At 37.6% G+C, this 72,089-nt stretch overlaps 1 protein-coding gene across 1 annotated transcript; it reads right to left on the bottom strand.

Moving 5' to 3' along the window:
• Positions 1–21,371: 21,371 nt before the first annotated feature.
• Positions 21,372–40,304, bottom strand: OSTM1 (osteoclastogenesis associated transmembrane protein 1). Its single transcript, XM_036767819.1, has 6 exons — positions 39,715–40,304; positions 34,030–34,144; positions 32,611–32,708; positions 29,805–29,972; positions 28,267–28,432; positions 21,372–24,468 (listed from the first exon to the last, which is right to left on the bottom strand). Exons 1-6 carry the CDS (start codon positions 40,147–40,149, stop codon positions 24,413–24,415), a joined length of 1,038 nt encoding a protein of 345 aa, XP_036623714.1. The 5' UTR covers positions 40,150–40,304; the 3' UTR covers positions 21,372–24,412.
• Positions 40,305–72,089: the final 31,785 nt, after the last annotated feature.

The raw sequence follows: 72,089 nt of genomic DNA, 5'->3' as shown, positions 1-72,089 counted from the left end.
ACAGTTCATGAAAGAAGAATCTCATAGACATCTAACATTTAACAAAAAGGAAGTTACTTAACAGTAGCATGGAAAGGGTATTCAGCAATGACATAGCATCAGTTCAGGTAGATTCAGCCCTCTTCTTCCACCCTTGCTTACATTAAGAAAAGTATCTGGTCAGGAAGGTGTGTTTACCTCCACAGCAATGGAAGCTCTGCACATGGATGGTGCATAAAAATTAATACTATGTATGTATGTGTATATATATGTATACACACACACACACACATATATAATATGTATAATACTAAATCTCAGGAACCCTAACTCTTGGTGGGCTGGACATTTTGACACCTTGGGTAATAAGGAAGCTTCATCAATGATTTAAACTTTAGTCTTGTGAACAATTTCCTGGGGTTTTTTTTGTTTTTGTGTTTTTTTTTTAGAAAACTGGCTTAGCCTACTGGCAAGGCTCCTACTAGATGTTGCTCCTACCACATCAACAAGAACATGTTTAGCACCTGTTACATGAAAAGCACTGGAGGGAGGCAGCTAGGAGGCTCAGTGGATAGAGCCTGGAGTCAGGAAGATCTGAGTTCCAATCTGGCCTCAGACACTTACTAGTTGTGTGACTCTGGGCAAGTCCCTTAACCCCTATTTGTCTCCATTCCTCATTCATAAAATGGGGACACACTGGAGAAGGAAATGACAAACCATGCCAGTATCTTTACCAAGAAAATCCCATGGGCAAAAGTCCATGGGGTCATGTAGAGTCAAACACCACTGAACCAAACAAGACTGAAGGAACTATAAAGTTTAGGTTAGCATTCCTTTAGGTTCACTGGGGCTTACAATCTAATGGAGTACATGATAAATATATAAATAACTATAACACAACTACATATTAAGTACATTAGAAACTACTTACTACCTGTAAAACTTTGGCAGTCATTTTTCCACCACAGGTTTCAGTTTCTCCACCTGTAAATGAGGACATCGGACTAAATTTCTAAAGTACCTTTGATCTCTAGAGCTATAATCCTATTTTAGGGGAGCTATACTTTATCAAACCTTCCTGAACAGAAAGCCTATCTCACTCATGAGATGTTAAAGAGGCATTTAACTATAAAAATGTATACAAAGTCTGAACACCCTTATCTTAATAAAACAGAGAAGATAATCCCATTAGCTGATGAAAGATGGATGGGCACATGCCACCAAGTAACCTTTATAAAACAAGGTTTGTAGTTCTTTTTCTGAACATGAATCACTTTTTCCATCATGAGTCCTTTGGAGTGGTATTAGAACCTTGCATTGCTGAGAAGAGCCAAGTCTATCAAAGTTAGTCATCAGAGATACCATGTGTCTATGATTGTGTATAACGTTCTCCTGGTTCTCTTCCCCTCACTCAGCATCAGATCATATAAATCTTTCCCAGTTATTATGAAGTCCATCTGCTCCTCATTTCTTAAGCACAATAATTTTCCATTACATTCATACACCACAACTTCTTTAGCCATTCCCCAACTGATGGGCATCCCCTTGATTTCCAATTCTTTGCCACCACAAAAAGAACTGCTATGAGTTATTTTGAACATATGGATCCTTTTCCCACTTGTATGATTTCTTTGGAATATAGCCCTAGAAGATTATTGCTGGGTCAAAGGGTATGCACCTTTTTATAGCCCTTTGGGCAAAGTTCCAAATTGTTCTCCAGAATGGTTGGATCAGTTCACAACTGCACCAACAATGCATTAGTGGTTCATTCCATTAGTTGTAGTTCTTTGCAACTTGATTATTGTGAAAATACATTTAGTGTGAAGTTATATGTAGAGCCTATATTGGATTACATGCTGTCTTGAGTGGGGAGGGGGGAGGAGAGGGAGGAGGAGAAAATTTGAAACTCAAAAACTTGAGTAACTGATTGTTGTAAACTAAAACTAAATTAATTAATTAATAATTAAAAAAAAAAAACAAGACAAGGTTTGTTAGATGGAGGGAATGAAGCCTCAGGAGGGCTTTGTGGAGGAGACTCCTGCATGGAGGAAATTTCTCTCCCTTCCACCCCAACCCCTCACATTGACCGTGGTATCTAATAGCATCTTGCCCAGAGAGAGACACATCACATCCCACCCTCAACAGCAAGAACAAGTTCAAGGCACAGTTAAGGGAGCAGACATACACATTCCAAATAGTCATGGATACAGAAAGACAGCCACTTGAAAGAAGAAGCAGCTTCAAGGAAGGGGATCCCTAGCAGTAGAAAAGAGAACTGGCCAGGGACTCATGAGAAATGAGACCTTGCAGTCAAGACTTGAGGTTGGACCCAGCTGATCAAGACATACAGCTGCCATTTTGTATCCAATCAGAGATGCATGACACTCTACAAAGAAAGGAAGAACTTCCAGGCCCTGTAATAAATGGCCCAGGCTGTAACGTGTTCCCCATGGAGATGATTAACAATGGCAGAAGGCCCAGAGTGAAGAACGACATTAGATTTGGAGATTAGGAGGGCACTAGCGACCTCTAGTGACTGGGCCTGGAGTCAGAAAGACTCATCTTCCTGAGTTCAAATCCAACCTCAGATACTTACTAGCTCTGTGACCCCGGGCAAGTCACTTAACCCTGTTGGCCTCAGTTCCCTCATCTGTAAAATGAGTTGGAGAAAGAATGTCAAATTACTGCAGTATCTTTGCCAGGAAAACTCCAAAAGGGGTCATGAGGAGTTTGATGTGACTGAAACAACTAAGCATCAACAACCAAAGTGACTTTATGGAGAGTAGTTTCAGTAGTGTTGGGGAGAAGATAGATTGGAAAGGCTTTAGGAAAGAGTGAGTATTAAGGAAGATGAGTCTTAGGTGTAGATGATTTTTTCCAGAAGGGGAGAAAAGAGATTCACCAATAACTAGATGAAATAGAAGAGTGTAGGAGTAGCATTTTTTAAGGACATATTTTGCAGGCAAATAAGGAAGAAGTAAGTAGAGATGGGATGACCAAGGGGGCGAGACAGACAGAGAGAGAGAGAGAGAGAGAGAGAGAGAGAGAGAGAGAGAGAGAGAGAGAGAGAGAGAGAGAAAGATTACTGCTAAAACAAGGTTCCAGAGAATATAGCTGTCTGTCCTTCATTTTCCAAGGGGACCAATGACATCAGGAGCGCAATGCCTTGACTTGTAAGTGAATTGGATTTAAGTGAGGCAGAACTATGCAAAATCATCAACCTCACCCTCTCCATGAAATCATCAGCACCAAGAGAGGGATTGGCCTTAGCAAGAAGAAAGAAAAACTCTTCTGTGACCAAAAGAAGAGAGGAGAGAGTATGTAATGATGCTGAGTTTTGAGGGTTGGAGAAGGGAAGTCAAGTTTGGAAGGCCTGTCTTCTAAGACAAGCAATAGGTTAATTCATCTGCCACAAAAATTGTGGGGTACAGGTGGGAGTAAGAGGAAATGTTTGAAACCATCTCTGAGGAGGAGGTAGTAAGGATGGGAGAAACTCAGAGAGAAGCTACCAATTAAAGAAAGGTGCTGGTAGTTGCTCAAGACTGTATCTTCTGTTATCAAAGAATCTGCACTGTGCAATTGGGGAGGTAGAAGATATCACAGAATAAAAAGATATCAGGTAACTGCTGACTCTGGCAGCCTCTCAAAGCCGAGTCTATTTTTTTCATCAGGAATTGCTAATGAGCCAAATGTTTATTAACGTTTGAATGGTGGCTTGATTGCAAAGAATCTACAGCTAAAATTCATGATTAATCAAAGGGACAGTGCCCAATTAGCCATTGGTCTTTTGAAAATAAAACTATTAACTGATAACTCGAGAGTTTGTGGGAGTATTTTTTTCTTTAGAGTCATCTTAAAATATGTATCAAATGTCAAACTATATGTTTATAAATGCATGTTTCCCTCTCTAGCTATTTAATGTACAGTGCTTTTTTATGGATCTCCTCAGCTGCTCTTGCCATTCCCTTTGAAATTACCTTCCTTCTACTTTGGACATAGCTCACGTGCACATATTTATACACATTTGTCTCACTCATCAGACTGGCAGCTCCTGGACAGCAGGGGCTGGTTTTCTTTTTCCTTTATATCCTTAACATTTAGTGTATTGTCTGGCACATAGTAAGTGATTAATATTCTTGCTTTTCTTTGATTGGTTGATCTAAAAATCAAACACTCCAAAAGAGCATTATCACCAATTCACAATGTCATTTAGTATTCAAGGGATGTACACAAGAACATAAATGACCAAATTATCCAAGGGGTCTCAGAGTCAAGAAGGACTAAATATCTGTCGCCATCCAAAGTGTAATCATTACTCACCTTTCCTATTCCTCTCTTCACCTCCCAAATAATCCAATTAATCAAACATTGTTAAGTGACCATCATGTGTATAATAGATTTGGTGTGTCATGATAGAGTTCTGGGTTTAGATCAGATGTGGGGAACCCAAGGCCCTTTGACTGAATCCAAACTTCACAAAACAAAAGGATTTGGAGTTTGGATTCAGCCAAGGACCTAGAGGGTCATATGTGGCCTCAAGGCTGCAGCTTCTCCACCCCTGGTTTAGATACTTGAAGACCTGGTTTCAAATCCTGACCCTGACACTTACTTATTCAGCTGTGTGATATTGGTTAAAGCTCTTAACCTCTCTGAGCTTCAGAAAATTGTTTAAGATTTATCCATCCAATTATAGGTGGGCTCTTGAATGGTAGACTAGACATCTCCCTAGATCTATAGACATGTGAGGTAGTCAGTACCACAACATGTCCCTTGATTTTCAGTGCCTACAACCCTAGATAGAGACGGCTAAGAATGATATCCTTTTGGTGAAATCATTCTCCCTTTGATTGAGCTGAGATTTAATCTTGCTCCCAAGTTGAAAGAGCTCATTTACTTTGGTGTAATCTATGGTTTACTTTAATAAGGAGTTTTACTAATTATCCATGACTACTAATATACGTGTAACAAGCATGTAAGGGAAAGGTGCAAGCTGGCAAGAGTAACCTAAATATTGCTCTCCCATTTACAGGGTGTTCCTAAAGTCTGGACACATAGGCAAAAATGCATATTTTCTCAAGAAATGAAATGAATAGGATTTTCAACAACATTTTATTTACTTGGAATATTAACAAATAACATCTTCAATATGATTTCCATTATTTGTGATGCAGAGGTTGATGTGATTTGCAAGATTCACGTGAACTCGATGCAATAACTCCACATTGCCATCAATTTTAGCACATTCACTCTGTATGTGTTGAATCAAGTATGTTGCATCTGTGATTTTCATTGAGTACCCCTCCTCCTTTAGCATACCCAAGAAAAAGAAGTCACTGAACAACGCAGAGTCTTTGGTGAAATGGTTAATGAGATGTTAATGAGATTTCCTATGTGTCCAGACTTTAGGGACACCCTGTAGAATAATCAGGGATAGTGACATTTATTCTGAATCTTTCATCATACTCCTAGACTATAGATGTTTGATGTGTGGAAGACAACCATGATTCTAGCTTTACATGCACCTTTTAGAGACAGGAGAGTAGCGATGGGAGAGAAGAGAAGAGATCAAGCAGCCACAGGGGTCTGGGATCCTACCTGCTTCTCCCCGACTGGGCTGCTGGTGGTACTGGCTCTTGACCTTCTATGCACAAAATCTAGAATTGCCATCTTGCTTGGCAGATGGAGTAGGCCAGATTCTAAGACAGACATCTTTCCATGCCACATGCAGGCCAGCCATTTTATATTTGATGGCAACCTAACATAGATATGTCATACGTTGTGTATATAAACCCATATGTGAATGAATAAATGTATGAATGAATGCAAAAGCATTTATTAAGTATTTATATTGTTCCAGGCACTGTGCTAAGCACTAGGAGATATAATAATTGCTAAGACTATATAAAGGTTTATGGTTTGTGAAGCACTTTACATATATTATTGAATCTGATCCTCACAACAACCTTGGGAGGCAGGTGCTGTTATTATCCCCATTTCACGGAGAAGAAATTGAGGATGACAGAGATTAAGTAACTCACTAAGGGTCACACAAATAGTAAGTGTCTGAGGCAGGATTTGAACTCAAATATTTCTGACTCTAAATCCTAAACTCTATTCACTATTACATCTAGCTGCCTACACACACACACACACACACACACACACACACACACACACACACTATCTCCCTTATTAGAAAGTAAGCTTCTTAAGGGCAGGAACTATTTCTTTTTAAAACATTTTTTCTTCTCCATTTCTTTTTTGCCTTCAATTAACAAGCATTTATTTTCTCTACTTCCTACTTCCTCTCCCCAATTAAGCATTAAAAAGAGAAAACAAAACTCTCATAACAAATATGTATAATTAAACAAAATAAATTCTCATATTGGCCATGTCCACCAATGTATGTCTCATTTGGCATTCTAATTTCACCTCCTCTCTGGTAGAAGGTGGGAAGCGCATTTCATCATGGATCCTCAAGAATCCTGGTTTGTTCATTGCATCATAATTCTAACATCTTTCAAGGTTGTTTTTCTAGTTTGTTGTAGTTTTGCTCATTTCTTTCTGCATCAGTTCAGAGAGGTCTTCTTAGTTTGCTCTGAAGCTGTCCATTTCATTATTTCTTATGGTATAGTAATATTCCATTACATTCTGTGGCCAGAATGGCCTTTGTTTTCTTTGAGTGACTCAGCTTACCTCATTGAGCCTCACTGGGCGCTGGGGCTTCTCTTCCGGGGCAGGAAGCCCAGAAACCATGCCAGTAAGAAGAGAACTTCCTGTGTGATGAATCATGGGGCTGGCTGAGGGGAGGTGTTAACTCCAGAGCCATGCCCTATTGGGTGTTAACCTAGTCTACGCTAGGGGGAGGGGCCAACTCAAGAACCAATTGGCCCTGGTCATTCAGGCGGCACTTGATGATGTCAAAAACTCTATAAGAGGTGAGAGGACAGCTTGAAGAGCCCTCTTTCCTTTTCTGGTTGGTGTGGGAGCAGTGGGGAGCGTGACTCTGGGCCAGCCCTTGCTCTCGGGCTGAGCCCAGATGTTGGTAACTATGAATTGTATTGGGTCTGTCTGTTGATATTTGTAATTTGTTTGTATTTAGTTCTGAAGTTTGGGATGGTGGTTTTGTTTTCCCCCGAACTAAATGAATATTCTGAACTTCAGGGTACTGGATGTTTGTTCCCCTGAACTAGCTGACTGTAATCTGTATTTGGCCTGTCTGTTGATGCTTGTCTCTTTGATCCCCTGAACTAATTGAATGCTAACTGAATGCTGGCGTTTTCCCCTGAACTAAATGAATGTTGTCTCTATGCTAACTGAATGCTGGATTAAAGTAAGCTGGTCAGCCCCTTCACCGTGCTTTCCTTGTTTAAGCAGATAAAAAGAACCTGTGCTTTCCCGGCAGCCTCCTGGGTGCTGGCTGTGGGGGGATCTTATGCCCCCACAGGAGCTGCTAGCTGGATTGTTAAAACACATTCATATTCTGTAATTTGTTCAGTTATTGTCCAATTGATAGATAACCCTTTAGTAATAGGTTCTCTGTTACTACAAAAAGAGTTAGTATATTTCTATACGTATGGGTCTTTTTTCTTCTTTCTTTGATCTCTTTGGAACATAGGTTTAGTAGAAATATCTCTTAAGTCAAATGTGATGTACATTTTGGATACTTTTAGAGCATAATTCCAAATGGGCAAAGACTATTTCAATTCTGTCTTTGCATCTCTAGAGCTGAGCATATAGTATAATAAATGCTTATTGATTAATTGATCACAAGCCATCCTTTATACCCAGACAGTTTTTTTATCCTCAAGCCTCTTGGAATTCCTAGCTCTTTCTTTTATAAAAATGTTTTTATCCATGTTTTCTATTTCTTCTATCACCATAGTTATCCCAAGTATTCTTCTCCCTCCCTCTCCTAGAGATCCTATGACAAATAGTATTTTTTTTAAGGGAGAAAAAAAAGTAGCCCAATTGATTGATATATTGAAAAAGTCCAAAAACATGTGAACGTGTAACACCTGTGGACCTCTTACCTTCATGAAAGGGTAGATTGGGGTTGTCTTCTCATATCTCTTCATTAGAGCATTGCTTGTTCTTTGTAATTTTGTTACATTTACTTTTGATTTTTTGGTAACATTTACATTGTTATAGTTACTGTGTATATTGTTTTCTTGGGTCTACTAAATTCATCCTGCATCAATTTGTATAGATCTTTCCATGCTTCTCTATATTCATCACACTCAGCACAGTAATAGTCTATTACTTTCACATATCACAATTTGGTTAGCCAGTCCCAATTGATAGGCATCTACTTTGTTTTCAATACTTAGCTACCACAAAAAGTGCTGCTATAAATATTTTAGAGCATATGGGGATTTTCTTCTTATCAATGGCTTCCTTGGGGGTAATGGATTCTCTGGTTCAAAGAATATGAACATTTTAGTCACTTTATTTGTGTAATTCCAAGTTGCTTTCCAAAATGGTTGTACCGTTTCACAGTTCCACCAACAATGTATTAGTGTGCCTATCCTTCCACAATTCCTTCAACATTCGTTGTTGTCATTTTTTGATCATTTTTTCCAATTTTTACAGTGTGAGTCAAAACCTCAAGGTTGTTTTTATTTGCATTTCTTTTATTATTAGTGATTTGGACCATTTTTCATATGGTTGTGAGTACTTTACAGTTATTCTTTTGAGAACTATTTGTTCATATCTTTTGATCATTTATCCTTTGGAGAATGGCTATTAGTCTCTCTCTGCCTCTGTCTCTGTCTCTGTCTTTCTCTCTCTCTCTCTCTCTCTCTCTCTCTCTCTCTCTCTCACACACACACACACACACACACACATACACACACACACAGTTTATATATCTTGCATACCAAACCCTTATCAGAGAAATTTGATACAAAGATTTTTTTCTTCACATTTAACCACTTCCCTTCTTACCTATTTTAGGCCATTTAATTTGTCTGTGAAGAAGCTTTTCAGTTTCAATTAATCAAGGTTATCAATTTTCTTTATCTCTTATTGGTTAAGAATACATCTCCTGTTCATAACCATGAGAGGTACATGATTGGTTTCTCTTCTAATTTTTTTATTGCATACTCTTTAATATTAAGATCACATATCCATCGAAGATGTGGTATAAGATGTTGATACAAGCCTAATTTCTGCCATACTACTTTTCAGTTTTTACAGCAGTTTTTATCAAATAAGAAGGTTTTTCCCAAAATAATTTACATTTTCCACTTTATAAAACACTGGGTTATTGAGTTCTATTGTTTCTGAATCTCCCTTGTCTAGTCTGGACAGTCTACCAGCACCATGCCAGGAAACTGAATCACTTCCATTTGAATTGTCTTAGGAAGATTTTGAAGATCACCTTGCAGGATAAGGTACCAGATGCTGAGGTCCTTACTCCAACTAAACTGCCAAGCATTCAAACTCTGCTTCAAAAAGCACAACTCTGATGGGCTGGCTATATTGTTCGAATGCAAAACATATACTTGACAAAAAGACTATTTTATGGAGAACTCACACAGGGCAAGCATTCACACAGTGGTCAGAAGAAGCAATACAAGGACACTCTCAAGAACTTTGGAATTGATTGTGTGACATGGGAGACACTGGCACGGGACTGTTCAGCATGGCATTCCCACACCAGAGAAGGTGCTGCTCTCTATGAGCAAAGCAGAATTGAAACAGCTCAAAGGAAACACAGGATGCGCACATTTAGAATATCCACCCCAAGCGTTCACACGGACTCTTTGTGCCCGACTGTGGTAGAGCGTTCCGGGCTCACATTGGTCTGATCAGCCAGAGAAAGACCCATTGAAACTTGACTCTAGTATAGTGATGTCATTTTTGTCCTCTTCAAGAAAGAAGCACAACAACCAACTAAGCATATAGTTTTGATGACTGCTGCTTTATGATATAGTTTGAGGTCTGAAAGCACATTCCTTCTTTGTACCTATTTCTTTTCATCATTTCTCTTGATATTCTAGAACTTTTGTTTTCCACATGATTTTTGTTATTATTTTATTAAGTTCTATAAAGTATCTCCTTGGTAATAATTCCTAGCTCTCTTAAGGCTTAAATACCACCTCCTACAAGAAACCTGTACTGATCCCCAGATTTTGTGCTCTTTACCCCCCCCAATTATGAATAACAAGGTGTTGCTTTAATTGTAGCAATTTGCATTTGCTTTGTATATACATATTTTATTAATTATTATTATTTGTGTGCATGATGCTTTCCTCACTATAATCAACAGAATATAAATTCCTTGGGGTCAGGGACTATTTTCATATTTTTGTCTTTGTATCCCCATAATTTTATAGGTGGTAAATAAATACTTGCTGAATGGAATGGAAAGACTTCATAGAGGAGGCAGGAATAGAAGGCTGGATAGGACCAGAAGAGAGAGGCCCTGTGCTCATTTGCTTTTCAGAGCCCTGCCTTTACCCTAACCCTTAACTAGCACCAAATACAAGTGCTAAATGATAGCTGTTTCCTAAACACATACCAATTTTTTCCTAGTGGCCTTCTGTAGAGCAAGGGAGAATTATTTCACCACTAAGAGTAGAAAAGTCTTTCTCACCAAGCAGAGTAAGTGGTATATTGGTGAGGCTTATAGGTTTGCCTCTCAAAGTTATTGCTCATAATGGGGGAACCCACAGGGAAGATCAAATATTCCAAGAAGCCCTTTCTTTTTTATATATATCCTAATACTTTATTTGATTATAAAAAGCAATCATTTCACTATCCAGTAAAAGGATACCAAGAAGATTAAATATAAATGAATAATGGTATATCAAATTGTCCCAGGACCATAATTCCACCAAAAAATGAGAATGAGATTATAATTAATTGTCTTAATACAAAGCAAGCCATATATTCAGAGTATTACAAAATATTTCACGTAGCTTGTTGCATTTTGTCTGCAATGCAGCCTAGTGAGGTAGGAACTGTAGGTGCCCTTACCTTCCTTTTACTTGTGACAGTGACTATACAGCCTCCCACTGACTGAATAACAGATGTGTTACTTTTCATCCCTCTCTCTGAGTTCTCTAGTACCTAAGTTATTGGGGGGTGGTGGTGCTGTATTTTGTTTCTGTCGTTCTCTCAAGTCCCTCCCTGAATTTTGTCAAGAAGCCCTTTCTTATGAAAAAGGGAAAAAATACCACCATATAATTTAGCAGCTGAGTCTTAAGAAGGAAGCATGAATACTACTTTTCTTTTTTGTTTTTTACTTTTTTCTTTCTCGTAGTTTTTCCCTTTTGTTCTGATACTTCTTTTACAACACGACTCATGTGGAAATACATTTAACATAATTGTACATATATAACCCATATCAGATTGCTTGGGGAAGGGGGAGGGAAGAAAGGGAGGGAGAAAATTTGGAACTCAAAATCTGACAAAAATGAATGTTGAAAACTATCTTCACATGTAACTGGAAAAAATAAAATACTATTAAGTTCGAAGAAGAAGAAAGAGGAGGGGGAGAGGAAGGAGGAGGAAGAAGAGGAGGAGAAAGCATAAAGCAGCATTAAAATTCTCCAACTTTAAGGGCACAATTGAAGTAGCTAATCTTATTTCAGTTGAATAGCATGTTCATTACGGCCAATAATTGGTAACGTGTGAAATAACTAAAGAAGAAATAGACATTAAATTAGCTCAGGGCAATCGTGTTTGGGAAAGTTTTAGTTTGTTTTTTTTTAATGTCTGACTTAACTGGGCATTTTTCAAAAGTCACTTCTAGCATATACTGCAACAGATATTAAGTAGGTGGGACTGATGCCCAGAACATTTACTATGAATAACTTAAAAGTGTGTTCATTTTAATTACAGCAATTCTCTGATGAAAGCAACCTGAAGGAGTGGGTTGAGGGCTGGCCTTGGAGTCAGGATGACCTTGGACAAGTCCTTTATGCTTTCCGTTTTCCCCAGGCAACTCTCTTAAGACTATAATTTATACATTGTTTCTGTATCTGCATGGGTGAAGGAAGTTTACATACCAAGAGTTCTCTACACAGATGAAATCACAGGTCTCAGCTACCCAGCTACTCCCCAGATCCATGATACTTAATGGGACTGACACCAATTTAGAATTTTAAACACTTAAATTGGAGGTTGAAAGAGCAATTAGTTATATCTTCTGTTTCTAGCAAATATTTGAACTAATATTTCACCATTTCTGCTTCTTATAGATAACCAGGGAATAATTCTAAGATCCTAAATTTGATTTTATCTGGATCAGACACAGATCCTTTTCAACCCAACACAGCATATCACAGTACATCTCAGGATTGTTTCATATGATACAAAACCATGTGCTTTACCAAAACAAATATTAATCTGCCTCAGAAAACAACTGTGTGAGCTGCTAGAAAAATGTAAAATGTTGCTCCTCACCAAGAGAATCTCTTCCCCAATTTGTTAATGCTTGTTTAGGTCTCATAAAAAACAATGAGCAAACTCACCATTGGCTCTCCAAAAGAAATATATAGTCCATTATCTAGGACCAAAACACTGGGTTTAGAAAGACGGGGTTAAAGCTTGGAAGCTCTGCATAAATAATTCTCTTTGGCTCATGTCCTGACCAAGGGTACTCTCTGGGAACATAAGAATTTACTTCATGTCTAGGTCTCTGCAACAAAAGTAAGTGGACCTTCAGTTCCTATGAAAGCACTCGGGCTAATAGGACCTTGAATATGTGATAGGCTTTATGTCGTCTGTCAGAAAATGCAAAGAACACACACTCGAGCTCTTAAATAGATAAACTTTACCTCTTCCTGGGGGCCTCAACTTCCTTCTCTACCAGAGAAGTTCTCCAGACTATGTATGGACGGTACGCTTGAGCAGGTAGCTAGAGAGTCAATACCTCTCCCTCTACTGAATCTCAACTTTCCAGGGACCTCCAAGGTAATATTCAGGCTTATACTATTTCCTTTAATTGAGAACCTAACCTCTCACCAAGGGCACTCAATACCAGTAGAGTCAAGCATCTGAGCCCCACCTTCTCCAGGGGCCTACATAGTAATTTCAAACTTATAGCACAATCCTGAATCTAGAACCACCTCCAAGTAGGGAAAAAACTTAAGTATCCATGCCCAGCCCCCTTCTGGATCTGCATAGTCCACTTGACTCCTGGTACCAATGAGAAATAAAATATGAATTTACCTGTGGAGAATACTGGGTAGGGCAAGGGAGTGGGAAGGAGAAAGGTTATTAAAATACAGGCTGCTATAGTTTAACTAATGATTTTGGGGGAAGGATAACTGGGGAAAACAAAGTCACTGTTCCCTTTGTTGAAACAAAACTGGAACATAATTTTTAAAATTATTAATTTTTATTCAATTCAAATGAGACATTTTAATACAGTATCCCTAACCACAAGGGACCAGCTCCACTGAAAAATGAATAGTAGAGACTCAAATTTGAAAATATTTGAGCAAGGGAAGAATTGACTTTCTGTTAATTGGTAAATGGTCCAGTACGGCTGTGATTTTGTCAGGACATGGAATATTGTATATGTGTGAATGGGGAGCTATAGTTTCCGCTGAGTTCATACGTTTCAGAAAACATAGTTGGCAAAATTTTGATTTTGTTCATTTTTCACAATAAAAGTCCACTGGAATTCAAAGAAAAAAAAATACAAGGTCTGGTTTGTTTCCCAACATTGTGGCCCTAGATCCTATTTCTCAAGGACTCTCGCTCCTGCTTTATCATATACGCTATTACGATTAAGAACAGGTCAGGCCAGACTACTTGACTCTAAGATAAGGGTGATAACTGGACTAGTAGATGAGGGGAATGCTATGGATACAGTTCACCTATACAGTAGCAAAGCATTCAACAAAGCTTCTCATACCATTCTTATGGAAAAGATGACCATATCCTGCCCTAGAGCCCTTAAGATTTGGAATTCCCACCCTGGGGCTCTAAGGATTTGATTGGTGAGGGCTTCACATGTGGCCTACTATATAAGGCTAGTCACATTTCCCTTTATTTCACCAACATCTTCTTACAGATTTTGTTTCTAGGTGTTCATCCTGTCCAACTCCCAATACCCAATTCCACCCCACCCCCCTTTCTGGTTCTGGAACCATAATTAAGTCAATAAGGCCACTACTTCTGGGAAAGGTATGTCATTCTATTCCCCTATGGCTTCACTCTATATCCCAGTAAATTTCCAAACCGAAATAAGCCTCCTAGGTCAAAGCTCCCTTATATGGGATATCTACACCTATTAGAACAGAAGCTCCTTGAAGGCAGGGACTGCCTTTGCTTTTGTTTCATATTTCAAGCACATAACAATTTTTTTTAAATGTATTCATTTATAATGGTTTTTGGGGGGCATCTATTTATATAATCAATCATACTGTATGTCAAATTTTTTAGTTTGTGTGTTTTATTATTCTGATAATGAACCAGCCTCATTTGCCTGGAATAAAACCCTGCTTATTCAAGTGAATAATTTTCTTTCTAATATTAACATTCCATTGATTATTATCTTTAGCATTTTTTGCATCTGGGTTTATTAGCAAAATTATTATTTTCATGTTATCTTCGGTTTTAAAAATCAACACTACTATTTGCCTCATAAAAGGTTTGAAGTAATATAAGACATTTTTCTATATTTGTGAATGACTTAGATCAGGGGTAAGGGAACCTGTGCTCTTGTGGCCACATGTGGCCCTCTAGGTCCTCAAGTGTGGCCCTTTTACTTAATTCAAACCTCACAAATTCAGTCAAAGGGCAGCACTTGAGGACCTAGAGGGCCACATGTGGCCTCAAGGCCCAGGTTCCCCACCCCAATCTAGGTAATAAGGATGGAAAAGCTCAAAATGAAAGAATTTCATAATAAACTCATCTAGACAAAGCTTTTTTTGTTTTATTTTGCTTTGGAGGAAAGGAGGGTAATTCTACAATGTTTTATTTTGTCCTTCAGTATTAGTCTCTTAATTATTCATTTCCTTTTGTGTCAGTCTTGGCAATTTTTAATTGTGTAGATAATCTATTTCATTCAAATTCTCTGATGTTAGCACATAGCTGTGTGTCATATCACTTAATAATACTTCTATTTCTTTTGTCATGATCTCTTCTTTTCCATTTGTAATCTTGCTAATTTATGTTTTCTCTTTTAAAAAAAATTAAATTTGCTAATGGTTTGTCAAATTAATTGGGCTTTTCAAAAACTCAACTCCTGGTTTTATCAATTCTTTTCATTTTCTATTCTATTTTTGCTTTTATCTTTATATTCTCTCCTTTAAAAAAAATCTTTCTTTGATCTATTCCTTTGTTCCTTTCCTGGTGCCTTTAGATATAGACTTAAGTCATGTATTTGCACTCCTTTTTTATTTAATGTAAGCACTTAGTGACATAAATTTGCTTTCTGGACGGCTTTGGCTAATATCTTAGAGGTTTTGAAATACAAGAGTGATATTGTTGTCTTTTAAACACTTTTAAACACATAATTGTTTTTCTCACTTCTTCTCTAACCCAGTCATTGTGGAATAGATTATTTTTTAGTTTCCAAGTTGTTTTATAACTTTTGAAAATGGTACTATTATTTAATTATAACTTTATTACAGAAAGGCAGTGGAGTGGGATAGGGAGAGCTGCTGTTAATGCTAAAAAGACCTAGCTTTGAGTGTTCCCTCGCATATAATGGCGATGCAGTCTAAGTGGCAGAGCAAGTGCTAAGATGTGCATAGGTAGAGGTAATTTCCTTACCTGGAAGTCCCTTATGTAATGAAATCATAGGTCAGTTCCTATTCTCCATGATCTGAAAGGACAATATGTATAACTTCTACCTTTTTGAATTTATGTAGTGTCTTTCTATAACTATATTTGGTAAATTGAATTGAATGAGCTCTATCCCAACAAATCTCAAGGTTATCTGGAGTTGAATTTGTGTCTTTGTATTGAGGCATCTAGGCGATGCATTAGATAATAGTGCCGGGGCTTGAGTCAGGAAGACTTATCTTCCTGAGTTCAAATTCAACCTCAGACACTTTTATAGCTGGGTGTCACTTAACAAGTCACTTAACCCTGTTTGCCTCAGTTTCTTCAACTGTAAAATGAGCTGGAGAAGAAAATGGCAAACCAGGACAGTATCTCTGCCAAGAAAACCCCAAATGGAGGCATGAAAAGTCAGACATGACTGAATAACAAACAATAATTAGGATCATTAGTTAACCTTCATCAAAGTCAGACCGTGATTTATATAGAGACATCTGAGACCAATGGATTTGATTACCAGTTTTCTTCTTAGATATTGTCCCTGGGTAAATTTCTGATGCTTGACCCTGATTTTTGTATATTGTACATTGTTCACTCTGTGGTGCCTAGCTTGGCTGAAGTATTTGGGCAGTTTCTTTCTCTATTTCAGTTTAAAGCACTCTTATTCACATCCGCAAAATTGCAGACAAACGCATTTTTACTAGCCCTGGCCAAGAAACCATTACTCCTAGATTTTACGAGATGTTTATTGCCTTTTATTTTCTTTATAGGGATAAGGGAAAGAGAAGGAAATAAGTAATTGTATAGCACCTACTATGTGCCAGACACTGTGCTAAGCCCTTTACAAATGTCTCATTTGATCTTCACAACTCTGTGAGGTAGGTGCTATTACCCCCATTTTTATAGCTGAAGAAACTGAGGTAGAGGTTAAGTGATTTACCTAGGGGCACACAGCTAGTACTTACCTGAAGTCACATTTGAACTCAGGTCTTTCTAATTCTAGGCCCAATGTTCTATTCACTATGCTACTTAACTGCCTACCTCATCTTTGTTGTTCAGTCATATCAGTCTTGTCCTACTCTTTTGTGACCCCCATTTGGGGTTTTTGTGGCAAAAATACATTAGTGGTTTGCCATTTCCTTCTCCAGCTCATTTTACAGATGAGGAAACTGAGGCAAACAGAGTTAAGTGACTTGCCCCAGTGTCTGAGGCCAAATTTGAACTCAGGTCTTCCTGACTCCAGGCTCCGAGCTTTATGTACTGCACCATCTAGTTCTCCTGCCCACCTCATCTACCAATATAAATAATATCTGTTCACAGTAGTCCCTATGCCTTTCTCCTGTGAAACAGGAGCTATAGTTCACCATCTCTTTTCATTAGTTTTGATGTTATTCAAAATTTGACTACCTTTTATTGATCTTTTCATTAACATTGGTGCAGTTATTGTGTAGCTCGTTTTCTCAGTTCTGCTCATTTCTTTGCCCCAGTTTATATAAATCTTCCTACACTTCTCTGAACTCATATTAGTCATTTTTTTGCTGCAAAATAATATTCAATTACATTCACTTACTAGTTATTTTCAGTCACTCATCAATTGATGGGCACCCATTTTGTTCCAGTTCTTTGGTTAGCGCAAAGAGTGCAGCTATGACTATTTTGCTATAGATTGAACTTTTGTTTCTGTCTTTGACTTCCTTGGAGTGTATCCCCAGTAGTGGGATTGCTGGATCATTTATGTGGTTTTGCAATAATTCCTTGATAATCTGTTAATCCTATAAATCATACAAAACTGCTGCTCCTCCAAAGAAATTTAAGGATCATGTTTCTAAACTTCGTGTTTCTGATAAAATGCCTCAAAGCTCAATATACCATGAAAGCCTTCACAAAACACATATAAAACACATTGGTGTACACTACCTATGAGACATTTCTGCACCTCAGCCATACAGGAGCAAGTCCAAAGTCAGTCTAGTCTAGAACTGCTACACTGAGTCAACAGTTGCCTAATATCTAGAGGAGCCCCAAACAGGTAAGTCACTTCCAAGATCTTTCCAGGAACTCTCATTTGCTCAAGAAATCAAAACCAAGCCAAAGCTCACCCTGGCCAAATCTCTTTAGAGTGTACTGAACTCCAGAAGATCTTGTCATCGACTGATGTATTGTGAATTCTCTCAGACTAGATTTGTGGGTAGGACCACCAGGATAAGCTACCATTCTCTCCAGGCCTGCCCCAGTTTGATAATGAAGTGTCCCTGGTGTAGACACAGATCTACAATTCAGTGAAACAAATTGGCATTTGTTCTAGAGGTACCTAATTATCTGATTTTTCATTAGTGGCAGCAGATGCTATGCTGGAAATTAGTCATATATTTGCATGTCACCACTACTACATTTTGATGTACTGCAAGTTTGAAAAAAGTGTGTTTTTAAAATAAACACGAAAAGCAGCATTTGGATAAATCAGTTCCCTTAGAATAATTTGGCAAAAGGGAATATTAAACATCTGGATACCTCTTAACTATGGCACCAGAAATCACTTTATATGATTTAAAGTAATATAATGCAAGCAAATATTTACTTCAATATTCTAAGTACTCATGATTTCATCTGTGTGTGCACACTTCTCCCATAATCACAGTTCATCAGCCCTTCAATGTTTTCTGGAGATGCTAGGTCAAAAAAACAACCCCTACTTTGTAGCCAATCCTATTTTAGAAGATCACAGACTTGGAGCTGAAAGGGATCTTAAGATAGATCTTAGATCTATCTTAAAGGATGATGGCTTTACTGGTTTGCTCAGAGAAAACACAGAACTTATCACTGGGCTGATAATTGATATCTTTCCTGGTTAGTAGTATCTGAAAAACCTTATATATCACTGACATTGCCACTGAAAGAACGTAAGTCACCTCCCTACCATGAGAGAGAAATATCGTAGGGGGTTAGGGAAGGATACCACACACAGTGATGAGGAAATAGATGTCAGATAAAAGATTAAACAATTTGTAATATGAATTTTTAAATTTTATATGATGGCAATAATTAAAAATCTGTATACTATATAGCACTCACTTTTCTTCTGATATCTTTCATGGAACTTCATATCATTTTCAAATATGCTTCCTACCCTTCCCCTATTTTCCCGTAGACCTTCTGCAAGACAAGTGTCACAATATCGATGGTGACCATGAATGTGCCTGTATAGTTCTGTATCACAGAATATAAAAGACTCTCCATATGGAAGGCAGAAGAAGTAAAACATTTATTCAGACACCAGAGGATCAAATCCCAAAACCAATAACTCTGATTCAACACAGCAGCAAAGAGCTTAAAACACAATATCACAGCAGGGAGCCAAGCCATCCGGTAGCCTTCCTCATTGCTGAGGCCTTCCTGTAAACACTCACTCACAAATCCTAGCTGTATGCTTACCTGTGTCCTCTCCTCCTGCAGTTATGAGAGCCCTAGCTTAACGGCTACCCTCAGAGTATATATATATCCTTTTTCAGAGGCCTCATGAACCTTTCAGAGGTTCTCATGACCTAATTAGCAAAAGGGTGTGGGCCTTCCTACAAACAAGCCTTCCCCTAATCAAGCTTCCCTTAACTAGTTCCACCTGAGAAGCTTCCTTTAACTAGCTCCACCTGAGACCTATTAATGGGATCTTTAATCACATAAACACCACACATTATAACAAAGAAAACCATTTAACATGACAATATATCAAAATTTGACACCCAAAAAACCTTCTTCTCGTTACTGAGAAAGGTGGTACTCACATGCTCTCCAGAACCAAAATTTTTCATTGCAAATTACCTATGTTCAGCGGCCCTTTAGTGTTCCTCTTGTTTATGTTATTGTTGTTTTTGTGTACATTATTCCCTTGCTTCTGGCTTCTTCTGCATCACTTCCTATATTCCTAATGAATTCCTCATTTATGATTCCTTACCACACAGTAATATTTCATTTGTATACAACTTTTCCCATGCACCCTCATATGGCTTTTTTTTTCCTATCTAAAAGAATATCTTAATTACATGTGGAACATTTTTTTCTGTCACTGCTCTCTTTGAAGTATATTTAAAATAGTGGGACTGTTGCATCCAAGGGTAAGAACAGTTTAGTGCCTTGCCTTCTATAATTCCAAATTGTCTTTTTTAAAATTTTTTCAATTAATAAGCATGTTTTCTCCCTCCCTCTTCACCCCCCACCCAAAAGATAAGAGAAACAAACTGTTACAACAAATATGCTTAGTCAAACCAAATTATCCTCATTGGCCATGTCTCCTTCTACATATTTAGTCTATTTCTGTCAGGGGGTAGTTCATTATCATTCCTCTGGAATCATGCTTGGTCATTGCGTAGATCAGAGTTCTTAAGTGTTTCAAAATTGTTCATTTTTACAATGCTGTAATTGTGTAAATTGTTCTCTGGGTTCTGCTCACTTCATTTTGTATCAGTTCATAACAAGTCATTCTAGGTTTCATCATTTCTAAGAGCACAGAAGTGTCCAGTGGTATTTCCATCATTTGTTCAGTCATTTCTCAACTGATGAGCACTCACACCCCCATGCCACCACAAAAAGAACTGCTATGAATGTTTTTGAAATAGGAGTCCTTTCTTGCTTTGATCCCTTTATAGCACAGGCTTAGAAATGGTATTGTTGGGGTTCAAGTTGTTTCCCAGAATGATTGGACCAATTCATAGCTCCATCAGGAGAATACTAATATGCCTGACTCCCCATAGCACCTCCAACAATAAATGGATTTGGTTTGTGTTTCTTTGACCATCTTTGCCAAGGGTTTTCTAAACTTTCCATTTCAAATTAAAATTCAACAACTACCAAGTACAGTACATGGCACTTGAAACACAGAGATAAATTCAGTGCAGACCTATTTTTAATCGGTTTACTGTGTAAAAGCATGAGACCGTATGCTGTAATGGAAAGAAGGACTCTGTCTCTGAATCTGTAGTCAAAAGACTTGAGTTAGAATCTTGATTATTTGCTGTGTGGGGAAAAAGAAACCCAACCTCACTAGAACTGTTTTCTCATCTGTAAAATGAGCTAAATCGATCATCCTAAGTACACAAAGGACTATGCTATAGCAGAGTGAAATGTATGAAGAAGTGAGGCAAAGTACTATGAGAAATCTGAGGAGGGGAAAAACACATCTTTAATTGGAGGTAGTGAGGGGAAAGGTGGAGGGAGTTACAGAAGGTTCCATGGATGAAATGACTCCTAAACTCGGCCTTAGAGGAAGACTGAAGCTAGGCAATTAGGAACTAGAAATGAATACTAAAAGACAATAGAATTCACATCAAATACATTTTTGTTCCTTCCAGATGACTGATGTTAAAGCACATTTCTCTCCCCTCTATTAAAAGTAAAAACATATTTCTTCCCTCTCTACCAAGAGTAAACTAAATTTACTAAGCTAAATGCCGAATGTTACATGTTCTATTTTTCACAATCACTACGGGAGTTTTGCTTAACTTTTTTTTCCACGCAAAGTACTATGTGGGAGGAGGTTCTGGAGAGGGATTGTTGGGTCAAAACAAGATATATTAATAATTTTTTTAAAGTGAGAAGTGATGGCCCAAGTCATTTGTCCCCTCCCCCCAAACCTTACAAATTCTAAGGCAACAGAAATTCGTTAAACATATTTATTAAAGCTAGCATACTCATTTTAGGTAAATCACATTTATGATACAGCATAATTGTCTTTTCTAATATGGTTTACATATAATTCATAGTAATATTGAAGTTCCTTGATTAATCAATGTATATCTGTTTTTTTAAAACATACATATGACTGGCAGTGTGGAATAGTGAGCAATGGACTGTGTGCCCTTAGGCAAGTCTCTCTAACCCTCCGGGCCTAATATTTTCATCTGTAAAAGGAGGGGGTTGGATCAACTGATCTCTAAAGTTCATTCCAATTCTTAAATTCTATGACTTGGGGCACAATTTTAATTTTTTATTACAGATACTTGATGTTATTGTATCTTTGATTCTCTGCCATAGTGTTCATCAAATATGATCCTTGGCCTGGAACAGAACTACCAATTTTACCACTACCAATTTTAATATCATTCCTCAGGGAAAATGGATTAAAGGATCACAGAATTAGAAGGGACCTCTGGGGTGATCTAGTCAAACTCTCTCATTGTACATAAATAAGAAAACTGAAGCCCCAGAGACATTAAGTGATTTGTCTAAGGTCACACAGGTAGTATTTGGTATTTGGCAGAGCTAGGATTTGAACCCAGGACCTCTGTTTACAAAACCAACATTCTTTCATGTAATTTTAAGAAGGAAGTGTGGCGGAAAATGTAAACTCCCTGTATGCTATTACAAAAATATTGGTCCTATTAGAAATAACAGTTATTTAACTGAAGGTAAAAATGATCCAATTTAACTACAGTAATATTACACAATATTTCACAATTTCACATATAATTTTTATTTTTAAATTAAAATGTTACCCAAAAATGTAAATATCTTTTCAGTTGAAATACAAATACCTAATATTCAAAAGAAGGCTCTGAAAACTCAATAAAGTGCAATGTGAAATTACAACCTGAAAACAGTGGTATTTTAAAAAAAAAATCAAAAGCAGTATTGAAATTTCCTTTAGGTAATTTATTTTAAAACCTATCGTGTTAACACAATACACTTTAGGAACATATATGTATGTTATGTTTCCCAGAATGTAGAACTATGCAATGATTATACAACAATTAAATATTTAAACAGGATTATTTCAGAAGTTTGTTGCAACTGCCATTTCTAAAGTCATGTGAAGCAGTCAGAAGAAAAATGAAGGCTGCCCTTTCATTTTTAAAGTGCTTATTGACCATATCCAAAAGTAATGACTTTCATAACTACTTAGCCAGGAAGCCACTACTTAGAGTATCAAAGCTGTCATTCTCTAACTTTGGACATGGAAAATGGTTTATTAGCATTAATAAAAGATTGCTTTCAACAGCACTCAATCATATGATTTTTCAAATCAAGATAATGCTATTAGGAACAGCATAGAAGGTGGCAGCTGAACAAATCCAGAAAGTTTAGGAATGGAGCCCAAGAAAGAACAAAAACTTGTTTTCTGTTAAATAGCCAAGAATCAGCCTTCTCTCATATACTATACTTATAACTTACACATGGAAATGAAGTCTCTTACCAAAAGTGAATTTCTGCAAAGAACAATTATTTTCATATTCTCTTAAGTCAAACATAGCAAAATTTTAAAAAAAGCATTAATAAAGAACTCTAACTCTAAAAACCTGAGAACAGCTGCCAAATACTGACACTAAGCTATTTTTTAAGTTAAACTGAACATTAGAAAATAGGATTGACTTTTAAAAGAAAGCTTGGCAAAATTTCTATCCTCATTTCAACCACATCATATACATTTCACAGAATTATGAAAATTAAAGCATTACATTAATACACTACTTGTTCGAGCCATTTATGTTAGTGCCATCAACCATTAGTAGTTTAATAATGTTAGAATAAATTAAATATTCCTTTTGAGTCACTTATTTTTCTGTTACCTAAAGTGGTTTGGCCTTCCCTTGTCTTACTCCCTCTGCACTCCAACAACCCCCACACACACTGATCCAGTAGCCTAACACAAAAATTCGATGTAGAGCTACATTTTTAGAATGATATAATTATGGTTGCATTTGATTTAATTTTCTAATAAAACAATAAGGTGCCAAGCAGTAAAATTTGATTAAAATGTAGCTCCTTTGTTTGCAAAGAACATCTTTTTGCCCTGAATTATTACAACTTAAGTTACAGTAGTTAAGCAATACCAATTTGTTTTAAAATAAAGACAAAAACATTTTAAATACTGTTTTTAAAAGGTATGTAAGAACAAGGCAATTACTATAAATCTTTTCCTAGATTTATATACTAAGGATCTTGTTTTATAAATTATTGGAAAGGTTTAAAGTAGTTTCAAAAATTACTTTAGTAAAAGTAGAAATTTTAGTTAAATACTGTATGCAGATGTCCAAGAGATTATTATATCTTAGTAAATATTGAGCAGTACTACAGTGGAGGATAATTACAGCTTTTGCTGAAGTCCACTTACAGCAAATATGAAATGGCTGGCACATTCATTCCTCTCAGTGACGTGCTTAATGTTGTTTAACTAAAGGAATTCTTATCCCTTGTATTAAAAGGGAGTATATTTCCTTCTCTAAATCTTGGATGCAAATCATTAAGATCAACAAATAAAGGATTTGCTAATTATAAGCCAAATATCTAAATTTCAAAATTGCTTGTTTTCATATTTGAGATATTTACTCTACAAAGGGTTAAATACGATTGATATGCCTTTAAACAAATACTCCTACTGTTTTTTGTTACTGTACAAAAGCATCGTAAGATAGACAGCTATTGCTACACATGGCAACTACAAAAATCTTAACCCAAAAAGGGGCCCCAAAATAAGTACCAAAAAATTATGGGAAGAGTTTAGTCTCATTTGAAAATGAGCTTATAGCCCCACAGTCAAGAATCTGACCTATATGAAGACTTTAACCTAAGTCATTTAGCAATCAGTAATAGAACTGTTGGTTAAAACGTAGATGAACTCGTTGTCTTCTCTCTGCGTAGTTTGCTTCCTCAACCATTTATTCATGGGATATAATTTCAGTTCACCTTTTTTCTGGCTTTAGTTTGAATTTTCTTGAATGCTTACGAAGCTAGTACTGGATTTAAGACGCTTAGCTAGATGAATTAAAAAATAAAAGTTTAATTAAAGTCTACTCAATTTGATTATCAAGTAATTTTATGAAAATGTCTATATTTTAAGTTGGAATGAGTGTACTGCATATTCAAAAATGCATAATGAACCTAATTTCCTCATCTTCCTCAACTTCTAAAAGCATTTACCTGCAAATGGCTTGCTAGAAGAAAAAAAAAAGACAAGTAAAAACAAAAACAAAAAAAGTGAGTTAAGCAGGCATAATTTCTATCTTCTTGGATCATACAGCAAAAGACAGTCATACCAACACCACCAACTACTTCAAAACTTAATAGATATGCTATTTCATTACATGGGTACTTCCTCCATGCAGACTGCCCATCTTTCCAACACACTTTTGCCTTCTCAGCCTGTATGACTTCATTTCTGTTGATAAACTCTCCTCCAAAAGTCCAACAAATGTGCAAAGGGTATTTTTCTACATCTCTTAACATTACATATATACTAATCTATCACACAATCTATGTACAGTCATCCCTTACTCCCCCTACCTGACTAGCCCACCTTCTTTTTTTGATCCATCTCTCTAAGGGCATCTTTTATATACCTTTCATACACATTCTTAACTGATAATGCTGAAGTCTATTTACCCCTACCATATCTCTCCATTGATCTCTGAGTGACTGGCAATTCTGATTTCTTGAACTCCTTGGATTTGTACCCATATAATATCACCAGAATAATATTGCTATCAAAAACATTTCTGTTTAAGGTAAAGTAAATGAAAAGTGCTGAGCAATTTCCCCAATACAAATTAGCCTACTCTCTTTGTCCTATTTAATTCTGGGCTCATCTCTCTGCCCATCAGCAGTATCTCACCAAGACAGATGTATTAATGGACTAGCTCTGCACAGTGCATCCAACTATAGTCTGGACATAGGTATTCTTCACCCACATGGTTTTTATAACTGGAGAGTTACGCCAAATTCTTTGAAGTAATTATGGATCTCGTTTAGGAAGTTCTGCACTATTAGGTGTATAATGTTATCAATCCAATGCTATCTGCAAACAGGAGCATCTAGAAGCTGATACCATAGGAAGGAAATCTCTCTTCCATCTGGAATCCGTGTTGATGTTCTCTTTGACAACTATGATTGACATTAATAACAAATTAACCAAAGTTTTCTCTGGTGGCAATCACTATGTGCCAGGCACTGTGCTAAGGTGCTGGGGACACAAATAAAAGCAAAAGGCTCTACTCTCAAGGAGCTCACTGTCCAATGGGGAAGACAACAAGCAAACAATTATGTACAAATAAGCCACATGCTGGATAAATTGGAAATAATCATCAGAAGAAAGATATTCAAATTGAGGCAGCTCAGGAAAGGCTTCCTGTAGAAGGTAAAATTTTAGCTGGTACTTGAAGGAAGCCAGGAAAGCCAGAAGGAAGAGACAAGGAAAAAGAGCATTCCAGGGATGGGGGGCAGCCAGAAAAAAAAATGCACAGAGTTGAAAGGAGTTTCTTCTTAGAACAGCCAGGAGGAGGCCAGTATCACTGGATTACAGACAGAGTATGTGGGAGGATGCAAAGCTTAAGAAGACTGGAAAGTTTAGAGGAAGAAGAGGGAGCTTGAAAATTAAAGGAATCTTATGATATGCTAATATTTATATGTATGTATGTATATATGTGTGTGTATATAAATGAGAGACACCTTGTCAAGGGAGCCAAAGGCTACATTTTGCTTTACTGAATTGAATGCTTTTTTGCAGTCAACAAATGGTAAACACAATTGGATCCTATAATCTTTACATCTTTTAATCAATGAAATGACTGTAAAAACACGATCTACAGTAGAATACCATTTGTGAAAGCCTGCTTGTTTGCCTGCTCCTTTCTTGTATTTTTATCAAGGATGCCCTTGACGCATAGGCAAATTACTTAAAAAAAAAAGACTCTGCAGAGATAAAGTAGACATACGGTTCAAGAGTTATTCAACATCTCGGCTTTTTTCAGTAGTAATATGTGATTTTATTTTTCCAAATAAGTATACCTTTCAGATATCTTCAGACTCAATCCCCCAATGCCCACAAAACCCTGTCATCTCCAGCAAAGAACTACCTTGCTTATATTTAATCTGATTAGAGGCTTTCCCCATATTTGAGGAAATATAACAATAATATCTAGAAAAGGAGATGTGTATTATGGACTTTTCTCGCAGTCTGAGGAAGCCTATAGACCTCTTCTCAGAAAGGTTTTAAATGAGAAAAATAAAACACATAGGATTACCAAGGAAACCAATAATATTTTAAGTTATCAAAATACTAAAAAAAAAAGTTTATGGACCTGAGTTAAGAACCTCTGCTCCCCCAGAAAATTGCCAAACCATGCTGCCTGAAACCTCTTAATTACCACATCTAATGGCCTTTTCTCAACCTCATCCTTCTTGACCTCTATGTAGCCTCCGACACTGTCAATTATCCTCTGCCCCTTGAGAGGTTTTCATGATACTGCTTTCTCCTGGTTCTCCTACCTGTCTGATTGGCCTTTCTCTGTCTCCTTTGCTGGGTCTTCATTCACACCGTTGCAGGGGTTTAAATATAATCTCTATGCAGATGATTATCTCGCCCTAACCTCTCTCCCAACTTTTAGTTTCCCATCTCCAACTGCCTTTTAGAAATCCAGAAACGGATATTCCAGACATCTCAAATTCAACATGTCCAAAAATGAACTCATGATCTTCCTACTCCCAAAAATATTCCCCTCTTCCTAATTTTCCTATTACTGCCATCCTTGCAGTGACCCAGGCTAGGTATTATCCTCGGCTCCTCATTCTCTCTCACCCTCCCATTTCTGATCAGTTGCCAAGTCCTATTGTTCCCATCTTTGTAACATTTCTAATATATGCCCCCTTCTCTCTTCTGATAGTGCAATCACCCTGGTATAGGCCCTCATATATAACGCCTCACTCCTGAATAACCTGCTGGTTGGTCTCCCTGCCTCGCCACTCCAATCCATCCTCCACTGAACTGTAAAACCGATTTTCCTGAAATGTAGGTTTGACCACATTTAATAAACTCCAGTGGCTCCCTATACCTCTAGGATCAAATATAAGATCCTTTTTTTGGCATTTAAATCTCTTAGCAACTTGGCTGCTTCATAGTCTTCTTATACCTTACTCCCCTCCACAGTGATCCACTATGATCCAACCTGCTCAACAAGCCACTCCATCTCCCTGTTCCAAGCATTTTCCCTGACTGTCCCCCATATCCAGAACACGGCCCTCCTGATCTCCGTCTCCTGGCTTCCTTCACATCTCAGCTAAAGTCACACTTCCTGTAAGAAGCCTTTCCCAGGTGACTTACCCTCAATGGATCCTGTGTATGTCTTGTTTGCACATAGCTGTTTCCATGTTGTCTCCTCCATTAGACTGTGAGCAACTTTTTTTTTTTTACTTTCTTTGTATCCTTAGAGCTTAGTACAGTGCCTGGCATGTAGCAGGAACTTAATAAATGTGAGATGGATTGACTGACTGTACATCTTCATCATCCCCTCCCACTGGAACTCAGGCAGAGCCTACTGCTGGCTCTTATATATAAGATTTCACCTTATCTCACTCCAAACCAAGTTACCACACCACTTCCTCAACATTGGCAAACCATGGCACCACAGATGTCTTTTCCCCCATTAAAATATAAGCTCTTTGAGGGCAGGGACAATGTTGCTTGCTTGTATTTGTATTCCCAGTGCTTAGCACAGTGCCTAGCATATAGTAAATGCTTAAGAAATGCTTATTCATTCATTCATTCTTAATGCTACTTACGCAGAATGAGTTTTCTTTTCTTTTGCTCTGAGTGAAGAAAGCTACTAAGATAGAAAACTACTGGTAAAAAGAGAATAAACACTGAAACAGCAATTACAGGAACTGTATCACTGCAGGGAACTGAACAGTTGAAAGTTCGACTCCAAAGTTTTCGAGTAATGTTCATCTGAAAATTTAAAAAAATGAAACCATAACAAACATTAACATGTCATTCATGCACTTTGGGAAAATTTTTTTTGTTCTGATCTTCAGATGTTTTGGATTCAGAACATACCTACAACCTAAAAATCTATTGACAGCCAAGTAAAATTTAATCTATCAGAAAATTAAAACTTGGCTTCCTTTTAAGTTTTTTTTCTTCATATTATCATAAAAAAATTTCAATGTCCAAGTTTAAAATAATGTCCAAAACATCCTAGTACTAACCATATCCTTTTAAAGACTTTGGGTTTCAAACTGAGATAGACAAAACTGGACAATAAGAATACAGATATTTCCTGGTTAGTTTTTTTTTAAACCACCTTACATTTCATCAATCTAATTATCCAAGGATCCTAAATAATATCCTCTATATTTCATTTCCCCCTTCTTTGATTTTCATTCCTCACTTCCAGTTTATCAATTTCAGGAACTGATTTTTCAGTTTCATCTGACATTCACCACAAACTCTGCCAGAAAGCAAAGCTCCATGAAACCAGCGTTGTATTTCTCCCAGGGCCCAGCACAGTGGTGTGCACATAGTAGGTACTCAGATGTTTGCATTAATTGATGAAGTAACCCTTTACTAATACACATGCACCACCTAGTGGCAGAATGTAATCAAGTTTTATCATTGTAGGGGGAAAAAATTGGTTTTAGTTGGTAAATCACCTGGTTTCATGGAAGACATAGTGGCAAAAATAGGGGCTGTCTCTACCAATTATAAGTATGCTGGTGACTAAAATAAAGCTACATAAAAGTGTCAGTAAAAATCGAAAAGTTCCATTCCTAGTGACACTATCATGTGATTTCAAAAAGGAATGCAAGATGGTATTAAGTAGAGGTATAAAACTCACTGCCCACAAAATTCCAGAGAGGAATCAGATCAAAATATAATTGGAAAATGTTTAACAATAAAAATACAATAAAACAGATGTTAATTTCTAGTTTTCTAAGTCAATACGTGGCCCTGCAAGGATCCATTTCTATTTGGGTTTGACATCACTGGCACAGAGGAAAGAATACTGGGTTCAAGAACAAGCTCTTCCACTGTAGAACTAACTGCAGAGAAGACACTGAACTTCTCTGGGCACCTTAGTTTTCTCATCTGTAAAATGTGGACAATATTACTTTAACTACACTTGGGATTATTGTGAGGAAAGTACTTTACAAAATGTGAGATGAAGCACTACATAAATGAACTATTATTCTAGCAACAAGAATTTAAACAATATGGATGACACTGTTAACTTCAGACTGGAAATAAAAGGCTACAGAGGGATGGTAGATTCTACGTTAAAGCCATTTCTCTTATATGACAATAGAATCAAAACACTTACTGCATCTTCCACATCGATGCATAGATGTGTTCCAGGTTCAGCATTATTCTCACGTTGATTCTTTTTTTGCATCTCACTATAAAACACATTCAGGGTTTTGTACATTTCCTTGCAGTTTTTGCACACTTCTGTGTAATTTCTTTGCTGGAGAATATTGGTCAAATCTCCCTAAAGAGAGCATATATAATATATATATATATATATACACACACACACACACATGTTTTAAAACTTTAAGTGTGATTTCACTGATGTTCTCATCCTCTAAACTGAGAGAAAATGTGGCTCTTCCTTACTTTAGTACATGGTAGATTGCTTTGGCTTGCAATGAACGTTCCAGTGACAAACCTCTCCAAAATTAGTAGACTAGTTCTTGAACAAAGACACACGGTATGTGAGCCAATCTTTGGAAGCCCTCTCAGTTTGGAGTTCTCCACCAGAATTTCCCTTTAGGAATCCAGAACCACTTTTATGTCAGAATGAGGTGTGGGAATACAATTTCAGCAAAAGACTTCATATATACAAACATACATAGACACACACATCATATATATCATATATATAAAGACATCATATATACATATACATATATATGTGTATGTGTGTTACAGAAAAAATCTTACTGCTTTGAAAGATTTGCCTTACTTCAATAAATTCATTTGGGTTCATTTGTTTACAAAGGTTGAATATATATTATAAGTTAGTAGTTCTCTTTTCAATTAAATGAAAAAGAATGTAGGTAATAAAAGGTATAAGAAATGTTCCTGTTAAGGAACAACCTGAAAACTCTTTCCTTGCTACACCCTTTCCCTTCCCTCCCCTCCTTCCACCTGCTATTTGACATGGCTCTTCTTTAGGTTCCTCACTACTGCTACTACTACTACTACAACATGGTCGAAGAAGAAAACGACAGTGGCTTATGTCCTTTCCCTCTACTACCCCAGCTACATACTGGAAAAAGTCCCAGTTGGTATTCTGTACTCAGAGCAAGATGTAGAATGGCAGTCACCATGGTTCCTGGTAGGATGGGAGGCAGCCCAACTACAGTAGCTTTTGCTTTCCTGTTCCACAGGCACAGTAGCAGCCACACTTAGGAAAGACATGACATGGCACAAAGCAACATAAAAGAAGGATGACTTCCAATCAATGACACTGCATAGAAGTTTCTCATCCTGCACACGAAACAGTATTAAAAGATGTACTACAACACAGAATATTAAGATTGAGTACAGAGAAGTATTATTTATTATCTTGTTCTTACTAATGTAAAACTCTTAATTTAGTTAATGAAAGCATAGGCACCCAATTAAGAGATTTTTGTTCATTTGAATCTTCAGGAAATTAGCAATCACATAACAATCTAGCCCAGGATTTGGTGCTCGTCTGCTTCATAACCAACCACTGAAGAGGAGAATAAGTTGAACAATATTGTTCTTGAGAAGTAAAAAAAAAATATGACTAAATTATAGCTGACGCATAATAGAACAAATAATCACAATGGGACAATGAGCCATTCCAAATTATGAAAAACTATGAAAATCAAAGAAAAAGAACTGAAAAGAGAGAAAATCAATCATTTACTAATAATTGTGGCTTTAACAAACCATCCCTTATATATATGTGAATTACAAATGGTATGTGCTTGCCAAGCCATTAGGTAGTATAGCAACCTCAAAACCATAGGTATGTATGCTCCATGTATTCTCTATAATTTCATATGTTAACTGAGAAGTATATGCTTTCCATAGTTATTTTTGTCAGCTTTTTATTTTCCAAAATCAATGGCATTTTCTCAACCCTCATCTAACCTTCTTGACATTTCTAAAGAATCGATTACTGTTAAACATCTTCTCCTGGATATCTTTCCACTCTGCATTTCTGTGACACTGCTCAGTTCTGGGTCTTCTCTCTTTACATTCTCTAAGTGACAATGCATTTAATTATTTTTATGCAGATGACTCTTAGGTCTGTATATATTAAGCCACAGATTCATTTTCTCCTGAGCTACAGTCCCATATCACCAACCTTTGTGTGTGTGTGTGTGTGTGTGTGTGTCTATTACCAACCTCTTTAGGGAAATTTCAAACTAGGAATCCCATATACATCTCAAACTCAACTTGCCCAAAACTCTTTAGCTTTCTCCCAAGTCCATTCTTCTTCCTTCTTTCTGTGTTTCTGTCAAGGGCAACAACATCCTTCCCATCTGCCAGTTCACAACTTTAGGGCCATTTTTGACTCCTCAGCCTTCATCTCCCTACACATCCAATCACAGAAATGGATAGGATGCAATTTGTAAGTAACAGAGAGCAGGTCAGTATGGCTGGATGGTAGAGTGAAAAGAGGAGTAATATAAACTAGATCCTGGGGTAGTCACATGATTGCTAATTTCCTGAAGATTTACATTGTGCTCTCAACAGAAATAGAGAAGTTTAGTAGTGGGGTAGGTTCCAGAAATAGAGAAAATGATGAGTTGTACTTTAGACTTGTTGAATTTGAGATATCTCTGGAACACCCAGTTTGAAATGTCAAATATGTAGTTGGTGATTTGGACCAAGGGAGACAATGTCACCAAAAGAAAGCCTCAATATAAAGGGGTGGGGTGGAATGAGAGGTGTGAGAATCGTAATGAGAGAAGAAAGCTTTGGAATAGTTTCTGTGAGGAGTGAGATAGGGATAGATCATTCTACTTCCTTCAAGGAATTAACAGAAGATTACCTAACACATATACACTAAATTAAATATATGCAACAAGAAATAATACCATGTAGTGGGCTGAATCTTATCCTCAGCAAAAAGTTTAAAATACCTGAAGATTATGCTCAAAGCATGTCAAAGTCTGATTGAACAGATCAAGGAACTTAATTGTGCTGTTTGATAGTTCTTCATTGTTATTTGTTAAACAATCTGAAAAAAAACATAAGATATATTATTTTCATATTTTATTTTACAAAAATTATTTAGCCAGTTTTTACATGGTTGGTATAGTTAAAATATATTCTGAATTGTTTTATATTAAAGTACCAACTTATTTATCTGTCATCAAGGAATAATATATTCTACACAATGAATTTTCTTGGCAACTTTTCCCTTTGAACATCAGCACTTTCTATCTAACCATTCTTGATGGAACTCTTTCTAACATATATTACAAACTTCTCTGTCTTCTAAAGCAGAATATTCTAAAGTTTAAGCAGTTCTTCAAAATTCAGGGTTATTATGAGCATCAATTATTCTACTCTATTGTAGAGCTATTCAGGATTATAAAGTTATTTTTGCCCCTTTGCAAATGTAAAGTTCTGATTACTACTCAAAACTTTTCTCCTTTCTATGATGTTTCTATTTCTTCCCTATTAGCTGTCACTTTTTTGCTGCTGTCAATGTACCTGCTTCTAGTAGCAATGCTACTTCTAATTAGCTGGGAAACCAGATTACTTTGCACATGACTTGAATTGAAAAAGCTAGTTAGAAATATGTCTAATATAAGAAAAAAAAAGGCTCTTGATAAGGACCTACAGGGCTCTGCTATTAGTAAAATGTATGACTTTCACGCATGCCATCTAATTGAATTTGATTTTTAATCTTTTCAGTCATCAAGCAGTTTAAAGCAAATTTAACTCCACCCATCGTTTCTTTCCTAGAACAAAACTTTCCTTGTCCCTCACACCCCCAACCTCCTACCCCATTTAAAATCCAAACAAATACTTTGAAAAGTCTATTTATATAACATTTTAAGAATCACATACGTATTTTATAGTTACATTTAATGCCTTACATTTTACACTGTTTTGAAGCACTTTTACATTTAGTTGTACGCTTGCCTTTGGGCAAATCACTTACACTCTCTATGACCTAATACCCTCATCAATAATCAAAGGACATCAATAAACTAGATGATGACTGAGGTGCTGTCCAGCTCTAACATGCTGATATGTGATAATTACCTTTACAAGTTAATTGCAAAGTAGGTAGAGCATGATAACTTTCTTCTGACAGATGAAGCAATGGAGGCATAAAAATTTGTCTAAGGTTATTTAGCTTGTGGTACAGCAAGGACTCGAGCCCAGGTCTCCTGAACCTCCTAACCTGTGTTCATTGCACTGAACTATGTTGACAATTATTTAGTACTTGTAATAAGAACAGGTCAATTAAATCAAACAGTGAACTAAAACTTGTTATCTATAATTCAGAATGATGATAACAATATTAAATGGAAATAATTACTTACTTGCACAATTTGCTTCCTCCCATGTGGTATTAAAAAATTCAGATAGAATCACTACAATTTGCATCCTGTCCGACATCAAGAGATTTTTGGCACAATTATGACTCTCTGACATATTCTAGAATGAAGAAAAAACGGGGAGAAGGGGAAATGGAACAACATATTACCATGAGTTTAAAAAAACACACACAATTTTTTTAACGTATCCAAATAGACAATTGGGGCACCATGTCTTATATAAATGCTAAACAGTTATCATCAATCATTTAATCAAATGGCCAACATTTGCACAGTGTTTTTCAGTTTTAAAAAGTGCTTTCCTCAAAACCATCCTGTAAGATAGAGTGGCAAAATGAAAATATTTCCACCACCATTATAGAGATGGGAAAACTGGCTCGGAGAAGTTGGATGATTTACAACTCAACTTTTTACCTACTGTCAGATTTGTAGAACCAACAACACATAAGTAGCCATTCAGTGGGAAAAAGGATAATAGATGTAATAATCAATAGTTTAAGTAAACAGAGAAGGAAAGGGGAAAAAAAAGCATTAAACAACGCATAGGTAACCAAGTAATCTGATTCCATTCAAAGAATGGAAATCAAATACATTAATTCTTTAATCGCCGAACTTCAATTCAACAAAGGAAACAAATTACAAAAGGATGTTAAATTGTATCATAAGAGACTGTGAAATTTGAAAGATGAGCCTGAGCACCACAAAACTGAAGAAATCTCAGACAGCAGGAAAATATAAGACTATTCTATGTCAACTCAAAATAATGCCCTACAGGAATGCTTTCTTAAAATGTTTGAAAAACCATAACCAAAAAAAAAAACTACTCACCTACCTTTTATATTTTTATAAGTCCCTCTCATTTTTAGCATGGGATGGCCTATACAAAAACAGCATTATTTAAGTTGGCAGGGCATTATGGAGGCTATTATTACAGGGCCATTTTCTATGACGTGCTTACACAAGAAGTCTTTGCGTCTCAAAAGTATTGTTGTTTCTATATGTCAATACTAAAATTTAATTAAAATATGGTGGCTAAGCTATAACAAAAAATGACACAAAAAAAGCATTTGTTTTCTTCTTCATCACCAAGATCTGCTTTTTATTCTGTCACATGAACCAGAAGAAAACATGATGCATAGAGTTTTTACCTAAATAGAATGATTTTCAAAGTTTTCCACAGAACACTTTAATAATAATGGAAACAAATTGTACAGAGAGTTATTATACAATTCCCTAAATTTGTTCATGCTTGACTCTGTCCTCATCTTTACCCCTATATTACTAAGTATTTAATATTCTTCCCTAATAAAACCTCTCATAGAAATGCCTGCCTTTCTACTCCACCACCATGATCCAGAGGCCCTTGCCACTCCAGACTTGGAATTATGTCATTAGTCTCCTAACTGGTCTCTCTAACCTAATACATTCTATTCACTCTCAGTTTAGTCTTCCTAAAATATTGTTTTGTATGACAACCCCCGCTCAAAAGTCTCTGGTATACATATTAGGCAGCCAAGTAGAGTCTATACTCCTTGGTCTTTGTACTCAAGGTGCTCTATAATCTAGCCCCAAGCTAATGTAATTGAAATAAGGATTTGGAATCAAAGAACCTAGGCCCAATCCTGCATACTACCTGTATGACCTTGGCATCATACCTCTATAATCTTTCTGAGTCTCAGTTTCTTAATCTTTAAAATACAGCAGTAGTACAGGAATAGATCATTGCTAAAGTCTCTTTCTGGTTCAAAATTTTATATCCCACTACACTTCTCCACATGTTGACAGATGACACGGTATACTAGTAAGAGCACTGGACTGGTAAGAGAGCTGTGTTCAAATCTCTCCTCCCAAAAACAGCTGGAGGATCCTGGTTAAGCAAGTTAGTTACCCTTTATCAGAATGAATTTCTTCATCCATAAAAGGAGATAATACTTCTTAGGGTTCTTGTAAGGATCAAATGAGATCATATATGTGAAGTAAAATATTGAAATTCTAGATAACATTAGCTATTATTTTATTATTATCTTCAACCCCAGTCAAATTAGTCTCCTCATGTGCCCCAAGCATGTCATTTGTATTTCCCTATCTTTACATTTACCATTTTCCCCTGTTGGAAATGCCATTCCTGAAATCCTTTGACCCAGTTATCTAAATCTATATTTCCTTTAAGGTAAGTTCTATCTTCTATGAGAAGCCTCCCCTGTCTTAGTCCACAGTTCTTTCTCTTATGTTACTTGTCCTTGTGTGAAATTATTTTTATGGGAAAATCAGATTTGACTTATATGACCTTCGCAAGAATGAATAATAATAGCAATCAACGATTATTTAACACTTCGAGGTTGGCAATGCACTTTACACATATTTTCTAATTTGATCTTCAAATTCTCTCTCAGGTAGGCATTACAGGTATTATTCCCATTCCTTGCTGTTCCTCACACATGACATTTCATTCGTCATCTCCATATCTTTGCAGATTATTCCCTATGAATGGAATGTACTCTGTCCTTACCTCTGCCTCTGAAAATCCCTAGGTTCCTTCAAGTGCCATTTCTTACCTAAGGTCTTTCTTGATACCTCCAGTTATTAGAATATTTCTCCAAAATTTAAATTGTATTTATTTCTATATACTCCTATGTGAATAAGTTGTATGTATTTTATCCCCTGGTCAAATATAAACTTCCCAAAGGCAGAGACTGTTTTGTTTTTCTCTATATATCCCCAGTGCCCAGTATAGTACTTAGTATACAGTAGGAGTTTAATACATGCTTATCTGCTGATTTTATAGATGAGGGAATTAAGGCCCAGAGAGGTGAAATTAGTTGTGGTCACATGACTAGTGACAGTGTCTGTCTCTACTGATTCCAAGACCAGCATTCCTTCCACTAGACAACAATTGTGCCATAATAAATATCTACTGCAAGGGCCAGAGGTGATGCTGGCTACCATGGTCTAGGTAAAGGGCTATAAGTAAATTAGATGCTAGGGCTAGAATGGTATATGAGATGAAAGAAGAACAAAGGACCTTAAATTAGTAGAATGGGAAAGGTGAATGTATGTGTGGAGTGGAATGAATTTACTGGGGAAATAGTAAGATTTGTTCCTCCTCCTTCACCTTCTAAGGCATGGGAAGGTTTCTCTGGGATTGATGGTAGTAAAGATCACAAATGAGGCAAGAGGACATGGGGAAGAAGAGCAGCAAAAAAGGGTTTTTACTCTAAAACCCACCAACCTAGAAATCAGAAATGGGGCTAAGGGAGGAATCTGGGGATTCCAACTAAGGAAGGCGGGTAAACCAAGGCTTACTATTGGAAAGAGAACGGAAAGGAAAAGTATACGTAAACTGCATATAAACTGACATTTTGTGTCAATTGAATCACTTTAGCTGCATTGATTTTGCTTGTGTATATTTCTAAAGAAAAAATTTACACAGTGGGAATTTTTAAACTTTTTTTTCCTAATCTCTTCTATCCTTCATTTGTTTAAGAATTCTCCTAGCTGCAGTTGTAAAATACCTCCTTCTATTCCCCTCTAATTTATTTATGATGTGACCTTTTTCATTTAAGTCAAAAAATACATTTGGAACTTAGCATTATGTTACGCCGTTATGGCGCTGGTCTAAACGTATTTTGTGACAAACTACTTCACAGTTTTACCAGAAGTTCTAATTAAATAGAATATCCGTCCTAAAGTAGATTCTGCTCTTGGGTTTATAATTTCAGTTGTTTTTGATTCTTGCTGTTTCTCCTACATGACGTTCCATCTGTCACTTCTGTGCTTTTGCACAGACTGTCCCCTATGAATGGAATTCACTCTGTCCTCACCTTTGTCTCTTAAGAGTTCTGAGGTTCCTTCAAAGCTCAGTCCAAGTGCCATTTCCTACATAAGTCTCTTTTACTGATCTATTTACCTATTTTAAAAGCAGTACCAAATAGTTTTGGTAATCACTGCTTCATAAAATTTTAAGGTCTAGAAGTGATTTCCTCCTTGAAAAAATTATTTCCCCTGTGATCCTAGACCTTTAGTTTCTCCAAATGAATTTTGTTACTTTGTTTAATTTTATTGAGTAACCTCTGGGTAGACTAGTAAGTCCACCTACCAGTAGAACCACTTTAATAAACTAAAAGAGCTTGCTCTTTAAAATAATTTTATGGTGACTCTTTTGGAAAAGCCAATAACATTCCAGCAAACAATTTGTCTTTCCTGTAGTCACATATGCCCTTCTAACTTAAATCATTGTACACAAACTTACTGCCAAGCAATTCAATAATCTAGCTCTGTCCCTTAGTGTGTGACCTTAGAGGCAGCTAGGTGGCATAGTGGATAGAAAATTGGGTTTGGAAAGGGGAAGACTTGAGTTCAAACTTTGCCTCAGACACTTACTAACCATGTGACCCTAGGCAAGTCACTTCTGTCTGTCTCATATTCCTCACCTTCAAAGTGAAGATAATAAGTTATTGTGTGGATAATATGAGATAATAATACATAAAGCAGTTTGTAAACCTCAAAGCACTATATAAATGTTCACTATTATTAGGCAAGTCACTTACCCTCTTCAAGTCTCACTTCCTCATCTGTAAAATGAGGAAGTTGGACTAGATAGCTTCCAAGGCCCCTTCCATCTCTAAATCTACGATCCTATGATCTAAGGGGAAGGAATTCTAATGACTGTCTTGTGCCAAGAGAAGACAACAAATTTATTGGTCCGCACTGGGATTCCTAGCCTACTTCTCCTGAAACTTCTCTAACGCTGGGGGTTAGAGGCATGGTAGCCCAGAGGTCTTCTTACTCATTAATTACTCTATTCCTTAAACTCCACCCATGAAGGTCCACCCATACCAGTCAGTCAACTTCCTGTTCTGCACACAAAATGCTTTAACTCCCCTCTCTGGGATGCACAGCCTCCTCCCTTCTGCTTCTCAGAAACCCCGTGAGAGGCCTTTCTAGGTTCTTACTACCCTATCTCTTCCCTTTGAAATGACCCTCCATCTACTCATTCTCACTCAGTCTGTGTATGCTTGTACACACACACACACACACACACACACACACAATCTCTCCATATACAAACATATATGCATATATGCATATACACATACAGAGACAGACAGACGGGGGAGGAGTCTATGTATGTGCATATACATGTACACATATACACACATATCTTGTATGTTAATAACTGTTTGCCTGTTGTCTTCTCCATCAGAATGTGAGCTCCTTGAAGGCAAGGACCATATTTTTTTGCCTTTCTTCGTATCCCCGGCCGCTTAGGTCTGCTTGAACACATTAAGGGCTTAATAAATGCTTGTTGCCTGACTCAAGCACCACTTTCTAAATGGAGCCTTTACTAAGCACTGCCCCCCGCCCAGCTGATAGTACACTGCCACCTAAAATTACCTAGTATTCGCCTTATGTATATTTTTCTGTAGTTAGACACGTTCAATTCCCCCCTTAGAATGTAAGTGCCTTAAGGGCAGGGGGTGTTTGCACTTCGGTCTTTGTATGCCCAGCGTTTAGCAGGGTCTGGGACGCAGCAAGTTCTTAATGAATGCCTGTGGACGGGTTGGCTGGGGACCCGTGGAAGAGCAGGGGCTGGCATGGGTAAGTCCAGTCTGAGAGGCCCAGACCCCGCCCCGCCCCAGCACCCCCAGCCTGGACCGCTCCCCTACCCACCCCGACGGCTCGGCTGATGTTGTCCATCTTGCCGGTGACCTGCTGGAAGAGCGGGAAGCAGTTCTGGCAGAGGCGCACCGGCCGGGCGCTGCGCACCAGGCATTCCGTCAGCTCCGCGCTGCTGTTGGCGAAGTCCAGCAGCAGCTCCCGGCACTCGGGCTCCAGCTCGGGCAGATCAGGGGGCAGGGACAGAGACAGCGGGCCCAGCCCCCGGCCCTGCAGCAGCGACAGGGACAAGTCCTGCGCCTCCAGCACCTGCTGCTCGGACAGCAGGACCGGGCGGCGGCCGCCGAGGTCCAGTGCTGGCGTCACTGAGCCCGGGCCGCCGCCGCCTCCTCCGCTGTCGGCGGGGAAGAAGTGGCCCTGACCCAGGCAGAGCCCCGGCAGGAGCGCGAGCAGCAGCGGCCTCCACAACAGGGCTCCTCTCGAACCCATCGCGGGGCAGCCCGAGCACGCGTGGGAGTGGCTGCGAGTCAGTCCGAGCTTCTCCCCGCTAGAGACCACTGACAGAGGCTCCCACTTCCGGTCCCTGCTAGACCCGGCTCCCTGCGAGGGTCACGAGGGAGGAGCGTCAGCGCCAAGCCCCGCCCCTCACGCCTTGGCTCGGCTCCATTGGTCCAAACAAGACGCTGCTGGGGGTGAGGCGGGGGAAAGGGCCTGCTCTTGGGTATACGCATGCGCAAGGAAAGGGGCGGGCTCCGGGCTGCCAATGAACTGTAGAAGGGGCTCGTGGAGAGTGGTGCTGTATTGACCAGAGGCCCCGGGCTTGACCCGACACGCTTAGTTAACTCTATGGGACCGGCCCCTTGAGCTGGGGGGAAACTGAGCAGCTTCGGCTGAGGTTTCTATTTCGGAAGCTAATTCTCGTTGACCCCTCCGAAGGGCCTCAACACCCGGGGAGAGCTCTCCTTGGAGGTCCTCATTTCTGGAGCATGGGGCTGTAAGAGGAAATTACTTCACGCGCGGCAGAAAGGCGGCAAAAATAATAATAACAATATTATTAATTAATAATATAATTAATAATAATAATATGTATCTGGCGTTTGCATAGCACTTCATATACCCATCTTCGCATTGTCGTGAGGTAGGTGCAGTTATTCTGTTTTTGCAGACGAGGAAGCTGAGGGTCATAGAGGTTACTACAATTGCCCCCTCACATTCCCGCTGCTGGCAAACGCCTGAATTAAAATTGAAACCCACGTCTTGACTCTTAAGGCCGGTGCCCCTGTCTGTGCAGACTCCCCGAGGTAGCGCTCCTCCGGGGAGCACAAATGGAGGGTGCTTCCCCGGTAACAGAGTCAACGCTCTAGCCGTAGACAAAGTGTATCTACGGGCCTACCTTAGCAGAGGTGGGGAACCTGCGGCCTCGAGGCCCTCTAGGTCCTCAAGTGCGGCCCTTTAACTGAATCTAAACTTCGCAGAACAAATCTCCTTAATTAAAGGATTTGTTCTGTAAAACTTGGACCCAGTCAAACGGCCAAACCCCAGGACCTAGAAAGCTGCAGGTTCCCTACCCCCGCCTTGGAGATATTGCAGGCTTGGTTCCGGACAACGTCAATATATGGAATATGCCAATAAGGTGAAAATCACAGGATATTCTTTGTTTACCAGTGCACATAAAAGTTTATTGTTTGCACTATCCTGTAGTCTACTAATCCTGCAATAGTATTATGTCTAAAATAATGTACATACCTTAATTTAAAAATACTTCATTGCTAAAAAAAAATGTTAACCATCATGCAAGCCTTCAGGGAGTTAATATTTTTGCTGGTGGAGGGTCTTGCCTCAACGTTGATGGCTGCTCACTGACCAGGGTAGTGGTTGGCAAAAGGTGGGGTGGCTGTGGCAATTTCTTAAAATACCATGACAATAAAGTTTGCCACATTGAGTCTTCCTTTTGCTTGAACACTTAGAGGCCACTGGGGGATTATTAATTGACCTAATTTTAGTATTGTTGTGTCTCAGGGAATAGGGAGACCTGAGGAAAGGGAGAGAGGAGGAAGGCAGATTGGTGGAACAGTCAGAATAAACACAACATTTATTAAGTTTGCCACTTTATATGGGCTTAGCTTGTGCTGCCTCAAAACAATTACAGTAGTTACATGCAAGATCACTGATCACAGATCACCACAACAGGTATAATAACACTAATAATAATGATTATTATTATTTTTATTATTGTAATAGAAAAGTTTGAAATATTGTGAGAATTGCCAGAATGTGATATGATGCATAATGTGAGCACAAGGTGTTGGAAAAATGGCGCTCCTGGCGGGGTTTCCACAAACCTTCAGTTTGTTAAAAAAAAAAACAACAACCTCCACCTTCACCCCCCTACAATATCTTTGAAGCCCAATAAAGTGAAGTACAATAAAAGGAAGTATGCCTATATCTCTTTTAGGCTTGGTTTCCTCATTCAATTAAATTCAACAAGCATTAAGTATTTACTATGTTTCCTGCATCATTACAGGTTCTGGACATATAAAAATAAAAAATCTCTACCTTCAAGAAGCTTACATTCCTATATTCATCTATGAAATGAAAAGTTTGTATGAAATAGTCCCTGAGATCTTTCCAGATAAAGAATTCTATGATCTCTTGAAAATTTGAGATCAATATTTGTGTGTGTTTGTGTGTGTGCGCGCGCGCACGCGTGTGTATGTGTGTGAGAGAGAGAGAGAGAGAGAGAGAGAGGGAGAAAGAAGAGTGTGTGTGTGTGTGTTAGGGGCAAGAGAAGTACTTCAAGGATTAAGTAACTACTACATTCCAGGAAATGTACTAAGCCTTGGAGACCTTATAAAAAAAAAATTAAAGTTCCTTTTAGAGTTTAGTAGGAGACGTGTACATAGGTAGAGATTGGAAACTCTTGGTAAAATTGCCTGTACCAAATTCAGGTCTGCACCTTTTCTGCAACTTGATCTAAGAGAGTTGCCCAAAGTACATTGTGATTTGCCCTGCTCTGTCACATAAACAGTATGTGTCAGAGGTGGGAATTAAACATAGGTCTTCCTGGCTCCAAGGCCAGCTCTCCACTACACCACACCACCTTTCATACAAATTCATACATTGGCATATACAAAATAGAAAAAAAGGTGATACGGGTGGGAAGGCACTAATGGTTGGGAGGAAAATGTCAAGAAAGGCATATATAGAAAGTGAGGCTTGAGCTACGCCTTGAAGAAAACTAGGGAGACTGAGATTCTGAGGTGAGGAAGGACTGAATTCTAGTCAGGAGATAGAGTTTCATGTAGGAAGAACATCTAGAAAGCCAGTTTGTGTGCAGAGGGGAGTAATGTATAGTAAAACAAGGAAAAGTAGATTGGGGCCAGATTATGAAAGGATTTAAGTGTCAAATCCTGAAATGTTTAATAGAATTGCCTGAGTAGGGGAGTGATATGGACAGAGATAGCAGCTAGGTGGTGCAGTGGATAGAACGCCTGGCCTGGAGTCAGGAAGACTCATCTTCCTGAGTTCAAATCCAGCCTCAGACACGTAGTAGCTGTGTGATCCTAGGCAAGTCACATAACCCTGTTGGTCTGTTTCCTCATCTGTAAAGTGAGCTGGAGAGGGAAATGGTAAACCACTTCAATATCTTTGCCAAGAAAACCCCAAATGGGGTCATGAAGAGTTAGACACAACTGAAATGACTAAGTAACAACCAATGGCCAAAGATGTACTTTAGGAAATTCGGTTTGGCTTCTGTGTGAAGAATGGATTGGAAAGGAGAGAGATTAGGCAGGCAGACCAATGGGGAAGCTATGGATCAGGGGCCTGAACTAGGGTGGTGGTTGTATGAGCAGATAAAAGGGAATAGATGTGAGATGTTGTGAAGGTAGAAATTACAAGATCTAGCAACTATTTGAATGGGTGAAGTGGAAATGGAAGAACTGAAGATGATACTGGGGTTTCAAACCTGAGTGACTATCAGGATGGTGGTACCCTTGACAGAAATAGGGAAGTTTGGTAGAGGGGTGAGTTTAGGAGGGATGATGAGCTCTGTTTTGAACATGTTGAGTTTTGAAATGTCTATGGGACACACAGTTTGAAGGAATAAAGATCTGTGAGTCATCAGAATAGAGAGGATAATTAAACTTAAGTGAGCTGATGATGTCATCAAGAATAGTAAGAACAGAACCCAGGACAGATTCTTGGGGTACACCTGGAGGAAGACCCAGCAAAGGAGATTGAGAAGGCACAGTCAGACAGGTGAAAAGAGAGTAGTGTCACAAAAACCTAGAGAAGAAAAAGTATCCAATCGAAGAAAGTTTTCAACAGTGGCAAATAATAGATTATTGGTGACTTTGAAAAAGGCAATTTAAGTTGAATGATGGTGTAGAAATCCAGATTGTAGAGAGTGTAGAAAAAAGCAAGAAGAGATGAAGTGAAGGTAATAGTTATAGATAACTTTTTCAGCAATGTCCTAGTTGTATTTCTCATCTGTAGTTCACCAAATTAACCACCAAGATAGTGAAGGGGCTTGAGATCATGCTACAGTTGAAGGAATTGGGGACATTAAGCTTGGAGAAGGCAACCATCCACTGCATCCCAGGCCATCACCAGTCATCCTGACTTTTGTCTTGCCACTGGACTTCAGTGACTCTGGAAGAGAGTGAGACTGACCACTTTGTGCAATTCTGTCTCACTTAAATCTATTTCACAAGCAAGTCAAAACATCAACCTGTGATGTCATTGATCCTCTGGTCCTCTTTGAAAGGAAGGGCAAAAATCATTTGGGAGATAAGGAGACAGATTAGATAGACGGACTGGGAGATAGGTGGGTAGAGAGGCAGGTAGGTAGATAAGTAAATAGAACATTTATCAAGAGCTTACTATGTACCAGATATTGTCCCAAGTACTGGGAATACAAGCATGTAAGAACAGTTCCTACTCTCAAAGAGTTTACATTTTAATGGAGGAGAAAGAGATCAAAGAAAGAGGAAAAGATCCCATATATACCAAAATATAGCAGCTCTTTTTATGTGTTGGCAAAGGGCTGGAAACTTAAAGGGATGCTCATCAGTTATAGAAAGGCAGAACAAATCATAGTATATGACTGTAAGGAATACTATTGTGCTATAAGAAACAACAAAGGAGATGGTTTTAGAGAAACCTAGGAAGACGGAGTAGAACCAGGAGAACGAATTATGTTGTAACCGCATTGTAAAACATAACTTTCAAAGACTTAAGAACTCTGATCAATATAATGAGCAGCCATGATTCCAGAAGAGCAGTGATGATGAATGTTACCCATCTCCTGATAAGAGAACTGATGGACCAAATATACAGAATTAGACACAGATTTTTGGACATGACTAAATGTGAGAATGTATTTTGCTTGACTATGGTTGTTACAAGGTTTTTTTTTTTCTTTTCTTTTTTCTTTGGGTGAGGGGAGGCAGAAGGGAGAGAAAACAAATGCTTGTTAATTGCAAATAATAATAATAAAATTTAAATTTAAAACCATTTTAATGGGGAAGACAAGATGTAAAGGTGGATCTAGAAAGCAAGAGATGCTTTGAGGTGGCCTGGATCTTGGCAAGATAAGAAAGCTTCATAAGTAGAGACAGGATGATTCCAAGAGCAAAATCCAGTGGTTTATTTCGACAGGAGATAAAGATGATGACCTGAATGAAGAAGATATGACATGATAACTTTTTTCAGATATTTGGGGGACAACCTATGGAAGAGGGATTAGGCTTGTTCTGCTTGTTCTCAAAGGATAGAAATAAGAGTAATGTAAAAGAAGGCAGTGTGTTATAGTAGAATAGAGCTCCAAAGAGAACCTGAATTCAAATCCCATCTCCACCACTTTTTGTGAGATCTAGGACATGTCATTTAACCTCTCAGGGTTCTTCATCTCTAAAATGAATGAGTTGGACTAGATGACTTCAGAGAGCCCTGCCAGCTTTGAATAGATGATCTAAAATTAGTCAGAAACAGATTTAGGTTTGCTGTAAGGAAAAATTCCTAAAAATTATGATTATTCAAAAACATAATACTTCAGTAATGATCCAGTTTGACTGGAATACTGTGTATGTGAAGTGTCATAATTTGTAATAAAGTTAGAAAGGCAGATCAGGGCCAAGTTGCAAAGTGTTTTAAATGCCAAACAGAGAGGTTTATATTTGCTCTTGGAGTATTTAATAGCCATGAGGCTTTATTGTTTAGGGGATTGACATGGTCAGATTTGTATTCTAGAAGAATCAGTTTGGCAGTTGTGTGAAGAATGGATTGGGGAGGGAAAAGATTTTGCAGGGAGACCAATGAGATTATTGCAATACTCCAGGAGAAAGGTGATAGAGCTTGAATTAGCATGGTAGCACCCCCTCACTTGTGGTCTTTAAGCAAAGGCTAGATGATCACTTGGGGATGTTGCTGAAAATATTCCCTGTGAAGTTCAAGATTGGACCTTAAGGGTCCCTTTTAACTTTGTAATTCTGTGAACAGTAAATTCTAATCTACCTAAGTGGCAGAATCTAATCTACTGTTCTGTGAACAGTAAATTCTAATCTACCTAAGTGGCAGAATCTAATTCTGCCACTTACTTAGGGTAGGCCATGCCATCTCTTTGGGTCTCAATTTTCTCATCTGTAAAGTAATGGAAATGAATTTCATAGTTCCTTTTAGCTCTAGTGGCCTATGCTTACAACTAAATTTACGTGCCATAAATAATTTATTTTGATGTAACCTCAGGCTATACCGCTAACTCCAGCCTAATGAATTCATGGACCTGTGATCTCAGTAGTGTGGTTATGCTCTGGACCAATGCAAACTTCAGTATCTTCATACCACATCTTGTATGATTCTTTCTCATTCCTTTAATATCATGGGGAAGGGTAGCACCATACTTAGACATATCTTATTCTTGATACATTACTAGTATACTCACATTTCTAGTCATACACATCCTGAATAATAACTCACCCAATGTTTGAGAAATGTATACTGTAGTCTCTAGGCATACCCAGCTGTCGTGATAAAAAATTTACAATGAAGAGAAACTGAGGCATAAAAGTCCGACCATAATCTATTTACTGGCAAGGCTAGCAATTACCAATACCAGAGGTCAGTGATCCCTCAGTGATCAAAGACACACATTATAATCAGAGCAGCTTTTTACACAGTTTTGTTACTTAAGTTCATTATACAAGGCCCACTGCTGCCAACTAAACTAAGACTGTGATTGGTCCATAATTACACTGACTTGCAAAAGGGGGGTCTCCAGAATCTATAGTAACAGGGAAATCACAGAGTTAAACATCATGTGGAAAGTCCTCTGCCCAATACCACCCCTCCTCCATACCAGAGAAATCCAGTGCTAGGAAAAATATCTACTGACCAGGATGAATCATCTTCCATCCATCTCCATTATCTCCCTCAAAAGGGAAGCCGAGTCTCAGTTGTGTGTACAATCTCCTACAAAATCATACAAACTTTTCTACCAAGGGCTATACAAAATAAATCAAAATCTAAGCCCTAGAAATTGGTTATAGTGATTACTAAAACTCTTAATAATTAATCAGTAATCAATTTCATATGGCAGAGTAAAACCATCACCACCATTGAAAGAATAATTAATGCAGACTGGTGATTCATTAAAGTTACTTTTGCCTACAAAGGCTGGCAGCAGTGGATTCCGAAGGGCAGGGAGCCCTTCTCCTCTGCCAATAGCAAACTCTTACCATGTACCGTAATGTCCTTTCTCAGCTGGGTTGCTGACCTTCCTTCCATACAATGGCAAAACACTTTATGAAATACAGGCTTAAATAGATAGTAATGTTCATAGCTGATCATATATAATATGATAAAAATTATAGTGCTACCTAAATTGATTTACTTATGCAGGACCAAACCAACCACCAAAGGATTCCTTTGTAGAAAATAATAAAATTCATCTAGAGGAACAAGAGATTCCCAAGGGAAATAGTGAAAAAAAGTGGAAGGAAGGAGCCTAGCAGTACCAGTTCTCAAACTATACTACAAAGTAGTGATCATTAAAACTATTTGGTATGGTTAAAAAATAGAAAAGTCAATCAGTGGAACAGAGTAGGTACAAACCATATGATTTTTCAGTTGTTTTTCAGTCGTGTCCAGCTCTTCATAACCCCGTTCGGGGTTTTCTTGGCAAAGATACTGGAGTGGTTTGTCATTTCCTTCTCCAGTTTATTTTATAGATGAGGAAACTGAGGCAAACAGGGTTAAGTGACTTGCCCAGGGTCACACAGCTAGTAATCTGAGGCCAGATTTGACTCAGGAAGAGAAGTGTTCCTGACTCCAGGCTCAGCACTCTATCCACTGTGCCACTTACTGCCCAAACATGGTAATAATGCACAGTAAATCCAAAGATCCCAACTACTGCAGTAAGCACTCACTGTTTGACAAAAATTGCTTGGAAAAGTCTGGCAGAAATTAAAGCTTTAGACCAGATCTGACACCAAGCACCACAACAAGCTCCAATAGGTATAGGATCTACATATAAAAGGTCACAACCAATATAGACAAATTGGAGAAACAAGGGAAACTATACTTTTTGCAATTGTAAATAGAGGAAAACTTAAGAACCTCACAAGGAATAATAAAAAAATTATAAAAGATAAAATAGACAATTTTGACTATATAAAATTAAAAAGGTTTTTTGCAAAAACAATATAAATGTAATTAAAATTAAGAAAGGAAATAGCTGGGAAAAAATTTGCAGAAATTTTCTCTGATAAAGGTCTGATATGCAAGATATATCAGGAAACAATTCAAATATATGAGATTGACAGGATTTCCCCAATAAATAAATGGTGAAAGGATATGAACAGGCAGTTCTCAAAGGAAGAAATCCCAGATAACAACAACTATATGGAAAAATATTCCAAATCACTAATAGTGAAATACAAATTAAAGCAAATCTGAGGTTCCACTTGTAAGATTGGCAAAGATGACAAAAGAGGAAAGTAACAAATCCTAAAGGAGTTGTAGGAAAACAGGCACAATTGTACAGTGTTGGTGGAGATATGAATTGGTCCAAAATTCAAAAAAACAATTTGGAACTATGCCCAAAAGATCACTAAACTATATGTATCCTTTTATTTAGCAATACCACTACTAGACCTATGTTTCAAGAGATCAAAAAAGAGGAAAATGATCTGTATATACAGAAATATGTATAGCAACTCTTTTTGTAGTATCCTCAAACTGGAAACTAAAGTGTGTGTGGTGGCGGGGGTGGGGAGTAGGTTGCTCACCTATTGAGGAATGGCTAAATAAATTGTCATATATATAATATAATGGGGTATTATTATGTCATAAGTTTCAGGGAAAACTAGGAAGACCTTTATGAAGAGAGAAAAGTGAGCAGAACTAGGAGAACATTTTATACAATAGAAACATTATAGAGAAAAACAACTTTGAAATATTTTAGACTTCTAATGCAATGACAAACCACAAGTTCAGAGGACTGAAAATGAATCATGCCACCCCTCTCCTCCTAGGAAGGCAATGGACTTAAAATTCAGGATAAAACATATTTTTGGATATGGACAGTGCAGGAATTTTTTCTGATTTATTCATATTTGTTATGAAGATTTTACTTTTCATTGTTTTAATTGTTCAGTTGAAAGGAAGTAGGAAGGAGAGATGATGAATATTTGTAAAAATAAACAATTTTTAAAATATTAAAAAACTCTGAGTTTTTACCTTATACCCATCAGATTGACAAAGATGACAGAAGAGAAAATGACAGCTACTGGAGGGGTTGTGGGATGACAAGCACTCTAATGCATTACTGGTAGAACTGTGAAATTGATCCAGCCAATGGAACTGTGTCCCAAGAGTTACTAAACTGTGCATACGCTTTGACCCAGTGATACATCTCCTAGACCTATAACCCCAAGAGATCAAAGAAATAGGAAAAGGACCCATTAGTATGAAAATATTTCTAGCAGCTCTTTTTGTAGTGACAAAGAATTGGAAATAAGGGGAGTACCCATTAATGGAGGAGGGTAGCTGAACACATGCTATATAATGGAATGCTAAGGAATGATTTCAGGGAAACCTAAGAGGATTTGTGTAAACTAATATAGAGTGAATTGAGTAGATCCAGGCGAATAATTTATACACTAACAACAACATTGTAAAAACAAACAACTTTGAAATGCTTAAGAAACTTGACCAATACAATGAATGATCACAGCTTCAGAGGACCATTGATGAAACATGCTATCCACCTTCTAAGAGAGCAGTGATGGACTTAACGTGAAGGATGAGAAGTACATTTTCAGACACAGCCAACATGGGAATTTGTTTTACTTGACTAAGAAAATCTGTTACAAGAGTTATGAGGTTTTTCTGCATCTAAGGGTAGGGGGGAGCTAGAATGTTGCCTTCCAACCCTACTCCCCACAAAGATAGCCAAATACTTTATTGAAGTGTTTTTTTTTAAAAAATGCATAAACAGAAGGAAACACAAAGGACAGCTTTGAAAGTACTATGTTGAATTTGTTATATGTTCTTTAAAACAAAGATTTGTGGTTTCATATATAGTCCTTTTTCTGTGCTGCTTTTTGTATGAAATGTGTGAATGTGTGTGTGTGTGTGTGTGTGTGTGTGTGTGAGAGAGAGAGAGAGAGAGAGAGAGAGATTGAGATACAAAATTTCATTTCCTGACCCACACCCTACCCTGTGGTTCTATCCCGTTGTTCTGGATACTGTTCCTCTCTCAGTTCAGCCAAAAACTGCCTTCTTTATTTGGCATGCATATCATGATGTTAACTCATATGGAGCTTATAGTCCATTAAAAACCTTGGGCCTTTTTTTTTTGGCATAAATTGCTATCTAGCCATGTTGCTCCCATATCATACTAATGAAATTAAAATTTTGTATCTAAGTATAAGACAAACTTTGCATTGATTGCTATTAAATTTCATCATATTATTTGGTTAGATGGAGATGTTGAAGAAGAAAAGAAGCCATTGTCAGACAAACAAATGGAAAGAAAAATCAGCACAGAAAAAGGAGCCACAATATGCAAAAGCAACCCAGATCCAATCCTTCACTAGTCATAATGAACTGCATGAGGCTTAAGATATACCAAAGGTGAAAGTTGCTTAATTTCATATATAATGTGTGTGTGGGGGGGTGGGGGGGTGTAATATACATTAGAATGACTTTTGGAAGTCCTTAATGATCTGAGGAATGTGGGTCTTACTCAGGGAATGAGTGCTTAACTATAACAACCCCAAGTTTTTTTTTCCATTTCTTGGGGGTGGGAGCCTTATACTATAATTCTCGAAGACTGTCTATGTCTTTGAGGAAGTAATACACACTGAAAAGGAAAGCAGAATTGTCTTGGCATTTTATGGGCTTGCGTGTGAATCCTTTACGTTTCTTAATTGGGTTAAATAAAACCTGTCGCGAGGTCAATGTTCCGTTAGCCTGAGTGCTTGCATGGGAACTGAGGGAACTTCTAGGCATGAATCAAATTTTCATGTTTCTAGAAACAAAAAACCAGGTTCCTAGGTAGAAGCAAAATGAGTCAAATTATAGTTTGGAAGGGATAACTAATACATTAGATAACAAAGTAAAAATTCAAAAAGATCTTGACAGGCCAAAACCCTGAGCCAAATCCAATGAGATAAATTTTAAAAAGAATCAATTTAAAATTGTATACTTGAGTTCAAAAAGCCAACTACATGAGTATTAGATAGAGCATGGTAGACAGCATTCAGACAAAATTTAGACCAAAAGTTTCAGCAGACTCAAAGTGTATCATCAGTGTATACGAGATGGCTGCTAATATGCAATCTCAGCCTGCGTGAAAACGTCCAGGAAAAGGAATTGATAGTATTGTTGTACTTTGCCCTGGTCAGACCAAATCTGAAGTTTAGCTCTATATGCTACATTTTAAGAAGGTCATTACTAAGATGGAGCACATACTAAAGAAATAATGAAGGGCCTTGAATGATGGAACTGGAACAGAGAAGACTTAAGAGAAGACATACTATTTGTCTTCAGGCATTTGAAGGTTGTCTTTTGGAAAGGGGAAATAGATTTGTTCTGCTTGGCCCTGGAAAAAAGAACTAGGAACAAAAGATAGGAATTGCAAAGAGGCAAATTTAAACTTGAGGTAAGGAAGAATTTCCTTACTATTTTTGTTGTTGCTATTATTGTACCTCCCACTGGAAATCTTTGAGTAAAGGCTGAATGATTCCTATTTATATATGCACTGGATTAGCTGGCCTCTGAGGTTTCTTCCAGCTCTGAGATATGATTCCCACGGGCGACCAGGATTGGGGTATAAGCCAAAGAGTATAATTATTGAGAAACCTCTAAAATATGAATTCATGTCACTGTGAGTTCAGAGCTACTTTGGTCCATGGTCTATGTTACCTGTAACATAATTGGGAGGGATAGTCAACACACTGGATAACAAAGTGAGAAGTCCCAATTCAGAGGCCACCTCCTCTGAAGAATGCCTGCTCCATAATGAATAAACTTCCTTTCATCTTATCCTCTTACTTTCTCATTTCTTCCATCTTCTAGCACTCACTGAGACCTGGCTTCCTTCTGATGACACTGCTTCCCTTGAAACGTTTGTTAGTACTCATTATACTTTCTCTAATATCTTCCAATTCACTGATCACCATGGAGGCGTCAGAATTCTCCTTGCTCCCTGTTGCTATTTCCAGACACCCTCTACCACTCTCATCCCTGTACCTGTTCTCCTTTGAAGTACAGTATCCAAATTTGTCACCTAATGCATATTCTATTGGCCATTCTGTCAGCCCTTAAGACATTCTCCTTCCTTTCTCAATGAGTTCAGTGCCTGGTTCAGTCTATCTCTCCATAATTCTTGCCCTGATTCTAGGACAGGGAGTCCTAGAGTGAGGGTGGGGGGAGGGAGGGAGGGAGAGAGAGGGAGAGAGGGAGATTCTGTCCAATACCCTAACTTCCTAGTTCTTCAAACTACTCAATTCCCAAGACGTGCTCCTTCATTCCACCTCAGCTATGTACAGACATGGTTACACCTTTGATCTTGCACTGGCTACACTTTTTTTCTTTCCCTATCTCCATCCCTTGATGAGCCAGCTCAACTCTATACATCTTCTACACTTGAATCCCTTACTGATCATGCCCCAACTCTGGATTACTCCCACCATCTGTTCACTCCTATTCATGTGTTGCTGAACAGAGTTGGAGAAAATCATGAAATCAATTGTTCTAATAAAGACCATTATACAATTATGTTACATAATTTCAACTGGGCCCTTTCTGCAAAAAGGCAATTCTTTTACAACTCCCTAATCTATTCACTATCCCACTCATCCACAGCAGCTGATTCAAATCTTTTCAACCCCTCCCACTACCATCTCAGGTGAAGACCTTACCTCAAACTACATAAAAAACATTAAGTCCATTCTCTGAGCTCTCTCTCTTAGACCTCTTCCTCATCCAGATGTCTTCTCCCACTATCTTCCCCCTTACTCTTTTTTACACGAAGAGTTAGCCCTTTTCCTTCCAAAGGTGAATACATGCACCCTTGTTCCCAGCTCATCTCATCTTCTTCAGAAGATTGGCCTTTTCTATTATCCCCACTCATACTCTTCAATTTCTCTTTATCTACTTTTTGGTTTCCTGTTGCCTCCAAACATGCTCATGTCTCTTCCATCCTTAAAAAACTTCCACACGATCCAACCATCCCTTCTAGGTATTATCCTATATATCTCTCTCTCCTTTCATGACTAACTCTTTGAGAAAGTTATCTATATTAGATGCCTCTACCTTCTCTCCTCTCACTCAATTCTAAACCCTCTGTAAGTCTGACCTCATCATTCAACTGAACCTTTCACCAAAGTTATCAATGATTTCTTAATTTCCAAATCTAATGGCCTTTTCTCTATAGTTAGATAGAGAAGAGGAATAAGAAAGGGGAAAAGGGCATTGTAGTATAGTATTTTCTCTAGCATATTGAAATAGGAAAATACAACTGTAAATCTCTTTTTAAAGGATCTTTTTCTTCATAGACTTGCTTCTGGGGCAGCTAGGTGGCGCAGTGAGTAGAGCACCAGCCCTGGAGTCAGGAAGACCTGAGCTCAAATCCGGCCTCAGACACTTGACACACTTACTAGCTGTGTGACTTTGGTCAAGTCACTTAACCCCAATTGCCTTCCCTTCTCCCCTCAAAAAGAGGAAGGCTTGTTTCCCCCCAAGCCTAGGTGGTTTTGAGGAGGGACAGACCTATGCTTTATTCCCCTGTTTATGGATGAGAGAGATGACTCTTGAATGGCTGAGAGAATGCTAACCATTAAGGTTGTTTACCTGCCATAAGTGACTTACTTGAGTTGTGAGATACACATGGACAAGGGACTTCCTGGGAGAAAGGGAGATATTAAATTGCAGATTGAAGCCCATAAACATGTATACAAACCAGCCCCATAATGTTCCTTGACCTCCAGAACTTGTAATTCTAGAGACTAGTGAGAGAGAATCTCTCCTAAACGACATAGTTCTCTCTCTCTCTCCTGATTTAAGTTGAGATCTTTTCTCTCTCACAGATTAAGAGCTCATTTACTCTTGGGTATTTTTTATATGTTCTAATCTATAGAACTCTGATTTCTGTTTGCTCCTGTGCTTGGATAAATGGGTTTACTCACTTATTTAATATTTGTGATGATCTTTTATGTAACTTGCTTTTTGGTGGGGAGGTACTAAGCTGGCAAGTATAAGCTAAGGGCTCCCTTAAAAAAGACCAAGGAAGCAGCTTTTGCTCTGAACCTATCATACTCCTATGCCAGAGATAATTAAGTGGTGACAGATAGATATAATTCTTGCCTGGTTCTCCTCTTGAAGACTGAAGGAGAAATTGCCCAGCCTTGATCTTCCAAGTCAAGACATTGCCTTACTCTCGCCCATGCTGGAGGTGTAGGTGTGGTTCTTCTCCTACACTTTGCAAAGGTGGACCAGTCCTCAGATTATATCTAGCCATGCAACTCATCAGTCACATAAATATATTTAGATAATCTATATATGCACATAAAATCTTATAGGAGAAAATAGAGGTGTTTGTGAAGAGAACAAAGGGTTGGGCAAAGAAGATGCCCCAAAATGGCAAAAAAAACCCTCAAAAACTCACCATTTTGTGGAAGGCCAGCTATGATTGCAAAAGACACTGAAATGTGTACTATTCTGTCCCATAAATGGCACACACACACACATGCACACGTACACGCACAAATAACTTTTTTTAAATAGCCTTTTATTCACAAGAACTAAGATTCTGCTTAGGAAAATTGGATTTATTCAACCTTGACTGTTTTTCTGTTCTCATCAATTTGCTTCTCAGAGGAATGCCCTCCTCTTTGCTTGTTACATTGAGGTCTGGAAACTTGTGAATAATTATTGTATTTGCATGCCTGATGAGCAGAAGCAGGCATCTGACCAGAGCCACTTCACCTGCAAAAAGATTGTAGAGTGTAACTCCTCATCTTATTGAAATGGGCTCACTCACTTTTGTTTGTTCTCCTAGTTGATTGCAAACTTGCTTCTAGGCCTAATGTATATTTTAGCTTAAGTTAGTTGGAATGAATCAGGTCAAATGATAATGTCTGTGTACTTTGGTGTACAATGTACTGTATATGAAACAAAACCCCAAACCTACAAATGTGTAATGGTTTAACAAAATATCCTACCTTCTGCTTCCACAGATAACTATCACTTGTTCCAGAAGTACCTATAATTATTCTTGATATCAGTTTCCTATATGTATGGGGGAAAATCAATGGACCGCATTTTCTGAGGCAGAACTGTGCACCCAATGATCACATATGTAGTATCTCACAGCATTACAAGAGAAAGAAGGTAACAAAGGTGTACACATCTGGCAGCTACGAAGCTACTCATTTATTCTGTACCTATGAACGTAAGCTTTTGTTGGCAAACTAATTACACCTTCCTCTGTAATTTGCACCTTGTATAAAAATAATGAAAGATTCCAATGTTTCAGAACATACTATAACAAAATAAAATGGTACAGTCTCTTTCATTGAATATTATGTATTTAATTCTTAAAATAATGATAAACTAGCATAATATTGTAATCCGTGTCAACTATATCTGCAATGATCTGGTCATAAGAAAATCCAGACTTTTAACATATCTTGTTACCTTCCTACCAATTCCCATGATTTTGCAAGTTAGAAGAAAGGCTTTTAGATCACACTGGCTTTAGTTGTGGCACCTCCTAATTTATAAACAGTTCATGTTCTAAAAGTTTATTCAGCAGTATATAGATTCTCTGAAGGCAGGGACTTTTTTCCCCACATTTGTTTTTCTTTATATCCTCAGCGAGTTCTTAATAAAGGTTAATTTAATTGTCAAGTCAGTTGTTTAAAACTCAGAATACATTTCTCAATTAAAAAGACACTTGAAATAGCTGTTTGGGAAGATCTGGGTTTGAGTTAGAACCCTCAAATACTATACAAATGTAAACTATTATTAAACAATGTTATAAATGGTAGTTAGGTTCCCATGCTTGCTCTCATATTTAACCCATATTACAACTGAAGGTACTAGTCCATATTCTGTATCCTAGGAATAGGAAGCCAATTGGTGAAGGAAGAGAATTTCCTCTTGCTTTCCAAAGCTCAGCACCAACCCTAGACAAAATTCTGAAATTGGTGAAGTTTACTTATCCTCCTTGCTCCTTTTTTTTAAACCCCTATCCCATCTGCAAGTGCCCTTCTCCCACAGCACCTAGGCACCCAGTGCCTTAAATGCTGCCCTAAGTCACCCACTACAGCAACCAGACTTGACCTACCCCACAGTCATCTACTTTGAGGCAAAGCTCCCATTCCTTCAGTGTATAGGTCTCAGATTCTTGTTCTGAACACTGCCTCCTAGAACAACAATCTGGCTGAATATTTATGTGAATGACTGATAGCTCCTTATCCCTCTCAGGGATATCTGGATTTTCAAATGACCATGTTGGTTAACTCAAAGTAATCTGTAACTGGTCAAATTTAAGTCAGGAATAACATCCAGGTCATGGCCCTTGACAGTGGGTAGCTCCCAAGGCTTTCTCCTCTACATTTTTTCTCTTGGTAATATCTTCATCTTCCATGGGTTCAGTTATCATCTCTATTAAGATGATTCTCAGATCTATTTCTTCAACCCTAAAGTCTCTCCTAACCTCTAGTGTGGCATCTCCAGCTGCCTATAGGATCCCATCCTAGATAGAGACTAGGATTGTCCTCCCAGCCTTTCCCCAGATGTACAAGGGAACACAATGGGAAAACTAAACTAAGAGGATCCCATCCTAGATAGAGACTAGGATTGTCCTCCCAGCCTTTCCCCAGATGTACAAGCTTTCATCCATTAATCACACAAGGTCCTCTTCCCTCCGAGTGGCTTGTGGCATTTATCAGCATCAGCCATACCTGTGGGGTCCGTGAATCTATTATTATAGCCCTATTCATGGTAAAATATGGTTCAGAGGTACGATTTGGTAATTATCTTCCCCTGAATAGACAACTGTTACAGTGTTGTCCTTCCCATGGGCTATGACTTCTGCAGCCTTTGGAATATCATCTGGCTTCCATTTTACCCATACCTTAGCTCCCAACTTTATTCTATCAATGGAGCAAGACCCTTTTGCCCCTTTAGTAGTTATCTTGGGAGGAGGGTCAGTTTTCACAAAGGGTATTATTTCACAGGGGATAATAATCACTTGAACTATCCTATCATTTCTACAAAATTGTACAGGTTTTTCACCCAAATTCTGGAGTGTCACAACATTACAATTAGAATCTATCACTCCATCCAATACATGTACTCCTTGAGCTGCTAATCCTGGTTTAGGTAATATCCATCCAAAATGATTCTTGGGGATTCTCATACATACTCCAGTAGGGGGTTTTCTTATCTCTTTCCTATTCAACCTAAAATTCTCTATACAATGTAAATCATATCCTGTCGAACCAGGTGTTCCTGGACATGGTAGTGGGACATCTTCCCTCATAGTCCAAAACTCAATATTTTGGATCTCACGTGTTTGCTGTTCTCTAATCTGAAGATTTGGGGTCATCATTCTGGCTAGAGGTGTACTCCCCCCCAAGGGCCTATTATTCAAATTACGTAAGGCAATAGACAAATTATCCTTCTAATGTCAATATGAATTATTAGAGCTTAATTTTCTCAGCTGTTCTTTCAACAATCCATTCATTTTTTCAATTAGCCCAGATGCTTGTGGGTAATATGGAATATGATATATCCATTCTATATTATTCAACACACAATATCTTTTCACTTCTTTGCCCTTGAAATGTGACCCACTGTCACTTTGAATCTGCATTGGGGTTCTATAGTATAAGCTTACAGTATCTAGGGTTTTACAGGTGTTTTTCTGAGTTGTGTCCTTACAAGGACAAGCCACTAGTACATCTGAATAGGTGTCAACACACGTACATACATATTTACATCCTTTATCCTGGGGTAGTGGGCCAATATAATCTATCTGCCAAATTTGGGCTGGAACTTTTCCCCTTGCTTTTTCTCCAGTTACTATCCTAGGAAGAGTTCGTTCTTTTTCTAATTGGCATATACAACACTCCTCTGTTATTTGTTTTAACAACGCATGAGAGATACTGATACCTCAATCCTGTGCCCATCGATGGGTGGCCTGGACCCCTAAATGGCCAGCGGTCTGGTGGACCCATCTTGCTAAGGCTGGGTCATCAGTTGACCTTAAATTTACCTGAAGGGAAATACCAATTTGCTGTGAGGAAAATAGGCATTAATGCAGTCTTAGTGGGGAAAAATCAAGATGGATCCAATCACTTTGCCCGAACCTTCTGAAGTAATTACTTTGAGGCAATATCGTGTGCCAGGTGGGCAAGATGAAATTGCCAACACTATAAGAGAATGTGTTGAAGCAGGAGTGTTAGTCCCTACAACTACTCAATGGAACAACCCTGTCTGGCTAGTCTGAAAGTCAGTTGGGACATGGAGGATGACAGTAGATTATAGACAGCTGAACACAGTGACTCCTCCCTTGTATGCTGCTGTTCCAGACATGGTTACTTTAATAGAGAGAATACAAAAACATGAAGGGACTTGGTATGCAGTTATTGATTTGGCCAATGCCTTCTTTACGATCCCAATAGACCCCAAGCAATGGAACCAGTTTGCTTTTACTTGGCAAGGCCGACAGTATACATTTACACGCCTGCCGCAAGGATATATTCATAGCCCAACTATTTGCCACAGGATTGTAGCTGAGCATTTGGATGAATTAAAGTTACCTGGTGTACAGCTTACACATTACATAGATGACATCACGATACAGGGAAAGAATATAAAAGAAGTGGAGGAGAGTTTAGCATTATTAACTGACCATATGAAAAGCAAAGGATGGGAAATCAACCCCGCAAAGGTTCAAGGGCCAGCTCAAACCGTAAAATTCTTGGGGATACAGTGGAATAGAGGACTGCAAGAAACTGTAAAATTCTTGGCGATACAGTGGAATAGAGGACTGCGAGAAATTCTCCCACAAGCTCGACAAAAAATCCAGGATTTTCAAAAAATATATGAAATACCTTAAAAATTCTTCTATTTTTCAGTCTTTGGACTTTGTTTTACTGTTTCTTGCCTAATTGAGTCATTAACTTCTGTCTGATCTATTCTAGTTTTCAGGGAGTTTATCACTTGGATAAGGTTTTGTACTTCTTGTGCAAGTTAGTGGTGGAATCTAGGTCTCTTGATTCCCAATACAGGAGTCCTGGACTATACTGTTTTTCTTCTTTAAAATGTTTTTGCCAGTGAGAAATCAGAGGACTCTTCTTTTCATAATTTTAAAGGAAAAATATATTTATTCATGTTTATAATTTATTAATTTACATGTAATTTATAAATATTTAAGGCAAACATGCAGCAAGTGAAACCCTAGCTGAGATGATATGAATTAAAGCACTTATAAGCCTGAATGTTCCTATTGTAACTGTTGCAAAGGGCCATATACACTCCCCCTGGTGGGAATGCTAATTCTATTTGTGTTCATTTTAAATGTCTCCCTGCACTAGGCACTCTCTTTCTCTGCTCCCTCCCAAAATGACCATCTACTTTACAGTCTTTCTGAACCCAGGTCTCTCTGACTTCAAGGCCTATTTCCACTACACCACACTCCCTCTTGTTCTGGACCACTCTCACCCCCACACGCAAATCAGCAAGCTGTTTTTTCAATACAATATACTTTGTAAAAATTTTTTGAATGTTCTTTGTAAGTAAGGCAGATTTCCCTGTACACTTGACAATAGAGGACAGAGGGCAGGAAAATGTTATTGGCAACAAAATATACTGTATGTGCATGATTGTATAGCTCAGGAAAGGTGAATGTCCTCCAATTTGCTTAAGGCAACAAAAACTAGAACTAACATTTTGAGCAAGTGCCTCTTGTCATCCTTCCCTCTGCACTTACTTGAAGAGATAGCCAATCTTAAGACTTTTGCTTCTTTTGTAACTCCACATTTCATTTTCGTTCTAATTCTAATTCAGTCCAATTGCCCTATTCAAACAAAGTCATTTAATCTTCTCTGTTCTGATTGATATTTTAATTATCTAGTCCTTTCCAGCTGGGTCCACCTCAGTTTTTATGTTGTCTGAAGAGAACCATGCTTTTTGAATGTGAATGATGAACTCATTGACAGGGACATTTTTCTCTCCAAAGACTGAGAAATAAATTATCCACTCCTGAACTATCCTGAAATATGATTTACCCGTCAGTTACTTTTATTGGTCTATTCACATCTTAAAGGAATACAAATGCTAACATGAATATAACAAGTGAACCTAACTATTCATTTCTGTGGCTAGGAAAATGCTCTAAAAGCTCACATTAACATACAAGCCAATCCTAAATGTTGCGGGCAAATCAGAAACATAACTCTAACAGTATTGTAATAGCTGATATTTTAAAAATATCTTTTAGACATCTTATTTGATCTTTAAACCCCTAAGTATTATTATCCTTTCAAGGAAACAAGCTCAAAGAAATTGAGGCTTGCCCAGGGTCACATATCTAGTACACATCAGAATTGGGATTCAACCCCAAAGTTCTCTTGAGTCCTAAGTACAATGCTGTTTCTGCACACCAGCTGCTTCTTAGTCCATTTTGTCTGAGGTCATCTTTTTTGCTGTCTATATGAAATATTTCATTTAAGATTTAACACTAGACATTAATGGAAAAAGTAAACTTTCTTAGTAATTAATTACATTTAAATTAATTTCAACTTAAAATCATTTCTTTTAAAAATTTTTTGTCATTCATCTTCAATGACTTTTCCAGCTATGTGGTTGTAGTTATGCTGTACTATATTCATCTGCTTCTCCTTTTTTCCCCCTCCCTTGAACTATTTCATAAAAGTCTTTCCAGATTTGTTTTTATACCTTTCAGTCATAATTAAAATTATAGTATCACATAACATTAACGTACTAAAATTTATTTAACTATTACCTATTTTTGGATATTTAGGATGCCTTATTTTTATTTTGCAAATAAATACAATGTTGTTATGATAATATCTAAACAGATAGCTCTTTTTAAAATATAAACACATATAAATACTTTCTGTGTATTTTCCTAACAATAGAATTGGTTAAAGGATATGATTAAATTTTTTTTTACTTTTGCTACATTCTTCTATGTTACTCTTCAAAAAGATTTTACAAGCTTGCAATTCTATATCTGGAACCATCTGAAAAATAAGAAAAACAAGAGCAGAATTTATTATTTCCTGCCAAGGGACTGGCCCCTCAATTCAACTCAACATTCATTCAATGCACTGGGAAAAAGTAAACAAAGGAAATGCTAGATCAATATGTCAGTATCCCTGCTTTCAAGCATAGGCTCTACTAGAGAGAGATAGACTATTAAGATAAATATATAACACCGATTAAAATAAGATAACTTTATAAGAATACAGAGTGCTTATCAAGTCATAGATCATAGCATTTAGAGCTGGAAGAGCTCATTATTTGAATCCAGAGCTACTTCTTCCAAATCTCTCCACTAGACCAGGGTATAGAGGGAAATTACTTCTAGTTGGAAGAATTGTTGAATAGAAATAAATTGGAGCTTTGATAAGGCATGCTTGAATGATGGATAGAGATGGCAACAAGTGAAGATGAGGATAGGCCTTGGTAAACTATGTGGCCCAAATGACCAGGTTCAAGGGAGTGTTAGTTTCAACCATGAATACAGTATATAACACCCAGTACTTTACATATTATAGGCACTTAATGCATTATTTGATTTAATACTTACACTTTTTCAGTGAACCCTTTAGAATTAGGGTGGCTGAGTATTATGTATGTGTGTATTATGGAAGCATGTTTTTAAAACTATAATTGTAAAACTTTAAATATTAGGAAATAATATTTGTTCAGCCTTTCTAGACTTTTTCCTTTAGAAAAGTGGTTAAAACAAAAGCTAGGGTCTTTCTTTGGGAAATAGATTAATAATGATACCAGACCTAAGTCTTATGTAGATCATTGCCTTCCTCCACCTACTTGGGAACAATATCTTCTCTTTTGAAATTAGAGGTTAAGATAATTGGTTACAGGAAGGAACTATTAAGGGGAAGTGCTCCAAGAAGGAACATTAAGCCAAAAATCATGTTTCAATACATTATAATCATTTTCCTTCTTTGAGATTCCTATAAATGTTACCTCAAAATTGTATTGGATTAGAGAGTCACATGGGAGGGCATGGGAAGCTTTGCCAATTTGAACATCTCTGTCCCCAAGATAGAATGGTTCATATATAGATTAATATTGAATTTAATAAAAAATTTTCTGGCAGATTTGAGTCAAAAAAACAGAGTTCATTATTAGTATTAATTTTTACTTTTGAATTCTAGCTCTTGCACTTCAACCTTACCTCTGCACCTCTGCTTTTTAGAATCCCTAGTTCCCTTCAAAGCTCAGCTAAAGCACCATCTTTTTAACTAAGACCTTTCCTAATCTCTCCTATCTTTTAGTGTATCCAGGCCCTCCCAAAATTACCTTTTATTTACTCTGTATACAGTTTGCATTTGCATGTATTTATATGTGTACCTGTTGCTTTATCCAAAAGAATGTACCATATTTCCCCATGTATAAGATGCACCCTTTTCAAAAAATCTGGGGTCTAAAAACTGGGTGCATCTTATACAGTGGTTGTAGATTTTTTTATTTGCATTTCCTGCTTTTTCGTGCTTGTTGTTTTTGCATTCGTTTCACATTTGTTACCAGTGTATTAGGTTATGTTTTGCCATGTTCTGCCCAGAAATGGCTCAGAAAAGATTTTCGTACGGTGCTGAATTCAAGTTAAAATTGATCCAGTTTGCAAAAGTGAATGGAAATCATGCTGCTGAACGTAAGTTTGGTCCTCCTCCAATTGAGAAAACAATCCGAGACTGGCTATGGGAAGAAGAAACCCTACTGAAAACGCCATGGCAGAAGAAGGCCATAAGAGGCAAGTCAGCAAAATGGCCTGATTTAGAGAGGGAATTGAAGACACGGATTGAAGAGCAAAGGGCAATTAGAATTCCTGTGTCCACAAAGGTGGTTCAGCATGAGGCAAGAAGAATTGCTGATGAAAAAGAAGTTACTGATTTCAAAGGAGGACACAATTGGTGCTTCAGGTTCATGAAACGGAAAGGACTAAGCATGTGTACATGCACCAGACTTGCCCAAAAGATGCCTGAAAGCTATGAGCAGAAGGTCCTCGAATGTCATCGTATTATTGTATGAATTTTATCATGAATAAAACTTGAGTTCAATAACTTTATGTAATACATATTTTTTCAAATTCTGGGCCCCAAAACTAAGGTGCATCTTATACATGGGCAAATACGGTAAGCTCCTTGAGGTCAAAGGCATTCATTCTAATAGGCACTTAATAAATGTGTGCTGGTATATTAAGGGAAGTTAAGTGCTTTCCTGCCATTTCATCACTCATCTTCGCTTTCAACTTCCTGTATTTATTAGGATAGTATATCACCAAAATTATTCTACTGGCCTCCTCAAGGTCTTATGCTGATTCCTCATCACTTTCTGTGCATCCTTACTATGGCTATACTCTCCAATCTTCTCAACCCCTCCAGAAACTTATGCTCCACCTCTCTGTCTTCCCCAGTTCTGATTGATGAGGCTTTTTCCTTATCTTGTTCAGGCCTCCACAAAACTTCTCATAGGCTCTTTCCAGGCCTCCGCCTTGAAAACCCTCCCCAAGCTCTCCAGCATCACTTTATATTTTGTCTTCTTCATTAGAATGTAAACTTCTTGAAAATAGGGACTGTCTTGTTTGATTTTGTATCCACATTACTTGGCACAGTGCCTCACACATAGTAGTAAGTGCTTAATTAATACTTTACCTATGTCTCTATCATCATGGAGTGGGCATGGCCAGCATGTGAATTTGTTTTGCTTGACTATCTATATTTGTTATAAGGATTTTGTTTTTGTTTTTTTCAATGGTTGAGGAAAGGGGTGAGAAGAAAATAAAATTGATTTTAATATTAGAAACAAAATTTAATTTTTAAAAGCATGGCAAATATAAAATATAGTCACAGAAATGAATTTTAGATATAGATTTGCTATAGAACAAGTTAATTAAGGGAACACAGTTATTTCCACAGTAAGTCTAAACAACTATGAGTTTGCCAATTATTAGCTTCTTTCAGGGGAATTTGTGGCTTGGACAAATAAAGAAAAAACAGAAAAGTGGAAACCAACCTCCTTTTCTCAAACATTTTAACTTCCAAACTAATAAGAGCTACCATGGTGGTAAAGCACAAGTAGCAAATGAAACTTCATTTCTAGGAAGGGATAAAAAATGACAAAGAATGAAAAGATACTTGAATCTTCTGCTTTCAGGTCATACTCTCTCTCTTGAATCAAGTTAGTAAGAGATAAAGGAACCATGTCCTAGACAGAGCCAATGGAGGCACGTGGCTGCCTAGTAGAATGCAATGAACTCACCACCTAGGTGACTTCTAGATACGTTTTCTATTCCTTCTCCAAATCAAGTACACTGACACCATGCCCTGAAATAGCATCTCCACGAAGTATCCCTTGATGATTATTTTTATCCCTGAATCCAGTAACTAAAAGCCAGTAGATTATAATAGATTATTTTATTTTCTAATGAGCCATGGGCCCAAATTCATGACTTCCTTCCCTTCTTGTATGATTACTATTCTCTTGAGAAGGGAAGGAATAAATTTCCAACTTCTTCCTCTTCAGCTTTTTTGACCAATGAATGTGAATTTTGAACAAAAATGATCTTCTCAAGTTTAAAGACATAATTAGGACTTCTTCTTTTAATATGTCTGAGCTCAATTGAAGAGTGATTACACTATATACCTTTCTTCTTTCCATCTAATTTATTCCCAGAGCCAGAAAAGGTGCATAATCCTAGATCTCCAACATACCAACTATGGTCAGCTTCAACCTTGATCATCTCCTCATCCTGAACCTGCTGCTTTGACTCCAAGTTGAAATTCATGTAGCATTCTATGATAGAAGATAGAAGTAGTCTTCTCTGGTTTTGTCTTCATAATCTGCAGTTCACAAATCTTTTCAATGCAGTTTATTGCAATCACATCCCCAGGAGTTAGATAGGCAAAGTTTCTCAAAGTGCTCTCAAAGTTCTTTAAAAGCATCACTTCCCCCCCAAAAAAAACTCTCTTCCAAAAGTAGGGTAAGGTCATTCAGTCTGTCAATAAAAGTTTAAGTGCCTACCATGTGCCAGGCAGTGTCATATGTGGTGAGGATACAAAGAAAAGCAAAAGCTAGACCCTATTCTCAAGGAGCTCATAATCTCATAAGGGAGACAACATGTAAACAAATATGCACAAACAAGCCATCTGCAAGGAAAATTGAAAATAATTAACAGTAAAAGGAACTAGAATTAAGGAAAGGCTTCCTGGAGAAGGTAATATTTTAGCTGAGACTTGAAGGAAGTCAGGGAAGCCAGGAAGTGGAAATGAAGAGGAAGAACATTCCATGAGTGGAGGATAGGAGTCCCATAGGATAGGCAGGTATGGGTAATTCACAATCAGGATTTTTGGAGAAAATACCTACCTTAACAAGATCATGAATCCATTGGTGTATGGGTAACATAGGGAGATCATTAATAACTAATTTTTTGTAAGTATTTTCTAATATAAAATTTCCTGAAGGCAGAAAATAAATGTTGGCTGTGGTGCTTTCTTGGGTTGTAGGTTTTTAAAAAAATAAACTTATTTATTTTTACATGCATTTATAATCTGTCCCTCCCACATTAGCCATGCCTGAAAACATATTGCTTTCTTTGCGTTTTATGTTCATTACCACTCTGAGAGGCAGGAGGTAAATGATATGTCTTACCTTCAGTCTTCAGAACTCATAGTTTTTCATTGTACTTATCAGAATTCTAAAGTCTTTCAAAGTGGCCCTGGAGTGAGGAGGACCTGAATTCAAATCCAGCCTCAGACACTTGACACACTTAGTAGCTGTGTGACCTTGGGTAAATCACTTAACCCCAATTGCCCTGCCTTCCCCCTCCAAAAAAAAATGATGAGCAGGCAGATTTCAGAAAAACCTGGAAAGACTTATATGAACTGATGCTAAATGAAGTGAGCAGAACCAGGAGAATGCTATATACACAGTAACAGCCACATTGTGCAATGACTAACTTTGATAGACATCTCTTCTTAGCAATGCAAGGATCTAAGACAACTCCAAAAGACTCATAATGGAAAATGCTGTCCATATCCAGAAAAAACTATGTCATCTGAATGCAGATCAAAGTATGTTATTTGCTCTCTCTCTCTTTTTTTTGTTTCTTCTTTCTCATGGTTTCTCCCATTGGTTCTAATTCTTCTCATACAACATGACTAATGTGAAAATAGGTTTAATATGAATGTATATGTAGAGCCTGTATCAAATTACACACCGTCTTGGGGTGGGGAAGGGGAGAGATAGGGAAAAAATTTGGAACTCAAAATCTTATGGAAGTGAATGTTGAAAACTAAAAATAAATTCAAAAAAGAATGAATTAATAAAAATGAAAAGAACCTTACCTGTTAATATCTTGGGTTGTAGATTTGACACCCGCAGTGGTTGAAATTACCAGCTTTCACAAGGGACACAAGAAAGGTACAAGTGACATTAGTCTGCTCTGTTGGGGAAAACTTTTATTTAATACTTCATTTCTCAAACTAAAGCCTCTGGAATTAAGCATGAAGAGAAAACCAAACTAGAAAAACTTCCATGAACCAAATTTTCCAACTCAGAGATTGGAGACCAGCATCTCAGAAACTTCCATACCTTCATGAAGTGTTATATGTGTTACAATATAACTGAACTTATGTATGTGCAAAAACATTCACTCTTACAGCCTATAGAATTAATTAAGTGATCTTTTTGGAGCCCAGAACTCTTTTTTCTTGCCTAAAACAGAATAGTCATGCACTTTGAAAAATCACTTTTTCTTTCCTCTACCCAACATTAATCCTGGCTCAAATATAAAGAATGTCATTCTGCTATCTTCTTTAAATTTACATCTCTCTGTCAAAATAGGACACAAAGAACCCAAAAAGACAAGGAGGAAAAATTATAAGCTATAATACTTTCAACAGGGTACAAGTTCACACATAAACTACTCTACTCACAAATTGTGTTTTCCACTTAAAGTTATATATTTGTCCAATATCTATCAATACATGATAAAGCCCTTCCAAATAGGCCTCTTTGTGAAGCTATTTTTAAAAAGGGGTTGCAGGTAGGACACATATTAATGGGCCATATGGGCTTTTTGTCACTCAAATGCTTGTACTCTATGTATATTCTTTGTGAATTAAATGTAGTGAAAATGCTCCCTTTCTTCCCTGATGCATCTGTGTGCGACTTTCTCCTTCAGATAAAATGGGCTTTTAGGCAGAAGCATGGCTAGGAAGCAGTTCATGTAATAAGCAATCATCTTATTTTTTAAAAGACTCATCTCAAATTGAGTTTATATGGGAGGGAGGGTTGGAGTATCTTTTAAGTTGAGTTGCAACATGTGAGCAATTTAATAGTATAACATTTTGTTTATAGGTTCAGAGTAGCTTTCAATTTCTTTACCAGTGTGCTTCTAATTAAATCGTAATTGTACCATTCATTATGTAATGAAAGAAAAGCTGTTATACTGGATATTTTTCATGACAGCAGAACAAGATGGCCCTCAAAAGGTAACTAATTCACAAAAGAAGAATACAAGCATATGAAAAGGATATTTAAAAATAAAACACCTAAATTACACTAAAACATTTAAAATTACATAACCGTAAAACTGTCATAGTATCATTTCTTGACAGACTCAAATTATTAAAACATATATTCTTAGTTATTGTAAATCATTAAAAAAACAAAGATTGATAGGCACTGCATAGGCGCAATCTATGTTCAAAATGATGTATCTAAGAATTCACATTCTTGTCACCTTTAAGGTTATGTTTTATATCATATCCCCAGGTTTGTCCTTATGGTGAAATTAACAATTTTTTTCATTATGTACATCTTAAAACTAAGAGGGAAGATAAGTAAAATATTGGGTCCTCTCTTTTTTCAAATGCCATCTTCTCATTAGCAGAGGAGTTTTGATTGAATGGTTGGAATTATCTTGTACCTCCTCTTCATGCCCTCATGTTATTTACATTTACAACTCAGCATAAAACTGTTTTTAAAAATAAATCAATTCTTTAAACATAATGGGTGATACCATAAGTAAATTAGGAGAGCAAGGAATACTTTACCTGTCAGATCTACAGAGAAGGGAAGAATTTATGACCAAACAAGAGATACAGAACATCATGAAATCCAAAATGGATAATTTTGATTACATTGAATTGAAAAGTTTTTGCACAAACAAAACCAATGCAACCAAGATTATAAGGGAAGTAGAAAACTGGAAAAGAATTTTTATAACCACTATCCCTGATAAAGACCTCATTTCTAAAATACGTAAAGAACTGAATCAAATTTATAAGAATACAAGTCATTCCCCAATTGACAAATGGTCAAAGGATATAAATAGGAAGTTTTCAGATACAGAAATTAAAGCTATCCATAAGCATATGAAAAAATTATCTAAATCAGTATTGATTGGAGAAATACAAATTAAAACAACTGTGAGGTACCACCTAAATCCTATCAAATTGGCTAATATGACAAAAAAGGAAGATGATAAATGTTAGAGAAGATGTGGGAAAATTGGAACACTAATGTATTGTTGGTGGAGTTGTGAACTGATCCAACCATTCTGGAGAGCAATTTGGAACTATGCCCAAAGGGCTATGAAATTGTGTATACCCTTTGATCCAGTAATACCACTACTAGTAAAGAGATCGCAAAAAAGGGAAAAGGACACATATGTACAAAAATATTTATAGCAGCTCTTTTTGTGGTGGCATAGAATTGGAAATTGAGAGGATACCCATCAGTTGGGGAATGGCTGAACAAATTGTGGTGTGTGAATGTAATCAAATACTATTGTACTATAATAAATGAGGAGCAGGCAGATTTCAGAAAAACCTGGAAAGACTAGCTTGAACTGGTGCTGAGTGAAGTAACAGAACCAGGAGAACTTGGTACACAGTAATAACAACATTGTGCAAGGATCAACTTTGATAGATTTAGCTCTTCTCAGTAATACAATTCCCAAAGACTTCTGACAGAAAATGCTATCCACACCCAGAGAAAGAACTCTGGATTCTGAATGCAGATGGAAGCGCTCTCTCTCTCTCTCTCTCTATCTATCTATCTATCTATCTATCTTTTAATAAACAAATACATGAATGAATTCCCTTTCATGTCACCACTATTTTTTATTCCTATTGACTGTTGATTTAATATTCCAGAGATACACAATGGATTTATTGTTTCGGATGTTGAAATAAGCTATTTTTCATTATTTCATTTGGCTAGCCCTATATTAATAGCTTTTAAATGACCATTTAAGTAGAACTACTACCATTTGGTGGAGCTGATATTAGAGAAGATAATGTATTTTATTTACAGCAAGTAAGAAACATATTCCTTTGAGTTTTTCCATTATATTTTGTTTGGGAAGGTGAGGGACGTTGGAAGGAAGTTTTGTGCATGATTTTTATTATTCTCAAGTTCCAATCTTACAGATTTTACACAAGCCTTAATTCTTGAAATCATAAAATCAGAGAACTGGAGGGAAGGGACCTCAAAGTCCAATCCTTTCATTTTTACAGAGGAGGAAACTGAGGTCCAATGAAGTGATTTGTCTGACTCCTCACTTTTTGTGCCACTTGCCTCAGAGTATGAAAATTCTTAATTACAGTTTTGCCTTTCTGTCCTGAAAAAGTGTTTATTGTGCTAGATGAGGAAGCAATATATTCTACAAGGGTAGAATGGGACAGACTATTGAGCATTACAAGGGCAGAATTCATTAGGCTACAGATTTTGAATGACCTTTCTTATTCTATTTATGCAGGGACAGCACTTAGCAATAATTTCTCAGAAAAGCTTCAAAGAGACCAGTCACAGTCTCTAGTATTAGGGAATCCCTACTGTTCCTGGGGAAGGGGTGGGTAATGACTAATCTTCAGATATGGCTAAACCTGTGAATCTTGGAAGGTTGGAGACGTGTTTGCTACTGTATCCTAGAGCTTCCATTCTCCTCTACTACTAAGCAGTGGGGAGCTACTGTCAGCTGTGACAGCTCTAGTCATGATACCCTTAATTCATCTCCTGGCCCCCTAAGCCCCTGGAAACACTGCTTTTCATTATTGCCGCTCTACTCTCAACCCCCAAAGGGCATACCTTGCAATATTCCCTTGTCTAAAGCTGTGAGAGATATTATCAATGGCTGAGTCTACTCCCCTTCCTGGAAGATGTGTTGGGTAAGTCAAAGGGGAGTCCCCAATACTGTTGCCAAAGATGGCTTCTGGAAGAGATGTCCTCTTGAATCCTGAAATGAAACTTTAAACACATATGCTCAAAGAAACATTGTTTTAATGAAGTGTAGTATGGTGTTTTAGATTGAGTGAAGAAAGTAGTCAGCAAAATCCTATAACCATGGGCAAGTAATTTAACCTCACTGAGCCTCAGTTTCCTCATCTGTAAAATGGGGTTTGTGTCATAGGACCACCAAGCGGGAGACTAAACACTTTCTCCAATCCTTATGGCCTCTTGACTGTCTCCAAAATAAAAATTATACATGGGAGAGAAAGCAATTTTGCTATTTCAACAAACTAAGATACCAAGAACCTTCACAAGGTAAAAAACCTGATCAGCTAATAGGAAAGAAGGCTAATCTCTAATAGATTTACCTGATATCCCCTAACCCAGCAGCCACCATGCTCTGGCAGGGCTGCACAAACTGACTTAGGCGTCTGCAGTAGAACTACACTCTCCCTACTCCTCCTCTCTCCACCCGCAGTCCCACTGTCAGGAGCTTGCTCTAGCTGAAACAGCAGTGTGGTAGCCCTCTACGCTGCAAAAATACTCAAACCAGATAACTGAGGAACAGAGGTAACTGGAGCAGGACACCAGAGTGTGTATGATGCCACCAGGTCTGAAGGAAGGGGGACTGACATCCAGCTGTGGCCGGTTCTCCCCCTACCCCATCCAGAAGCTACTTGGGATATAAATCTGGTGAAATAGGAATTCCCCAAAAGCTTTGAGTTCTGGCCCTAGAGGAAACTGCCATCAAGGGGGAAGATGTTAGAAAATGAGCAAAAGGGGAAGATAAAGAAAAAAGACTGAAATTGCCAAAGTCCTTAGAAAGAAGAAAATTCAGTTAAAGACCTAAGAAGATAAACTAATAGGGAAGATATTAATTACAGAAGGAAATTTGGCCTCCAGATAATCTAAATGAGTCCGTGTATGAGTGTTTCTGTATACATACACACATACACATACATATATATTCATATACATATGAATAAATATTGCAAGATAAAGAAAAACAAGTCAATACCTTGATGAGGCAAAGGAACCTGTGGATTTGCAGAGACCATGGAACCAAGATGTTCCCAAATGGTTAAAGAGAGAAATGGAAGTGTTTATCTTTCTATAGCTGCTTTCAGGTGATGGGCCCTGTGCTTATAAATACTGTAGGCTTTTTGTTGCTTTCCAGATCTGTTTAATTAACAGAATATTTTCAATTCTAAAAGTGTACACTGACTGGTACTGCATAAGTGTAAATTGCTTTAAATGTGTTGTTCCAGTTCAACTTTGATTTCAGAATGCCAGTAAATCTCCTTTTTTTTAATTTAAATTTTTATTTTGAACTTAAATACTAAAAACAACATTTTATACATAGCAGAACCCATAACAGGATTTTCTATGAAATCATAAAT

Source organism: Trichosurus vulpecula, chromosome 7, assembly GCF_011100635.1.
Source record: "Trichosurus vulpecula isolate mTriVul1 chromosome 7, mTriVul1.pri, whole genome shotgun sequence".
In the NCBI taxonomy this organism is placed as follows: domain Eukaryota; kingdom Metazoa; phylum Chordata; class Mammalia; order Diprotodontia; family Phalangeridae; genus Trichosurus; species Trichosurus vulpecula.
This window is presented reverse-complemented; position numbering and strand designations above follow the sequence as displayed.

Coding starts and splice junctions, on each gene's coding strand:
- OSTM1 (XM_036767819.1), bottom strand. CDS start 40,149: ATGGGTTCGAGAGGAGCCCTGTTGTGGAGGCCGCTGCTGCTCGCGCTC. Junction 32,709..34,029: donor GGAGGAAGCAAATTGTGCAA/GTAAGTAATTAT, acceptor GTTTTTTTTCAG/ATTGTTTAACAAATAACAAT. Junction 28,433..29,804: donor GCATCGATGTGGAAGATGCA/GTAAGTGTTTTG, acceptor TTAAATTTTCAG/ATGAACATTACTCGAAAACT.